The sequence below is a fragment of the Carcharodon carcharias genome, chromosome 1 (genome assembly GCF_017639515.1).
Source record: "Carcharodon carcharias isolate sCarCar2 chromosome 1, sCarCar2.pri, whole genome shotgun sequence".
Taxonomy (NCBI): Eukaryota; Metazoa; Chordata; class Chondrichthyes; order Lamniformes; family Lamnidae; genus Carcharodon; species Carcharodon carcharias.
This window is the reverse complement of record NC_054467.1, coordinates 177,480,967-177,553,055: the sequence shown is the minus strand read 5'-3', so window position 1 is coordinate 177,553,055 and position 72,089 is coordinate 177,480,967. Positions and strand designations below refer to the sequence as shown.

Sequence of the window (72,089 nt, the reverse complement as noted above, 5' to 3'; positions counted from 1 at the left end):
GTTCGCCCAGTATTGGTAGGAGCACTTGCATGCAGTCTCCTGGTTGAAAGGTTCAAGCTTTGACATGTTTGTCCGCCTGCTTTTCATAACTGCTTAAGTGTTCTTGAGGCTTGTCACTGCCCCACGTAAATCGCTGAAGGATCATGGTTATGTAATCTAACATGGAGACTCCCTAATTCTGTTTGAAAAAATCTCTCTTTGATTAGTTTCAGAGGACCTCTCACTTGGTATCCATAAACTAATTGAAACAGAGTAAAACTGGTGGACTCACTGGGTAAGTCTCTGGGAGCGAACAGAAGAAATCCTAGTCCTTTATCCCAGTCATGGGGGTACTCTTCGCAGCTTGCCCTGTTCATTGTTTTTAGAGTCAGGTGGTAACATTCTAGCACCCTCTGCGACTACAGGCGATACACTGAGGACTTCAGATGGGCCACACCCAGGTTACCCGTGTCTTCCTGGAATAATCAGGGCATGAAGTTTGAGCCCTGATCCGACTGGATCTCGGTGGCCATTCTGTACCGGGTAAAGGATTGTGTTAACTCCTCCACCACTATTTTGGTAGATATGGTTCTCAGGGGAATGGCCTCTGACAAGAAGGTAGCCACATCCAAGACTAGAAGGATATACTGGTAGCCCCCTTTTGTTTTGGGCAGGAGACCCACACAGTCCACTCGGACCTTGCTGAATGGTTCCCCAAAAGCTAGCACCAGAAGCTAGCATGGGAATCATAAATGCAGGTTTTATTGTAGGCTGGAGTTTTCCCACAACCTGGCAGGTGTGGCAGTTCTGCAAAACTGCAAAACTACATCCTTCTGGAGACGTGGTCAGTAAAACTGCTGGCTGATGTGGGCTTGGGTTTTTTGTACACCAACATGCCCAGCTATTGGGATATCGTATGCTAGCCTTAATATTTCCCCACGGTACCACGGTGACACAACTGTCTGGTGGATCACTGTCCACTCCTCATTTGCAGATTTCATCAGCACCTCATTTTAATGTAGTAGCATTTGCCTCAACTTCAGTTTGGGCAGCCTGAGCTAACATTTTAACAATGGGTTGGGTTGCTGAGCTGCAGTCAAGGGAGACCTACTTAGTGCCTTCTTAGGGTCTTCTAAACTCCCAAAAAAGTTCTCAGATAACCCGACAGAATGGCCAGCTCTGAAGAAGAATCATACAGATTCAAAACATTAATTCTGTTTCTCTCTCCACAAATGCTACCAGACTTGCTGAGTTTTTCCAACAGTCTTTTATTTCGAACATGTTTTTATTTCAGATTTCTAGCATCCACAATATTTTACTTTTATTTTATATTACAGTAGGGTCGTCAGTCTGCAGTGTCAGTTCAGCCTCCTCTGACAGAGTTTGTCTGGCCATTGACTGGGTTACCATACAGTCATGGAAAATGCCAGGTACTTTCTCCTCCAGCTGTTCGATCTCCCTGACCTTGGTTGGCTTCTCTGAGACTGCTGGGGATGCTATTGCCTTTGATCCTGCCAGGTCATTGTCAAGGAACAGGCTGACCCCATCCACAGGCAAACTGATCACTGGTCCAGACACAAGGTTGTACTCCAGGTACATCCGGTGTAAGGGGATGGGCATATACCTTCCTTCAACACCCTTTACCCACATCTTAGAATTTATTGCACTCTGGTGGAAAGGCCATGCTTTTTCCCAGCAGTAGACTTTGACTGACCTCAGTATCCCTATAGGTTTATGCACCTCGCTCTGGGGAAATGTGGTCACTCTTTTTTATGATACAAAATCCTTGTAACTCTTAGGGATTTTTTAAAACTCACCCGCACTCACAGTAGTGCATCTACAGGGATTCGCTGCCGCAGTCAGAGCCATAGCCTGCTATGGTTTGCTATGCTCTCTGTCTGGCTCCCATTTTCAGCGTGGGGTTTGTATGCCTCAATAAATCCCACAGATTTCTCCTGTAATTTCCAGCAATCAGCATGGAGGTGTCCTACCTTGTGGCAGTTAAAACACAGGCTTTTTGGCCTCACTCCTCTCCCCAGCACATCCTTTCTGGCCTGAGGAGGGCTCCCTGTTTCCAACTGCCCCTTCTCTCCCATGGGCGCTCAGCTTCCTACCACTCTCCCACCGCCTATACTTCTCAGTTGGTTGGGGGTGAAGGGTTTCCTTTGGGATGAGAGTTTGTGGACAAGCTCGTAATCATCATCCAGGGTTGCTGCCTGCCTGGCCTCTGTTAATCTCAGTTCCTCTTTGTGAGTTCTTATCAGCAAAGGTATGGAGGTTTTTAACTCCTCGAGGAGAATTATTTCACAAAGATTTTCGTAGGTGTCTTCAATTTTAAGTGCCTGTACCCACCATCAAAAGCAAACCGCTTAAGCTGTTCAAATTCCAGGTACATCTAGTAAGGCCATTTCTTGAGGGTATGGAATTTCTGATGGTATGCCTCTGGGACTAACTGGCACACAATTAAAATATTCCTTTTTTCTGCTTCACAGCTTGTTGCATTTTCCTCAGGCAAGAGGGAGTAAACCTCATGAGCTTTTCCTGTCAGCTTATTCTGCAACAGCAAGGACCAGTGTTCAGCTGGCCACTTTAACTGATAAATAAGACATCCTCCTCGTCTTCATCAAACTTGGGGATTAAATGGGCAAACTCAAATCCCTCAGCCTCCAAGTCTAAGCTAGGGGTGGTTCCCTCACCAGGGGTGTCTTTAATGGGCACAATGGGATCCTCCCTTTTCAGTTTGAGCTGTTTTAGTTTAAACTCCCCTTTCCTTTTTCTCTTTCCTGGAATTCTTTCGACTCCTTCAGTCCTCCCTCTCTCTTTTTTTTCCCTTTCCTCAAATTCCAGTTCCAATTTCTGCTGCTTCAATCTTAATTTCTCTGTTGCCAATGTATCTGTTTTAGTGTCATTAACCTCAGGATGTTTTGTCACCAGTTTTAAAAATCTCGTTTTTCTGGCTTTCAGGCAGAACTCTACCTCTAAGTGCCCAGCTACACCTTTTAATTCTTCCAAGGACAATGCCCTCAATTTCTTGCCAGTTGTCTCATCCTGTCCTAAGAAAGTATTGACATTGAATGTGGACATTTTAGCATTACAAACCCAAGAAAGCCTTTTGCAGTTTTTAAATTGCTTTTGAAGGAACAATTTACTTTTCCACTCCAATTCCTTTGTCAGTCTGCGGGAACAAAACTGGACACGAGGCCCCAATTTTGTTGTGACCTGGTGAGAAGGGGTGAACTGGTTCCCCTCCATTCAACCTCCTTGGTTGGTCACAATAAAGGTTTAAGTTTCATTTTCATGAGGATGTGCCTTTTCCAAATCAGGATGTATTTAACTATTTAAGCTGTAAGCAATAAGAAGCCAATCAAACAAGGTTTTCTTGAGTTAAAGAAAGAGCAAATTTATTAAGCACTAAATCTGAGAAAAATAATAAAAATGCACGTCAAGCATTCGATGAACTGGGAACCAATGTAAGTTTGCAAGCACAGGGGTGATTTGGCCATGCCTGCCCCCACCTCCCCTCTCCCCCATCACACACACAGACACACACACACAGTATCAGAAATAAAGGAAATAAAAAAAGGTAAAAGAATATCAGTAAAAGGTCCTTAGATGGTCCTTGAGGTGTAGATTTTAAACACTGTGGCTGATTTGGGTTAGCTGGTTTATTGGATGCGGTCAGATGTTGCAATTATTACGAAATTTTGGTTTGCTAGTCGGTTTCTGGTAGATTTGGTTTCTTGTACTAGGCGACACTCTTATTCCAAAGAGAGAGGAAGAGAGAGCAGTCTTCAGTCAGTTTCTTCTGCTGAAGACTTTCTGGACACCACCTGTGTCACTTGCAATTTCTGTCACATGGCTTGATAGCCATGCCTTGAAACACTTCACCAATTATGTATTTTCAAGAGATTTGGGTGTGTCTGTCTATGGCACCATTGTTTCAATATCCAGTTCTTTGCATTTTAATGCCCCTTCTTTAGACAGTTATGAGTTTCGATGGATGTCTGGATTATAGGAAATGTCTCTCTCTTCACACTCCCCTGAGTTTGGCTTGTTTATCTCTCACCTTCACTTTGGAATGTGGCCTTGCATTTTTAAGTAATTTGCTCTGTCTTAGTTCAAATTGCAAAATTTCCAGTCAGCTGAAAGTTGAAAAATTATATTTCAAAAAAATAAAGGGACGTAGTCTTGTGAAACTTTCCTGAAACTCCATATCTAAATATCTCCAATCAGATTTCTGCCCATGCTACAGCACTGAAGCAACCAAAATCAAAGTCACAAATGCCATTCTATTTGACTATGGCTATGTTGACTAATTCTCTTCACCTTTCTTGACCTGACTGCAACCTCTAATGTGGCTGACCACATCATCCTGTTCCAATTCTTCTGTTGTACAGATGAATGGGACTGGCCTTGCCTGAGCTTATGATTATCTATCAATTTGTATCCAGAGAATCTGATGTCATGGCTTCTCTTCCCAACCAGTACCGTTATCTCAGGAGTTCCCCAAGGAGCTATCCTTTGCCCCTCCTCCTCCCTGTCTGCATGCTGCCCTCAGTGACATCACTCAAGGGCATGACGTAAATTTCCACATGTATGCTGATCACACCCAGCTCTACCGCACTACCATCTCTCTCAACCTCTCCCAAGCCTTTCACTGCATCTGTGTTGACATCCAGCTCTGAACGAGATGGATCTTCCTCCAGATAAACATTGAGGAGACTGAAACAATTGCCAATGGGCCCTGCCATAAACCCTGTCATCTTGCTACCAATTCTATCTCCGTCCCTGGTCACTGTCATAGGCTGCTTTTAACCTTAGCATCTTTATTGACCATTAGCTGAGCTTCTGACCTTATATCCTTTCTATTGCAAAGACTGCCTTAATCCATCTCTGTAACATTATCCACCTCTGCCGCTGCCTCAGCTCATTTAGTCCTGAAACCCTCAACTATGCTTTTGTTACCTCCAGAATTAACTATTCCAATGCCCTTCTGATTGATCTCCCAGCTTCCTCCTGCCATAGATCGAAGTTCATCCAGAACTCTGATATCAGTAACCTAACTTCCAGTAAGTCCAGTTAATTCATCACCCCTGTGCTTGCAAACTTACATTGGTTCCCGGTTCATTGATGACTCATTTTAAAATTCTCATCCTAATGTTCACATCCCTCCATGCCATGCCTCTCCCCATCTTTGTAACCAGCTCAAATCTTATTGTGCTGCAAGAACTCTGGATTACTGCAACTATGACGTTTTGTGCATCCTCCACTCCCTTCACTCCAACACCTGCCATGCCTTCAATTGATTATGCTCTAAGTTCTTGAATTCTGTCCTCAAAATCTCTCTGATTCTTTTTTCTTCTTTGAGCTGTTGCTAAGACCCACTTTTTAACCTCCTGTCCTAATATTTCTTTTGCTGTGCCAATTTTTGTCTGATTATGATCCTGTGAAGCACCGTAGGACATTTTATTATGTTAAAGATACATCATAAATGCAAGTTGTTGTTAAATGTATGAATTTTCAGAAGGTATTTCCTCAGGTATCACCAAAGAGATTTGTTGCAAAAAAACTAAATATTAATAGAAAACTAAAAACGACCTTGTCAACTCATTTGGCCAGACTATCCCAACATGTCAATCACAGCTAAGAAATTCTCTGATCACTTCTATATATCCCTCTCTACCCACTTCCCCTTCCCTCTCCCAATCTTAATTTCTCTGTGTTAGTCCTTTGAAAAAAACCCTCCTAATTCATTTACAACTGAACTTTAAAAATCCCAAATGTCTAGCCTATTATGGACAGAGATGAGAGCAAACTGAAATCCTTGTTCCCTTCCCTTGTTGTCTGTAATCAGTGTGTTTTTGAAAAGGAAGATGTGTGTCTTTTTTACCCCCTGAGCGTGTGATCAATTTGAAACCAGTAGTAAGCTTTTTTAGATTTAAATAAAGAAGATTACTTATTTGCATGTTCATCTGAATGTTTAATGCTATTCACTTACCACTCACAGACACGCACACTTGAGGAAAAATACAGTTAAAGAGAATAGGGCACTTTTACTAGTCATAAACAAAAGACTAGATCATAATTCACGTGATTGGCTCATCTAGAAAAGAATACACATGATGCAGGTTTGGTGAAGAATGCTTTTTCACTCTGAAGCTAAGTCTAGGTGGATTCAGTAGCTGAAGTCGTATATCAGGATTATTGCAGGATTCCCTTAAAAAGAGGGATTTTCAGCAGGTCACGAAGTTAGTTACTTGTACTTTTGTTACCAGAGGGTCAGTTTTCTGTACAGTTGGACTTGTAAAGGAACAGGCTTGGAGACCTTACAATGTTACAGGCTCCAGGCCTTACTATAATAGATGTTGCTGCCCTTACTGCTGCTGTTGACTCCACAGCTGTTGTTTTGTGTTCTGCAGACACACAAGATTTTTTTAAAAGAGTGATTGACATGGCTGCTTTACCATGTGGTCCTTTGCAGTTCCCTTTCAAATATATTAGTCACAACCTGGGTCTTTGTGTGCAGACATTTACCTTTGGGACTGAGACAATCCCCGTCAGTTGTGGAAAGACCCACTTAGATCAGCAAATCTCTTCTGGATTGCCTCAGAATATTGATATTGACACTTCTTAGGTTCACTAGATTGATTCCAGAGATGCGGGAAGATTGAGCAGTTTAGGCCTATACTCGCTAGAGTTTAGAAGGTTGAGAGGAGATCTAATTGAGGTATACAAGAGGCTAAAGGGGATAGACAAAGTAGACGTGGAGCAGATGTTTCCCCTTGTGGGGCATTCTAGAATGAGAGGTCATAGTTTTAAGTTAAGGGGTGGTAGATTTAAATCAGAGATGAGCAGAAATTTCTTTTCTCAAAGGGTCATGAATCTGTGGAATTCACTACCTCAGAGTGCAGTGGATGCCGGGACGCTGAGTAAATTTAAAGAGGAGATAGACAGATTTTTAATTAGTAACGTCTTGAAAGATTATGGGGAGAGAACGGGAAATTGGAGTTGAGGCCGAAATTAGATCAGCCACGATCGTATTGAATGGCGGGGCAGGCTTGAGCGGCTGAATTGCCTACTCCTGCTCCTAATTCTTACGTTCTTACATTCTTAGCTTGGAATGTGTCCTTTTAAGACAGTGTAGCAGTCTGAATCCACAGATTAAGTCAGGTGACTCTCAGCAACCATTTTTTGCAGCATTTTAATGTGCATTGTTAAAAGAAAAGTTAGTTCCAGAGGATTCCAAACTGATTACAGTTCACGTTGCAGAAGTTTTAGATAGGACATGCCTTTACTTGGCATGACATAGCCTTTGGCCTTTCTGCAGCTATCAATCTACTTTACACCATTTCTCACTCTCACCTTAACCATTACCCAGGTATGACCCTCATCTCCCTTAAGTCCAAGAGACACAAATTTAAATGGTTATGGTGTCCAACTGGTTTAGCCATTTATTGCAAAATCTGGCTAGACCACATAAAGGACATTGAGTTTTTCTCTTGTCTGCCAAAACTGCTTATATTCCAATCGAGTGATGTTGGGTTCTCCCCTGTTTTCTCCACCTTCACTGGTTGAAGAGTATTGGAATAAATGAACATGGAGGTGACAAACAACAGATGGGTTGAGATAGCAGCAGAAGCAGGCAATGTTATAGAAATGGAACTAAGTGGTGTTTGAAGGTCTCCGAGCAATATATTCATAAATTAATGATTTCACATAAACTGTGTAGTGCAGTTGTCTATATATGATCATTTCAGCTCTGAGACAGAAGAGTTTTCTCCCTCTCACAGCTGCTGTGTCTCAAAATGAAATAAATTAGCCTCTTGTTCTTAAAGGCTTTTTGCATGCCTAAGTAAATGCAAATAAAGATTTCATGAAAATTTCCCATGAGGAATTCCAGAATGATTGTATATGTCAAGAAACAAATATACCCTGAGTCATGTCCTTGCTAGCATCATATGTAACTTAATACTTAGATAATATGGAGATAACATGTGAAACTCTGTGTGAGTGAAATCATGCTACAAATATTACTTGGAGCCTAAAGACTAAATATTAACTTAAATGATTGTTGGTACAGTGAGATAGATTCTGGTTGCTCACTTTTGGTATGCACGTTCAAGGGTTGTACTTGACACACATTTGGCCCGTAGCACAAAACTGTCTCAGAAATGGTCAATTCTAAAATTGAGGCCCTGAATTAGAAAATATGCATTTTCTAGTACTAATAGCCCTTACCTTATAGCCCCTACCTTGGGGAGCATATCAGTGTGTATTAAAATATATTAGCATTTCTGTAAATGTGATGGTACAAAACAATAAAACTGTGCAGAACAAAACATATGAATTTATAATATTAGAAAAAAATTGAAAAATCCTGTAACATTCTTTATCTTGGTGTCAGTCCAAACACATTTGCCACCAGTAAGCATACAATTGCTAATTGTTGATTTTTTTTATCTTCTCAAAATTAATATGATAAAGAATATATAAATGTATTTTCCACTTGTAAGAAATAATGCAGAATAACATCATTACTAAATAGCAAAAATTCCAATTTCACCATCCTACACCTCAGATTACTAATTATCAGTTTGATTTTCTAAAAGTGGGTCAGTTCATTAAATCTGGATATATTTGCAGGAAAATGCATGATAAGGTTGAATCTGAAATGTAGACTTCCATGCAATAAAATTAGATTAGATTGGTAATGTAATCGGTAGCTTGATTGCAGTTAAAACATTTGCCCTTGTTTAATTGCCAGAATGGGCTTTTCCTGTAATGCATAATGTCCAGTTTATTATTATAATTTGAAACTCAAATTTTAAATATTAAACAAATACAAATAAGACAAAAACTGGTATTTCTATTTCAACAACTTATCAGAGCTGAAGAAAGAAATAACAATGTGCGTAATATTTTAAAGACCCAGCTTGCCAACCGTCTACTTTTATTTGAAGAGCACAGATGGCTTTGAATCCTGTATATCTCAGCAGAAATCTGAACAAGATTGCACAACATTATTATTTCAATTCAGAGCAAAAATAACCATACCTTTGTGCTGATCAAAAACAGGTGAAGAACTAAAATCCATTTTCTATTTCATCATTTAAAATTGGAGCGAGAAAATATGATCTCCAGTGCTTCAAACAGAGAATCAGAGATTGCAGTAAATAGAATAACAGCTGTCGTCAAACAAAATGTTGGGGAATAAATCACTTTACGGCCACAGGTTATCGAGGAGAATAACAGTGCCGGTCTACACCTATCACTGAAACAAGTTGTTTTCTACAGACTGCTGCTGAAGAGCTATATCTGATGGGAATAGCTAAGCTTACTGAATAAATCCACATAGTATCTGGTCTGAAGAATATCCAGGTGCTCCTTCTAGTGATGCTGGTAAGACTGCTCACAATCAATTCAGCAGGATAAGAAAGAGCCACCAGTAATCTGCCACTTGAAAAAGATGCAGATGAAAGCAGCACCAGCAATATTTCCTTAAAAAAACAGAAGCATCTTATTGTGAACAAGGGCTTTCAAATCGAAACTGAGCATGTGCAAATTGGCAATGCACTTTGGGTACACAGAATATATATGCATTGAAGTGCCAGGAAGGATGTTTATTTTATCAGTATTTTTATTACATGCTTCTTTAAAAGCTGGTTAAAAAAAAACAAGTACTAATACGATTCCTGATGACATAGACAAGAGTGCTGCTCTCATCTGTTTGAGGAATAAGTGAAGTAATAAATAGAATGCTAAAAATGCCCTATAATCTTGCAAGGATTGAGAAGTGTTGTTTTGTCACTGTATTGGAACCCTTTGCAATACAGAAACACCTGTATTGTTGTTAGGGTATCTGCCTATAATAGTTTGGTAAATTGCTCTCTTTAAATTTCCAATGACCAGTATCGTAAAGCAGAAACAGAAAAATATGCATAGTTACATTTAGTTACCAACATTCACGGAAATTTTTTTAAAAAAATTTGTTAAAATGGAACACAAGTTACCACATCCTATAATTTATTTTATACGTTCTCAAATCTCAGGCCAAGCCCATAGGCCTCAAATTACAGATAGTGACAGTCTGATTAGAAATGTAGAGAAAATATTTAATATCATTGTGCAGTTGTAGCATTTCTGATTTTCCTCAAACAACTTCTTTAATAATGGGTGGAATTTTCCCAGAATTGCGCTAAATGCGGTAGCTGGCAGGTAAAGTGGAGTCCTACCCGCTGAAGAAAATGGCGTGTTTTCACACCATATCTTCCCAAGCTAGCCTCAATATATATTCACTCCCACGAAACACGCTGTTTCCATGGTGGGCAGGCTCTCATTCACTCGCTTGCCATCACCCCGCTGTTGCATCATGCCAGCTGCCATCTTTAAAAGGCAGCCGCCAGCAATGTGTTCATCGCCACCAGCTCACCACCCCTGCATGGGAGACATGGCCAGCAAAGGCAGAAAGACTGCAGCTCCCTGCTTCAACAACGGCTCCCTCGAGCGACTGCTAGATGCCGTGGAGGCCCGTCGGGATGTGCTGTACCCCACTCTGACTGCAGGATGGGCAGCAACGTCACCAACCTGGCTTGGGAGGCGGTGGCAGTGGTGGTCAGCACGAACGCCCCGCAGAGGAGGACAGCCACCCAGTGTCACAAAAGGTTGAATGACCTCCTCCGTTCCACCAGGGTAAGTCACTCTTTTCATCACTCCCAACTCACACACTCACAAACCCATCACACATCCACAGAGCCCTCACTCAATGCCAATGCAAGGGACATCACCATTCCCTCTTTCACACACATCGTCATTGTCCTCATCCCATCCATGGGACCACTTACCACCCACACAGGCCAGGCATACTAATCATCTGGCCTGGCAGGCATCCTGAAACACTCTCCCCATCTCTATCCATGCAGGACAAACTGGCTTACAACAGGAGGGAAAGTTTGCAGACGGGTGGAGGGATGCCAGAATTTAAAGTTCTGACAGAATTTGAAAACACAGCCATCCAGCTGGCCGGCGATGACTGGAATCAGTCCTGTGCTGACAGTGAGATCAGTGCTGCTGTACCAAGTAAGGATCCAGTAGTGCAACATCCATCAGAGAACCATGCTGTGAGTGATGTGTCCTCTTTCACAGGCCACTGCCAGACACTAATTATCTCCCGTTGCTTTTGCAGGCACATCTGCCAAACAGCCGACAGAGTCCATGACCTAGGGGTTCCAGTCAAGCCCCGAAGAAACCTCTGAAGAGGAATCTGAAGGCACCCTCCCTGCAGTCCCGTCACAGGGCTCACCCACACCCTCCACCAGCGCAGAGACACACACCTCGATGGGACCTAGCTTTAGAGTAGCCTTGGGATCACAAGCTGGTGAGCACATTGCACTTTCTGATCCACAGCAGGCAGAGGCAAGGACTTCCTGCACTGCTTAACTCCATCGCTAATGCCATACTTGGCCTCCAACAGTATGTACGCGAGAGGGGTGCTGGGCAGCTTGAATCTCACTCCAGCAACCCCTTCCTCTCACAGAGTCAGCCAGGGGCCCTCGGGCACCCATAGGGAGGAGGATCAGCAGCTGCAGGCTCCGGGGCATCCACCCAGGTGACTCTGAGAGTGACTGGCCCATCTGACTCCCCCTTCCTGCGACATCCACAGATCCAGCTTCACCGTCTGAGGAGGGTGCTACTGCCACACAGCAGGGCCCCGAAGACAGGCCAGGGACCTCCAAGCCTTGGTCCTCTAGAGGACGCCCGCCAAAGTCATCACCAGTAGGGTGTCACAGTCAGCAAGCTGCTTCCACCTTCGCTATAGATGTCTGGGGAGCACCAAGACGTAGTGGCAGGGTTAGGAATGTTAGGTAACAGTAGTTGCACAGCGTGGCCACGGGTGTTGATCACTTGTACATGCTGGTCACTATTGTCAATAAACTCCTAAGAATGTCACTCTGCCTGTGGTTCCTTGTTCTGATGAACAGTGTTCTTGTCACTCAGATGTGAAACTTTTCTGCACAAGATAAAAGGCAGGTGTCTCAGTCCAAAGCCTCTTCCCTGTGCTCTGCGGCCTTCAGACCACAGTGATGGTCCAACCTCACACTCCCTGGAAACATTTCTGATGCCTGCCCCTCGGCAGTACTGGTCATTGCTGCCAGAATGTGGGCACCACAGTATTCTCTCATACTTTCTGTGTGCTCTCAGCACCTTTAAGGTGGGGCTGGCCCCCATCACACCAGCATTGCAACCAGTGATGCTGTGCACCAGCTCCTGATGTTCTGAGGTGCTGAAGGTGGAAACAGCATCAGATGCGCCTAAAATTTCATTGCTGCGTCTCTGAGATGGCCCTGATCATGGACTGCAAGCGAGCTGCCCTCGGCCAGGCAGGAATCAGACATTCTCAGAGGCTATGTGAATATCTATGGAGTGTCCTCACTGCATGTTGTCATCATCCTCCTGTGATCAAGTGACTATTAGGGCCTCCACTGCTTCTCCATGACTGGAGCATTCTCACAGAGGGTATTGGCGCTGTGATAAGCCAGACTGGAATCAAATGTTCACAACTGCGATGTGAGGATCTACAGGGACACCTCATTGCATGTCGTCATCATCCTCCACAAATCTGGCAGCTATGAGGGCCTCCTGAGTCCGCCTGCCTCATCTAGCCTGTGTGAGAGCCTCATCCCCATCATTGTCACCAACGAGGAACCCCCTCACCCTCATCCCCGTCAGCGTCCTCCTCATTGGAGGAGACATGCAGCTCCTCCATCTCCCCCTTAGCCAGCTCCTCACCCCATTGCAGTACCAGGTTGTAAAGGGCGCAGCAGACAACAACAATGCATGACACCCTCTGCGGACTGCATTGCAGGGCTCCCCCAGACCGGTCCAGGCACCAGAACTGCGTCTTCAGCATCCCAATGGTCATCTGCACCAAGTTGTGAGCTGCTGCATGAGCCTCATTATAGCATTGCTCTGCTGCAGTCTGAGTCCTCCGCATGGTGTCATCAGCCACGGTGTCTGCGGGTAGCCCTTATCCCCAAGGAGCCAACCCTGCAGCCTCTGTGGACCCTGGAAGACTGCAGGGACCTGCAAACGACTCATGTTGTAGGCATCGTGCACGGTCCCTGGAAACCAAGCGCAGACCCGCAGGATGTATTTCTGGTGGTCGCATACCAGCTGCACATTCAGTGAATGGAAGCCCTTGCGGTTGATGAAGTCCACTGAGTGTAGCGATGGAGACCTGAGTGCCACATGAGTGCAGTCAATCACACTCTGCACCTGTGGGAATCCCGAGATCAGGGCGAATCCAATGGCCCTTGCCTCCTGGTCGTCCCAGTCCCGGGAGAAGTGCACAAAGTTGTGTGCCATGGAGAAAATGGCATCTGTGACCTCATTTGTGGGAGGCTATTGTGAAATCCCACAGAGGCCACCTGTGGAGCCCTGAAAGGAGCTACTGGCATAGAAATTGAGCCCCACGGTCACTTTCACAGCCACTGGCAGTGGATGCCCTCCATGTCCCTTTGGCACCAAGTCCTGCAGAAAGTGGCAAATGTGAGCCACCAGCTCGCTAGACATGCGCAGTCGTTGGCGGCACTGGTTCTCAGTCATCTGCAAGAATGGCAGGCGGCATTGCTAGGCACCAACCAGCTGTCACTCCTGGGCAGCATGTGCAGGACCCCCTGCTGCCCCTTCTTCATGAGGTTGCTGCCCTTGCCTTTGCATGGCCAGGTCCCTCAGTCCCTCTCTTCCCCATCTTCTGTGCTCTCTGTAGGCCATCAGGCATACAGCTAGGTCACCAATATCCATAATCCTGACGTGGTCCTCCTGCGCCTGATCTGTCTTAGTTGCAGAGGCGTGATCAGTTTATACAGGTGTCCCTAATGCTTACCTCCCCTTGCTTACCCTGCCTCCCACCTCGATTGCTTGTGTGCAGGATGAAGCACCAGGGCAGCACTTGAACCCCCCCTCCCCACCTCAGCATTCACCTCCGAGGCTGGCCAGCACTCATCCCCAGACAGCCCCCACCCCTCAGCAGTCACCTCTGAGGCCAGGCACCAGTTTCCCCTGCCCACCCCTGTGCCCCCGAGACCCGTAAACAATGGGTGAGCTGTGCAGAACACTGCTGCTCACTCACCTCATTTCCCCAAGGTGAATGCCACCAAGTGTACGTTGCCTGCGTGCTGTTGTGAAACACGTCAGACGGACGATACGGCGGGGTTCCAAGAGCCTGGCGGGATGGCCTTTTAATTATATGCTAATGTATAACAATTAGCTCCCCGCTGACCAATGGCGGGAAATGTGGCCCGCCGTTGGCAGGCTGAGCGGAAGATAGCAACCTGCCTTCATGCTGTTGTGAAATAGGTCCCACCATATTTTCCGCACACGCCATCTATCATGCCTGCCAATAGCGGGCTCGGAAAATTTGTATATACCATTACAAATTTACAGAGAAACCGTGTTCAGATGTTATATTTCTTCCTGCACTATGATCTTTTCAAAAGTTCCATTACTATGTGGGATACACAAGGATACAGCTTGGCAGGCCATAGGTAGAGTATTTTCTAAACTGAATCAAGGGACATGGGAACACAGCATTTATATACCCATACACCCAGAGCCATGTTTAACCCCAGACTGGCACTGTTCTCAAAGGCTTCTGTGAGGAAGAAGCACTGAGCCGTGCCTGCTAAGCTACAGAAGCAGACACTAAAACCCTTCCACTCCCAACATTAACACACCTTTACTATTGCCTGAAGCCTATCTCCAGCTCACACAGACAACATTGCCATCCCGCCTTAGTTCTGATCTGGTTAGGGACCAGTAACCTTTTGTTTAAAGTAGACAAGGTTTGAAACTCCAGGTACCCACTAGAAGAATAAAGGCACAAGATTCCACAGTTTTAAACAAACAAAATAAACTTTACTATAAAAAGTCACGAAAAAAAAATCTACAATATCTGTCTTATACTCTAACATCCAGAATTAATATGAAATAAATATGAATTAAGAAGCATGCTGTGGTCGAACACAGCACACTGCAAATTAAATGGCAGATGTGACCAAGGCAGATCCCATGGATTTCTCAGCAACCCACCCAAACGTCAGTGACCACTATGAGTGACAAAATCATGTTAAAATTCTTTCCCTGTCATGAGAAATTTTAACACTTCACTTTCAGAGATTTAGCCTCTGAATTCCCTGAAAAGCTGCTCCGACTCAGACTACCTCAATGACTTCTCACCTTTTAAAAAATGTATTCGTTCACGGGATGTGGACATCACTGGCAAGTATTTGTTACCCATCCCTGATTGCCCTAGATCTGAGTGCCTTGCTAAGCCATTTCAGAGGGCAGTTAAGAATCAACCACATTGCTGTGGGTCTGAAGTCACATATAGGCTGGACCAGGTAAGGATGACAGATTTCCTTCTCTAACCAGATGGGTTTGTACAGCAATAAATGATAGCTTCATGGTCACCATTACTGAGACCAGCTTTCAATTCCTGATTTATTAATTGAATTTAAATTCCACCAGCTGCTGCAGTGGGATTTGAACCCATGTCCCCAGGGCATTAGTCTGGGCCTCCTAGATTACTAGTCTAATGACATCACCATTATGCCATCATCTCCCTTAACCTTCTGATGGTTCAGCCTCTTCTCCTGAGACTGCGGTCCATGGGATTCTCAAAGAAGCACCCCCACCTCTAATTACCAGCACACTTACAACTCTTTTACAGACCACTAGCTTCACTAAGGTGGCACTGCCCCCGGGTTGCCCTGAACTCCAGTCTTCTAGCTGCAATGAGCTAGAAATGGCTCTCAGGGCTTTTCTAAGCCCTAACTGCATGGAACCAATGACCTTCCACCACCTTCTCTGCTTCCCAGGACTCCCCTGAGCCCTAACTGCACTGAACAGCTCTCAAGGCTTCTCTTTTTGCTGCAAACCATATGAGGTCCAAACTCTAATTCTCAACTCCACTGAATGGCTCCCAGTGCTTTTTTGAGCTCTAACTGCATGAAACCTGCTATCAGAAGCACCTTTTCAGTACGGTGCCTCTTGTCCTGCTGCAGAACACTCATATCAATTAAAACCAGAGAACTTTCTTAAGCTCCACCTATCTCCATGATGACGTAGACTTTCAGGTTCACCGAATGCCTTTGAAGTAATTTAGCTCTAATTCGCAAAACAAAACATCTCTCTGGACATCTTTGCAAACAGTGTAGACATCATATCTCCAGTTCTCCAGCTAAGTAAGCTCACTTGTTGCTTTATGACTCCATCTCTTCTATTCTGACTCTATCAAACAAATATGGGTAAGCTTCTGATCTACCATTTTCTTTTAGGTGTTCTGGCAATCTCTAAAGGCCAGCATTTTAGTTACCTTACCTTCACAAAAATTATCCTCCCAGAACTAAACAGTACCTCTAAAATATTAACATTCATCACAACTCACATGCAAACACAGATTGGCTACCACTCATCCCTCACCCTTCCTCTTATTTTCCAAACAAAACCAATTCGATCAAAACGAAATTGTCATCACAAACTTTCCCCCTTTCACTGGTCCTTCACTGCCATTGGTAGATAATTCGTCAATCAACAATGGGCCCTGTTAAATGTCCAGTCTCTGAGTTCCTGAGTTAGGACACAGATTTATGTGAGATGCAATTAATAGGGATGGAGCTTATTTAAATAAAAAGACAGCCAGGGTCTTCAGGAATGGATTTTATAAACTGGGCTCTCTTCTCGGAACATTGTTTATCCTGGGACATTTGCACCTTATTTGGGGACTGTCCCCAGAAAACGGGGACATATGGTCACCCTAGCCAGAGGCCCATGCCTGATGTGCAAGGATATTCGGCCATTGCTATATTGGCCAGAATTCTTTTCTAGGCAGCTCTGTTGGTTAGCTGAAATAAGTGTAGTTCTCATTTCAATATTGAAATAAAGCCCCTGCACTAATTTCTGACCTGATTGATGAATTTGTTTTCCCCATTTTGAGCAACCTAAAGGTGGCTTTTCATAAACCTTCCAGAAAATATTAAATACGTTTAAAGAAGCAGAAGTGCTCCTCGTTACACAAAGCAGCTGCCAGGCCACATTCAACCCCTCTTTCCACCTCTTCCCCACCTCTACTCCATTCACCTGGACTTACCCTCTGAGCCACAGGAAAAAATTGGTAAACCCCAAAAGTAAGCTACATCATTGACACCTGCAGCTCACCTGGTTTATGTGGATGAGGAGCAAGGACAACTTTAGGCCTCTCTTTTCTAGCTAACATGTTGCTGCATGTGCCTAGAATCATGCCTGCTTTGAGATGCTTAGGAATTTAGGCCCCAGCAAGTCATGGTTGAAAATTCTACTGAGGTGGTAAATGTATTAGTTGGAGGATAATATAATGGATCTAGTATGCCTGTGAGTAAAAATGACTGTGTGTCTTAGTGTTAAACTTGTGCTCTTCGTGCACAAATTTTCAGAGTGCACTATAGTATACTTTACAGATAATGTCCCAGACACCACCATCACCATCCCTGGGCATGTCCTGTCCCACCGGCAGGCCAGACCCAGCAGAGGTGGCAGCACAGTGATATACATTGGGGAGGGAGTTGACCTGGGAGTCCTCAATATCAACTTCGGACCTCATGAAGTCTCATGGCATCAAGTCAAACATGGGCAAGGAAACCTCCTGCTGATTACCACATACAGCCCTCCCTCAGCTGATGAATTAGTGCTCCTACATGTTGAACACCAGTTGGATGAAGCACTGAGGGTGGAAAGGGCACAGACTGTACTCTGGGTAGGGGACTTCAATGTCCATCACCAAGAGTGGCTTGGTAGCACCAATACTGACCGAGCTGGCCAAGTCCTAAATGACATAGCTGCTAGACTGGGTCTGGCAGGTGGTGTGGGAAACAACAAGAGGGAAAAACATACTTGACCTCACCCTCATGAACCTGCCTGCCACAGATGCACCTGCCCATGACAGTGTCAGTAGGAGTGACCACTGCGCAGTTGTTCTGGAGGTGAAGTCCCACCTACACATTGAGGATACACTCCATCACTTTGTGTGGCACTACCACTGTGCTAAATGGGATAGATTTTGAACAGATCTAGCAATTCAAGACTGACCATCCATGAGGTGGTGTGTGCCATCTGCAGCAGCGGAATTGTGCTCGAACAAAACCTGTAAGCTCATGGCCCGGCATATCCCCCACTCTACCATTACCATCAAGCCAGGGGATCAAACCAGGTTCAATGAAGAGTGCAAGAGGCCATGCCAGGAGCAGCACCAGGAATGCCTAAAAATGAGGTGTCAACCTGATGAAGCTATAACAGAGGACTACTTGCGTGCCAAAAAGCATAAGCAGCAAGTGATAGACAGAGCTAAGCAATCCCACAACCAACGGATCAGGTCTAAGCTCTGCAGTCCTGCCACATCGAGTTGTGAACGGTAGCGGACAATTAAACATCTCGCTGGAGGAGGATGCTCCACAAATATCCCCATCCTCAATGATGGAGGAGCACATCAGTGCGAAAGATAAGGCTGAAGCATTTGTTAGAATCACCAGCCAGAATTGATGAGTGGATGATCCATCTCGGCCTCCTACGGAGGTCCCCAGCGTCACCGATGCCAGTCTTCAGCCAATTTGATTCACTCCACGTGATATCAAGAAACGGCTGAAGGCACCAGATACTGGAAAGTCTATGGGCCCTGACGATATTCTGGCAATGGTACTGAAGACTTGTGCTCCAGAACTTGCTGTTTCCCTAGCCAAGCTGTTCCAGTATAGCTATATCACTGACAACTACCCAGCTCTGTAGAAAAATCCACAGGTATGTCCTGTACACAAAAAGTAGGACAAATCCAACTTGGCCAATTACCACCCCATCAGTCTACTTTTGAAATCAGTAAAGTAATTGAGCAACCATTGAAGGGATCATCAACAGTGCTATCAGGTGGCACTTGCTTAGCAATAATCTGCTCACTGACACCCAATTTAGTTTCCGCCAGGCCCACTCAGCTCCTGCTCTCATTACAGCCTTGGTTCAAACATGGACCAAAGAGCTGAACCCCCAAGGTGGGATGAGAGTGACTGCCCTTGACATCAGGGCAGCATTTGACTGAGTGTGGCATCAAGGAACCCTAGCAAAACCTGAGTCAACAGGAGTCAGGGGGAAAACTCTCCACTGGTTGGAGTCATACCGAACACAAAGGAAAATGGCTGTGTTTGTTGGAGGTCAGTCCTTTCAGCTCCAGGACATCACTGCAGGAGTCCCTCAGGGTAGCATCCTCGGCCCAGCCACCTTCATCAATGACCTTCCTTCCATTATAAGGTCAGAAGTGGGGATGGTTTGCTGATGATTGCACAGTGTTTAGCACCATTCACAACTGCTCAGAAATTGAAGCAGTCCATGTCCAAATGCAGCAAGACCTGGACAATATCCAGGCTTGGGCTGACAAGTAAGTAGTAAGTAAAATTCATGGCACACAAGTGTCAGGCAACGACCATCTCCAACAAGAGAGAATCCAACCATCACCTCTTAATGTTCAATGGCATTACCATCACAGAAACCCCCACGATCAATATCCTGGGGGTTATCATTGACCTGAAACTGAACTGGACTAGTCATACAAATACTGTGGCTGCAAGAGCAGGTCAGAGGCTAGGAATCGTGTGACAAATAACTTACTGCCTGACTCCCCAACGTCTGTCCACCAAATACACAGCACAAGTCAGGAGTGTGATGGAATACTCCCCACTTGCCTGGATGAGTGCTACTCCCACAACATTCAAGAAGCTTGACATCATCCAGGACAAAGCCCACTTGATTGGCACCATATCCACAAACATTCACTCCCTCCATCACCAACGCACAGTTGCAGCAGTGTGTACCATCTACAAGATGCACTGCAGGAATTCACCAAGGCTCCCTCAACAGCATCTTCCAAACCCACGACCACTACCTTGTAGAAGGATTAGGGCAGCAGATAGATGAGAACACCACCACCTGGAATATCCCCTCTGAGTCACTCAGCATCCTCACTTCAAATTATATCACCATTCCTTCACTGTTGCTGGGTCAAAATCCTGGAACCCCCTTCCTAACAGCACTGTGGGTGTACCTACATCACATGAACTGCAGCAGTTGAAGAATGCAGCTCACCACCACCTTATCAAGGGCAACTAGGAATGGGTAATAAATGCTGGCCCAGCCAGCGAAGCCCACTTCCAGAGAATGAATTTTAAAAAATAGTGCACAATTAATTAGGAATTGTCTGTTTGTATGTCTGTATGAATGCTGGAACAAGTGGCTGCTGTGGATAATGATGCTCACATCTGGCACTATATTAATTGAAAGATGATTGATTGTTGCACTGTTTGTCAATTTTTCAGAGGCTCAAGTGGCCACCTGAACTGTCCAACTTTCATTTCAAATGGATGCTGCCAAACTGCCTAGAAATTGCTTAGTTTCGAGCCTGGGTACTTACGTGCAGTAAACCATTGCAGACTACTTTAATCTACAAAAAAATTAAAAAATGGGAATTGGGCATAGTGACATGAAAGGGCAGCACCTGATGTTAAATGATATGTAAGATGCCACTCATACTGAGCACAGTGTTGTGAAAATGTCTAATTTCATGATTAATATATTGCAGGAATATAACTTCTATTTTGGGGGGCAAATTAAATTTGTAAATGTAAAGTGGCTAAAATTTTGGGATTCAGAAATTGCCAGATCACCCAAGGTATTTATAAGTCAAAGGTCCTCCCATGTGTACTTGCATGGTCAGTGTTAGAAGGGTGAGAGCCATAAAATGGAAGGTGGACTCATTTAACTAGGGGATTGAAGACAGTAAACCTGAGGAGAATTGTCCTGTCTTCTTTAGAGATGTGAATTATTCATTTAATTTTCCAGATCAAAAAAAAGCTGAAAAACAACTGGTAAACAGGGAATGTTCTTAAAGTATCCATATACTTTTCAGACCAAAGGGATGTTTTGGGAGGTAAATGTAACTAGTTTACATCTCTACCTGGGGCACCCCAGCTGTGCCACATCACCGTTGGAATAGAAAACAGGGAGGTAGTTTTTTGTTTTGGGTTTATTCATGTGTATCCTCACAGAAACAGCTTGGGAGAATCTTTGAAACTGGCAGTTTTTACGCCCGGAGCTGGAATAGTTTGGAAAGAGGCAGAGAGAGAGAAAACTGCCCAGAGCTGTGGATCACTAAGCAAGAAGGCTGTGAAGCCCATGTTTGTGCTGGGGTGCCAACATTTGTAAGGTGCTTAACGAGATTTTGAGTGTTGCTTTTCCAAATGCTAGTGGGAGGACCCCAAGAAATCTCATACCTCGGAGAATAGCAGGAACAGTGAGGAGAATCAAAGTGAATTTTTAAGAGCTGTTGCACGCCTTGGTTTGATTTCAGGAGAAGGAACCCTCAAGATCCTTTAAAGTATAGGGGAACTCATGGGTATAATTAAAAACTGAAAGGGAAGTGGTCTGTTAAGATTTTCAGGTTTAAAATCTAAGTACTTACAATTTATATATTTTTTAAATAGTGTTAGGTTAGTAGAACTTGCTTTGTTTAATTCTTGTACAGTAAAAGTTTTTGTTTAAAATGTGAAATCTCATGGCCTAATTATTTCAGTTAATAACTGGGAGTTTGAATTTCTTTTTAAAAGTTAATGGTCTCCCTATAGTGAATATACCATCCTAACTATATCTACGTATCAGCATCAAAGAAGCAGTATCTTCAGAGATTCAGGCTAAGCTGTGAAGTGCCTCTGCCACCTGTTCATTTTCCACATGCGTGCCTGAGTTTGTTGGAACTGTTTTCGTGATAATAGGGGGCCGATTTGAAATTATGCAGTCCAAGACATAATCAATGTATATGTGGCTATTCAAACCTTTGCCTTATCCCAATCAAAAGGGCTTCTACTTCATGGGCAGGATTTTCCTGTCGGCGAGCGGGGTGAAGGGGGTAGTGGGGCCCGCTCACCGACATGTAAAATGATGCACGGTGATGTTGGGTGGAACTCCCGACGTCACTGCGCCCTATTTAAATTTTCAGATAGGCGGGGGCACAGCAAAATCAGCTGTGCGCCCTCCAATGGCCAATTGAGGGCATTGACAGAGTCATTTAACTAATTAATGGACCTGCCCATCCAGCCTTAAGGTTGGCGGGCAGGCCAGGAGTTCTGGTGGGAATTAGAAAAAGCATGAAACCTCATCCACGTGCGGGATGAGGTTTCATGTAGATTTTAAAAAATTTTATTAAAGTATTTAAAAAAAATTATGGACATGTCCCAACTCATGTGACAGTATCACATGAGGGGACATGTCAAGAATTTTTTTTTTCAATTTTTAATATTTTTGGTGGAACAGCCAATCTCCCTGAGGTAGCACTTAGCCTCAGGGAGATGAGTGCGCTCTTTTGTGCGCATGCGCGAAAGAGCGCACTTTCAGGTTTAGGGATTTGCCCCCGCCTGCACAGGGAGTACATAGCGCTTCCATGTGGACGTCACACTGGGCGGGCCTTAATTGGCCCGCCCACGTAAAATGACACCATGCCCCCGATTGGAGGCACACCTGTACACGCCCGCAATTCAACTTTGCCCCCGATGAGGGAAAATCCTACCCCATATGTTTCATGGCTTATGACCAATGCGCAGAATAATGTAGGTGAATGCCTGTTATCCTCTCAGCTGCCCACTGTTTTCATATTATCACATGGGAGAAAGTATTTTTGTGGTAATGTTGTAAAATTTATTTACAATTACAGGCACCTTTATGAGGCAAATTTTACAGTCCAATATGCTATACAAATGATCATAGAATCTACAGCACTGAAGAACACCATTTGGCCTGTCATGCCTGACTCTTTGAAGGAACAATATCGTTGTTCCTTCACTGTCACTGGGTCAAAATGCTGGAATTCCCAAGCAGCTCTATGGATGTACCTACATCTCATGGACTGTAACGGTTCAAGAAGACAGCACACCACCACCTTCACAAGGGTAATTAGGGTTGCCCACACCCTGTGAACGAAGAAATCAAAATAACTGTCCTAAAGGATCATATCATCTGCACAAGTCATCACACAGACAGCTTTTTCCCATAACCCTGCAAATTATTCCTCTTGAAGTACATAACCATTTGCCTTTTAAAATAGTGGAATTTGCTTCCACCACACTTTCAGGTAGTGCATTCCAGATCTTAATGGTGCTCTGTGTGAAGAGAATGCTCCCAATTTCTCCTCTACTTCATTTGCCAATTATTTTAAATCTATAATCTCTGCTTACTGACCCACTTGCCAGAGGAACCAGTTGCTTCCTACTGTCTCTATCAAAGCCCATCATAATTTTCAAGTCTTCTATTAGGTCTTCCTTTAACTTTCTCTGTTCTAAGATAAGAAATCCCAGTTCCTCCAAATTCTCCAACCAGCTGGAGCCTCTTATCCGTCGTATCATCTCAGTAAACCTCCGCTCTACCCTCTCCAAGGTCTTAGCATCCTTCCAAAAGTATTGTGCTCAGAATTATATTCAATGCTCCAACTAAGACTAAGGACTGGATTTTCTTCTCCCGCTACCCAGCAGGAATCATACTGAGTTTCCACCCACCACTTAGTCTCCAGAATGGAAAACTCTGAACCTTAAGGTTCCCACCCACTCTGAAATGATAGGGAATTTCCCAGAATTGGGGGTTCCTCTCAGTTTCTGGTCAATGGTAACCCCCAGGATGTTGATTGTGGGGGATTCAGTGATGGTAATGCCATTGAACACCAAGGGGTGATGATTGGATTCTCTCTTGTTGGAGATGGTCATTGACTGACACTTGTATGCCGTGAATGCTACTTGCCACTTGTCAGCCCAAACCTGGATATTGTTCAGGTCTTGCTGCATTTGGACATGGACTGCTTCAGTGTTTGAGGAGGCGCGAATGGTGCTGAACATTGTGCAAGCATCAGCGGACATCCCCACTTCTGACCTTATGATGGAAGGAAGATCATTGGTGAAGCAGCTGAAGATGGTTGGGCCGAGGACACTACCCTGATCCTACTATGATGTCCTGGAGTTGAGATGATTGACCTCCAACAACCACAACCATCTTCCTTTGTGCTAGGTATGACTCCAACCAGCAGAGAGTTTTCTCCCCTGATTTCCATTGACTCCAGTTTTGCTAGGGCTCCTTGATGCCAGACTCTGTGAAATACTGCCTTGATGTCAAGGGCAGTCTCTCTCACCTCATCTTGGGAGTTCAGCTCCTTTGTCCATATTTGAACCAAGGCTGTTATGAGGTCAGGAGCTGAGTGGCCATGCGGAGCCCAAACTCAGTGAGCAGGTTATTGCTAAGCAAGCGCCACTTGATAGCACTGTTGATGACCCCTTCCATTATTTACTGATGATCGAGAGTAGACTAATGGGGCGGTAATTGGCTGGGATGGATTCATCTTGCTTTTGGTGTACAGGACATACCTGGGCAATTTTCCACATAGTTGGGTAGATGCCAGTGTGGTAACTGTACTGGAACAGCTTGGCTAGGTGAATGTAGAGCATTTGAGGGAGAAGGGAACTGAAAATTATGCTGATAGAGTTGTATGAGGAAGGATTGGAGGAGGTACAAGGGTAACATAAATGCTGGCATGGACTTGTTGGGATAAATGGCTATATTCTATGTAGTTCTACGTTTGAGTATACTGAGAGCATTGGAAATTGGTCAATCAGTCTTTGGAGTGATAGGTTTAGCTTAAAATTGATAACAATGACCACAGTTAAGCTACCAGTAGGGGAAGGGAAATAAATTTGTATGCAATATTACTGCTTGAGTTGCTTTGGGTGCAAGATAAGGCATATCGAGCAACATTTGCACAGTCGCTTTATCTTCACATATTCCAAGTAGCCCTACAGCCAATAATGCTTTTACTTTTTTTTAACTTTCTATTTTGTCTGATTCAACAAGATGTTTAGCAAATGCTTCAAAAGTTAAACTAATAGTTCCTTTTGAAGTTGATGAGTCAGCTAGGCATAACGGCAGATGATATGCTGGGAAAATGTCAGTGATATCAGCTGTAGGCGTTATAGTGGGAGCTGCAATACTCAGATGTACTTAGGCTGAAAAGTGGAGGGAACATTTTTCTTTGATCAGTAACAAGCATGACTGCTGAAGCACTGGATTGATGCCGGTTTCAGAAGTAATTGTAGGTGGATGTGAAGGCGGCACTTACTTAACTGTGGAACAATAGGTCATCTACTTGCAGTAGAAGTGTAGACAAGGTGCTGTCAGCAATAACTTTCAACTGCACTTACAATTGCTACTGAGATTTACTTGTAAATGGCCAGTCTTCAGAGATAGCATCAGAAAAGAGAAGAGATTTTTCACTTTAAAGGAAACAAAACAATTCTAATAAGAGCCTTGCCCTTTAAGCCCCTATTTTTCTAGGCCTTTTTATTTAGAATGCTTTATAATGGAGCTAAAGTGGAATTGCCCCTAATGCTGCTGAGGTTGATGGCAATTATGCTGAATCTCTATAAAATGTTATGGCTGATTGAAGTATCACCCTGGATTCTCAGTATCACATTGTATGGCAGTCATTGTCAAGACAAGGAGTGTTGGCACACATAAGTAGATCTATAGAAATCATAGGAACTAATGCTAACAATTCAGAAATGTGTGATCCACAAGTCAGTAATGACTCCAATTTTGATCATTATAAATAACCTGGAAATAGTAGAAAGGTTTCATAGAAGAGCAACAAAGGAATGTGCTTAGTTCCAAATAACTAAGTATGAAAAGAAGCTAAGGGAGCTTAATCTGTTTTCACAATAAATAAAAACTTAAGCATCATTTAATATTTTCAACTCATGAAGGTAACAGAAAGAATGAATGCAAAGCGACATTGTTTTACTGAATCATAAAAGAATGAGGTACTGTGATTCCAAAGTAATGAAGAAAAATTAACGTAATTTTAAGGAGTGGTCCTCATTTATGGACAAAGTGTTGCTCAACACAATGCATGTAGTGTCTATTGGAGTATTAAAAAGAAAAATGTGCAAGTTCCTTATTCAACAGAGAACAAAGATATTATGGAATTGGTTTTAGGACATGATTTAGTCTGTTACAATCTCAAAATGAGGTCTGAAGATAAAAGCAAAAAACTGCGGATGCTGGAAATCCAAAACAAAAATAAAAATACCTGGAAAAACTCAGCAGGTCTGACAGCACCTGCGGAGAGGAGCACAGTTAACGTTTTGAGTCCGTATGACTCTTCAACAGAACTAAGGAAAAATGGAAAAGAGGTGAAATATAAGCTGGTTTGGTGGGGGGGGGGGGGGGGGGGGGGGGGGGGCGCGCGTGAGAGAGGTAGAGCTGGATAGAGGGCCAGTGATAGGTGGAGATAGCCAAAAGATGTCATAGACAAAAGGACAAAGAGGTGTTGAAGGTGGTGATATTATCTAAGGAATGTGCTAATAGGTGACATTAAGGGTAGAAAGCAGGACGAGCAAGGTACAGGTAGCCCTAGTGGGGGTGGGATGGGGGGAAGGGATCGAAATAGGCTAAAAGGTAGAGATAAAACAATGGATGGAAATACATTTAAAAATAATGGAAATAGGAGGGAAAAGAAAAATCTGCATAAATTATTGGGGAAAAGTGGGATCGGAAAGGGGGTGGGGATGGAGTAGAGAGTTCATGATCTGAAATTGTTGAACTCAATATTCAGTCCGGAAGGTTGTAAAGTACCTAGTCGGAAGATGAGGTGCTGTTCCTCCAATTTGCATTGAGCTTCACTGGAATAATGAAGCAGGCCAAGGATGGACATGTAGGCATGAGAGCAGGGTGGAGTGTTGAAATGGCAAGCAACAGGGAGGTCTGGGTCATGCTTGTGGAACACCTTTGGTAATATCACCACCTTCAATACCTCCCAGAAACATGATAGGGTCCCCCTTGTCCTCACTTATCACCCCACCAGCCTCCGCATTCAAAGGATCATCCTCCGCCATTTCCACCAACTCCAGCATGATGCCACCAACAAACACATCTTACCTTCACCACCCCCCCGGCAGCATTCCATAGGGATCATTCCCTCTGTGACACCCTGGTCTACTCCTCCATCACCCCCTACTCCTCAACCTCCTCCCACGGCACCTTCCCATGCAAACGTGGGAGATGCAATACCTGCCCCTTCACTTCCTCTCTCCTCATCATCCAAAGGCCCAAACACTCCTTTCAAGTGAAGCAGCATTTCACTTGCACTTCCCTCAACTTAGTCTACTACATTTGTTGCTCCCAATATGGTTTCCTCTACATTGGAGAGACCAAACGCAGACTGGGTGACCATTTTGCAGAACACCTGTGGTCTGTCTGCAAGCATGAACCAGACCTCCCTGTCGCTTCCCATTTCAACACTCCACCCTGCTCTCATGCCCACATGTCTGTCCTTGGCTTGCTGCATTGTTTCAGTGAAGTTCAACGCAAACTGGAGGAACAGCACCTCATCTTCTGACTAGGCACTTTACAGCCTTCCAGACTGAATATTGAGTTCAACAATTTTAGACCTTGAACTCTCTCCTCCATCCCCACCCCCTTTCCGTTCCTTCCCCCTCCTTTTTGTTTTTTCCAATAATTTATATAGATTTTTCTTTTCCCACCTATTTCCATTATTTTTAAATATATTTCCACCCATTGTTTATCTATATCTTTTATGCCCTTTTAGTCTTATTTCACCCCACCCCCACTAGAGCTATCTGTACCTTGCTTGTCCTGCTCTCTACTCTTAATTAGCACATTCCTTTAGATAATATCACCACCTTCAACACCTCTTTGTTCTTTGGTCTGTGACATCTTTTGGTTATCTCCTCCTATCACTGGCTGCTTGTCCCAACAACTCCCCCCCCCCTCCCCACCAAACCAGTTTATATTTCACCCCTTTCCTATTTTTAATTAGTTCTGTTGAGGGGTCATAAGGACTCGAAACGTCAACTGTGCTCTTCTCCACCGATGCTGCCAGACCTGCTGAGTTTGTACAGGTATTTCTATTTCTGTTTTTGTTTTGGATTTCCAGCATTCGCAGTTTTTTGTTTTTATCTCTGTGTTTAGTTGACTGCCACTTCTCTTCAAGAAATGCCTACCTTGAAGAAGTTTTGTACTACTCCTGTCAGGATTTTCAAATCTCTCTTTTGCCTTGTTCACCTTCATTGCTTTCCATTCTCTCCTGGTGTTTGACAAGGTGTTTACTAAAACCCGCTTTCACAGCCATATTTCCTTTCTCAGTGACTGTCTCTGTCTCCAGCTTACCCCACATGGATTTCAACTGAAATTCCATCCCTCACGTTTCAAACCCACCCAGGATTACAGGTCTGTCCGGGACATACAACGTTCCTCGGACTGCTGTTCCCATCACATTCTGAGATCTACACTCAGTGCCATGCGCCACCATATGAACACTCTCGACCTCTCTCTCCAGCAGCACCCTTTTTCAAAGCTGCGCATGCCCCCAGTTTCATTTTATTCTTTGTCTCATCCGACGCATCAACAAGAAACTTTTTCTCTTTCGCTCAAGTGCTAAGGAACGCAAGCTCCAACAACTCATCGACACCAACACACATCAAGGACCCTCCACCCCTGCCTGTCCCTCTGTCCCCACCCCATCTTCCAATCCCAGCCCCAGGCATGTATTCACTATACCCCCTGACCTTCCCCTCTCCGACATTCAGTGCTCAGCAAAGGACTTAGTTTCATACCCTTACGCCCTCATCTCAATGAATTTCTGGCTCGGCACGATGCTGAACTCTTCTTCTGCTGCCTTCATCTCCGTGCTCACTTCTTTGGGCAGGAGTCGTCTCCCCATTCAACGGATCCTTTTACCTTTTACCTACCTCCAATATTCTCCCTCCACCTGGACCCCTCCCTCTGGATTCTTACCTTCTCTTGATCTTTTCATTGAGAACTTTCAGCGTGACATTAGTCATCTCAATTTCTCTGCTATTCTCACCCATTCTAACCTGTCTCTCTCTGAACCTATTACACTCCGTTCTCTCAGGTCCAACCCTAACATTGTCATCAAACCCGCTGACAAGGATGGTGCTGTTGTTGTCTGGCGCCCTGACCTCTACCTCACGGAGGCTGAGCGTCAACTCGCAGACACTTCCTCCTACCTCTCCTTGGACCATGACCCCACCACTGAACATCAAGCCATTGTTTCCAGGACTGTCACTGACCTCATCTTCTCTGGAGATTTTCCTTCCACAGCTTCCAACCTGATAGTAGCCCAACCTCGGACGGCCCGCTTATACCCCCTACCCAAAATCCACAAACAGAACTGTCCCGGCAGACCGATCGTGTCAGCCTGTTCCTGCTCCACGGAACTCATTTCTCACTATCTTGACCCTCTTCTCTCTCCCCTTGTCCAGTACCTTCCCACCTGCATCCGTGATTCCTCTGACACCTTATGTCACATCAACAATTTCCAGTTCCCTGGCCCCAACCACATCCTCTTCACCATGGACGTCCAATCCCTCTACACCTCCATCCCCCACCGGGATGGTCTGTGGGCTCTCTGCTTCTTCCTCGAACAGAGGCCCGAACAATCCCCATCCACCACTACTCTCCTCCGTCTGGCTGAACTTGTTCTCACACTGAACAATTTCTCCTTTAACTCCTCTCACTTCCTCCAAATAAAAGGTGTGGCTATGGGTACTCGCATGGGCCCCAGCTATGCCTGTCTCTTTATGGGGTATATGGAACATTCCTTGTTCCAGTCCAACTCCGGCCCCCTCCCACAACTTCCCTTCCCTTCCTTGACCTCTCTGTCTCAATTTCTGGTGATAGACTGTCCACCAATATCCATTACAAGCCTACCGACTCCCACAGCTACCTCGACTACAGCTCCTCAAACCCCGCTTCCTGTAAGGACTCCATCCCATTCTCTCTGTTCCTTTTCCTCGTCGCATCTGTTCTGATGATGCTACTTTCAAAAACAGTTCCTCTGACATGTCCTCCTTCTTCCTTAACCAAGGTTTTCCACCCACGGTAGTTGACAGGGCCCTCAACCATGTCTGGCCCATCTCCTGCGCATCCGTCCTCACGCCTTCTCCTCCCTCCCAGAAACATGATAAGCTCCCCCTTGTCCTCACTTATCATCCCACCAGGATTATCCTCCGCCATTTCCGCCAACTCCAGCATGATGCCACCAACAAACACATCTTACCTTCGCCCTCCCCCCCTCCCACACCCCCCCGGCGGCATTCCGTAGGGATCGTTCCCTCCATGACACCCTGGTCCATTCCTCCATCACCCCCTACTCCTCAACCCCCTCCAAGGGCACCTTCCCATTCAAGCACAGAAGATGCAACACCTGCCCTTCACTTCCTCTCTCCTCAAGGGCCCAAACACCCTTTCAAATGAAGCAGCATTTCACTTGCACTTCCTTCAACTTAGTCTACAGCATTCGTTTCTCCCAATTCAGGTTCCTCTACATTGGAGAGACCAAACGTAGACTGGGTGACCATTTTGCAGAACACCTGCGGTCTGTCTGCAAGCATGACCCTGACCTCCCTGTCGCTTGCCATTTCAACACTCCACCCTGCTCTCATGCCCACATGTCTGTCCTTGCTTGCTGCATTGTTCCAGTGAAGTTCAACCCAAACTGGAGGAACAGCACCTCATCTTCTGACTAGGCACTTTACAGCCTTCCAGACTGAATATTGAGTTCAATATTTTTAGATCTTAAACTCTCTCCTCCATCCCCACCCCCTTTCCATTTCTTCCCCCTTCTTTTTGTTTTTTCCAATAATTTATATAGATTTTTCTTTTCCCACTTATTTCCATTATTTTTAAATGTATTTCCACCCATTGTTTATCTATGCCTTTTATGCCCTTTTAGTATTATTTCACCCTACCCCCACTAGAGCTATCTGTACCTTGCTTGTCCTGCTCTCTACTCTTAATTAGCACATTCCTTTAGATAATATCACCACCTTCAACACCTCTTTGTTCTTTGCTCTGTGACATCTTTTGGTTATCTCCTCCTATCACTGGCTGCTTGTCCCAACAACCACCCCCCCCCCTTTCCCCCCACCCCGCCAATCCAGCTTATATTTCACCCCTTTTCTATTTTTACTTAGTTCTGTTGAAGGGTCATAAGGACTCGAAACGTCAGTTGTGCTCTTCTCCGCCAATGCTGCCAGACCTGCTGAGTTTTTCCAGGTATTTCTGTTTCTGTCCTCATTGTAAGCCATGGTTTGGCCACCTTACCTGTTTTATTTTTGCGCCAGACAGGAATAAACAATTGTTGCAGTTCACCCATGCGCCTTTTGAATGTTTGCCATTGCCTATCCACTGTCATCCCTTTAATTAATGATTCCCAATCCATCATAATCAACTCGCGCCTTATACCATCGTAGTTTCCTTTATTAAGATTCAGGACCCTAGTCTCAGAATCAACTATGTCACTCTCCATCTTGATGAAGAATTCTATCATATTATGGTCACTCATTCCCAAAGGGCCTCACACAACTAGATTGCCAATTATTCCTTTCTCATTACACAATACCCAGTCTAGGGTGGCCTGTTCTCTAGTTGGTTCCTCAACATATTGGTCCAGAAGACCATCCCAAAAACACTCCAGGAATTCCTCCTCTACGGTATTGTTACTAATTTGATTTGCCCAATCTATATGCAGATTAAAGTCACCCATAATTACAGATGTTCCTTTATTGCATGCATCTCCAATTTCCTGTTTAATACCATTCCCAACATCACATACAGTTTGGGGGTCTATTTACAACCCCCATTAACGTTTTTTTCCCGTTAGTGTTTCTCAGCTCTATCCATACAGATTCTACATGGTCGGAGCTAATATCTTTCCTCGCTCTTGCGTTAATTTCCTCTTTAACCAGCAATGCAACTCCACCGCCTTTTTCTTTTTGTCTGTCCTTCCTAAATACTGAATACCCCTGGATGTTCGGTTCCCTTCCTTGGTCACCCTGCAGCCATGTCTGTTAATTGTTAATGAGCCTTGGAGGGACAAAGGTAATTTTCAATTTGTAAATCTCCAAACCAAATTATCTGCTACAGGTTACTGCACAATGCAGTTAACAATTAAGTCATTTTTGATTTAAACTTTTTCCCACAGGACTGAATTTCAGGATAAATCCTCAATCTGGTTGGATAGCCTGAGCACTGACAACCAATTTATTGGCTCCAGATTGTTTGAAAATTCTGTTATTTTGTGCACTTATACATTGTTTGCTGGGAACATTTTATTACCTCCACCACAGAAGATAGGCAGAGGTAATGGGCAGAATCATCCCAGATTTGCACTAGGCACAGTAGTGGACAGGTAAAACAATGCTTTTCCCACCGGCCGTACTGGTGGCTTCTCATGCCGTATCATCCCAAACTCACCACATTAATTATGCATTCCCAGGAAACATGCCTTTTCCATGGCAGGCAGCCTCTAATTCGCCCATCATGCTATCACTTCGCTGCTTCATCACGCCAGGTGCTATATTTAAAGTGCAGTTGCGCGCATACCTCTCAGTGCTTCCAACCCACGACTGCCGCACAGAAAACATAGCCCCAAAAGGCAAGAGGACTGCAGACCCCAGGTTCAATGATGCATCTCTCGAGCGCTGTTTGGACGCAGAGCAGGCCCGCCATGATGACCTCTACCCCCACTCTAGCCGCAGGATGGGCAGCAACATCACTAATCCGGCTTGGGAGGCGGTGGCAGAGGTGGTCAATGCCAACACCCTGCAAAAGAGGACAGCCGCCCAGTGCCTCAAGAGGATTAATGATCTCTTCCGTTCCACCAGGGTAATTCACTCGTCTCATCACTCTCAACTCACACACTTACAAACCCATCGCACATCTACAGGGCCCTCACTCATTGTCAGATCCAGGGACATCATCATTCACTCTCACACACATCTTCATTGCCATCATCTGCTCATGGGATCACTCACACCCACGCATGCCAGGCATACTTATCATCTGGCTTGGTAGGTGTATTGCTTACACTCCCTCCATCTCTATTCATGCAGGACAAGCTGGCACAAAACAAGAAAGGGAGATCGCAGACTGTTGGAAGAGTGCCTGACATCAAGGTCCTCACGGACTTTGAAAACAGAGCCATCCAGCTGGCCAGTAAGGATCTGGACTGTCCCTGTGCTGAAGGTGAGGTTGGCGGTGCTCTGCCAAGTGAGGATCGAGCAGTGCAATGTCCATCAGACAACCATGCTGTGAGTGATGTATCCTGTTTCACAGGCACTAGTAATGCACTAGTAATCTCTCTTTGCTTTCGCAGGCATATCTGGGAAACAGCCAAGTGAGTCCATGACCCAGGGCCTCCAATCAAGCCCCAAAGGAAGCTCAAAAGAGGAATCTGGTGAAATCCTCATTGAAGACCCATCACAGCGCTCATCCACACCCTCCACCAGCGCAGAGATACACAACTCGATGGGATCCAGCTTTAAAGTAGCCTTGGAATCATAATCTGGTGAGCACATTGCACTTTCTGATCCATAGTAGGCATTGGCAGGGACTTCTGCCTACAGGCAAAGATGATAGCACCAGCATACCAACGCACTGAGATCAACACTGGTAGGATGGTGGCCGCTATGGAGACCTTGGTCCAGGACATCGCTCTTGCACTGCTGTGCGGGCAGAACTCTGTCGCTGATGCCATAGTTGACCTCCAACAATATTTAGATGAGAGAGCTGCGGGGCACCCCAATCTCACTCCAGCTACCCCTTCTCCTCAAGGAGTCAGCCAGCGGGCCTTGGGCACCCATAGGAAGGAGGATCAGCAGGTGTATCCCCAGGGCCAACCATCCCGGTGACTCCGGGAGCATCTGACCCATCCAAATCCCCTGTTCCTGTGAACTCTGCAGCTTCAGCTCCACAGGCCAAGGAGGGTGCCACTGCTACACAGCAGGACAACGAAAGCAGGCTGGGGCTCTCCGGGTCTCAGCTCTCCAGAGGACGCCTGCCAAGGTAATCACAGACAGGACGTAGCAGGCAGCAGGCTGCCTCCACCTCCACTGTGGATGGCCAGGAAGCACCAAGATGTAGCAGCAGGATTAGGAAGGTTCAGAAGATGTATTTGCACGGCCTGGGCACGGGTATTAATCACTTGTACATAATGTTCACTATTGTAAATAAACTTCCAAGAATGTCTCCCTGCCTATGGCTCCTTATTCTGATAGGCAGTATTCATTTACTCAGATATGAAACTTTTCTGCACAAGATGAAGGCAGGTGTCTCAGTCCAGGGTCTCTTCCCTGTGTTTTGTACAGCATTCAGACCAAAGTGACGGTTCAGACTCACACTCCCTGGACACATTACAGATGCCTGCACCCCGATGGTGCTTGTCATTGCTGTCAGAATGTTGTGGGCCGGCATCACAGAGTTCTGTCATTCTCTCTTTGTGCTCTCAGCACCTTTAAGATGGGCTGACAACATGGGCAATCACTGCGCAACGTTACTGTGTACTCACCTCTGAGTTCTCCTCAAAGTGCAGCCCGTCAATTGCACGCCTTATATATGTTGTTATCAAACACGTCGGCATGCAATCATACCGATGTGGGCAGACAATCCAGCCGGGGGAGGGAAATTACTCCAGTGGACAGTTTTTTAATGATATGCAGATGTATTTCGGTCAGGTTCCTGACGCTCGATGGCTGGAAATGTGGCTAGCCATCAATGGGCTGAGCGGACAATCGCAAACTGGTTTCGTGGCATCGTGAAACTGACTTTTGACCTTCTTGCCATATTGTCCATTCATGCTAGTGAGCACGCTCGATGCCAACTAGCACGGATGTTTCCACCCAATGTTTTCACCCCTGTTGTTTGTTTGTAAACAATCCCAGAAATTCCGATCTCTGGATGGTTTTACCCCAAAGGTACTGCCCAAGATGCGCTGGGGGACCTACGGGAGTCCTGACACACTGACTATTGTCACAACTGGTCTCCCGACAAAGTCCCCCAGTTTGTTTCATTTCTGAATGGGACCCCAATTTTGTTATGATCCTGGGTAAAGAGGAATGAGCTAGCTCCACTTCTTTATTAACCCGCCTTGGTTGGTCACAATAAGGTTAATTTAAAGAGCCTTTCCCTGTGGACACCTTTCCCAGTCCAAATATATTTACTTTGTAGAAGGAGCCAGTTTAACCAGGCTTTCTTGAGTCAAAGAAAGAGTAAGTTTATTAGTTACTAATATCTGAGAAAAATGCAACACACATACACACAGATCAGAAATCAGAATTTAAGAGTACAAATAAAAGTTTAAAAATATACAAATCAGTCCTTGGCTTGTCCATGAGGTGTAGATGGTGGTATGTTGTGACTGTGATTCCAGTAGAGCTGACTTTGGCAGATCTGTAGTCAATGGAGAGGTGGTGGCATTGGACCTGTATTCCAGAGACCCAGGGTAATGGTCTGGGGATCAGAGCATTGAATCCCACCATGGCAGATGGTGAAAATTGAAATTGAATTGAATGAAATTGAGAATCTGACGATGACCATGAAGCCATTGCCGATTGTTGTAAAAACCCATCCGGGTACTACCATTTGGAAGCAAATGGGCGTATTTGTGAGAGGCAGCATGGTTTTGTGAAGGGGAGGTCGCGTCATTAACTTGATCGAGTTTTTCGAGGAAGTGACAAAGATGATGGACGATGGAAGGGCAGTGGATGTTATATACATGGATTTCAGTAAGGCCTTTGACAAGATCTCTCATGGCAGACTGGTACAGAAGGTAAAGTCACGCGGGATCAGAGGTGAGCTGGCAGGATGGATACAGAATTGGCTTGGTCATAGAAACAGAGGGTAGCAGTGGAAGGGTGCTTTTCTGAATGGAGAGCTGTGACTGAGGAGTTCCACAGGGATCAGTGCTGGGACCTTTGCTGTTTGTGGTATACTTAAATGATTTGGAGGAAAATGTAACTGGGTTAATTAGTAAGTTTGCAGACAACACTAAGGTTGGAGGAGTTGCAGATAGTGAAGAGGATTGTCAAAGGATACAACAGGATATAGATCGGTTGGAGACTTGGGCGGAGAAATGGCATTTGGAGGTTAATCCGGACAAATGCAAGGTAATGCATTTTGGAAGGTCTAATACAGGCAGGAATTATACAGTAAATGGCAGAACCCTTAAGTGCATCGACGGGCAGAGGGATCTGGGTGTACAGGTCCACAGGTCACTGAAAGTGGCAATGCAGGTGGATAAGGTAGTCAGGAAGGCATATGGCATGCTTGCCCTCATTGGCAGGGGTATTAAGTATAAAAGCTGGGAAGTCATGCTGCAGCTGTATAGAACCTATGTTAGGCCACACTTGGAATATTGCATGCAATTCTGTCACCACATTACCAGAAGGAAATGGAGGCATTGGAGAGAGTGCAGAGGATGCTGCCTGGTCAGGAGGTTATTAGCTATGAGGAGATTTTGGAGAAACTCGGATTGTTCTCACTAGAGCAATGGAGATTGAGGGGCGACTTGATAGAAGTTTATAAAATTATGAGTGGCATGGACAGAGTAGATAGTCAGAAGCTTTTTCCCAGGGTGGAAGAGTCAATTACTAGGGGGCATAGATTTAAGGTGAGAGGAGAAAACTATAGAGGAGATGTGCGAGGTAAGTTTTTTACACAGAGGGTAGTGAGTGTCTGGAATTCGCTGCCAGAGGAGGTGGTGGAAGCAGGACGATAGAGGCAGCTTGACAAATACATGAATAGGATGGGAATAGAGGGATACGGACCCCGGAAGTGCAAAATGTTTTAGTTGACGGGCAATATGATCGGTGCAGGCTTGGAGGGCCGAAGGGCTTGTTCCTGTGCTGTACTTCTCTTTGTTCTTTGTTCTTCGTTTACATTATCAGCCATCTTTTCATAAGTTTTTACTGGGTTTTTTTAAATCACAGGTCTTCCTTAAAAAACAAGCTCAATATGCTTGTAAGTAATTCATGGCTATAATCTGCTTTTCATGATACTATGTGGGAGTGCCCAGCAAGCTTGGTATTCTGATGGGCAATTTCCCTGCATCTGGAATTCTCTGAAACTTTGAGTTAGAGTCGGAGCTATCCAAAGCTCCGACTCACTTACCAGAATAGTTACCCAGGAAAAGTTAGAAGGATTAAAACCAGTTCTAACTCCTGGGTAACTATACTACCCGACTCCCCACTGGACCCCCCGATGAACATCCCAAATCCTCTGACCAGCGCTGACACCCCCCCACCCTCCCCCACCCGCCCCCCCGGCCCCGAACAATTCCGGCCCCCCCAGCTAACCCCGCCTCCACATCACTACCACCCATCTACCCTGACCCTCTGATTACCCTGCCCTGACCCGACTTCCCTGACCATCCAATTCCCGTTGGAACACTGACCCACCCTACCCCTTCACCCACCCACCTGCCACCCTAACCCCTTGCTCACTTACATACATAACTTCTCTCCATAGCTTCTCAAAGTGGCTTTGAGACCTTTAAATGCTTTATGTACAGGAATATGGCAGCTATTGCCATAAAAAGCGGCATGGCTTGGCTTCCATTGATGATCCTGCACTTTGAAGAAGGACTCCCAGAACAGGTACATTTCTGAAGAGGTCCAGTTCGGAAGTCCTGTCCAGAAATGTGAAGCTCCATCTTATGGCAAAAAAATCACATCAATCGGCATTGATTGCCACTTCTCAGAAGATTTGGCCCATAACAAAATATTTCAAAAACAAATGGACAGATTTCAGTGAAACTTGGTACACAAATAGGGTATGGCCCAAGGAAGAATTAATTAGTTTTTGGCAAAGATATGGACCAGATACTGGATTTTTTTAAAGGATCTGTTAACATTGGGAAATAGGTGAATTGACTTTTTCTTTAGAATGTTGCGGGCTGTTTTATTAAGAAAGTTGTTGATTGTTTTAGAATGTTGTAGATTGTGTGAGCTGCTAGGGTGCAATTTGTCACAGCTATCAAAATATGAACAGAGTTTTCAAGGCAGGTTGTTGGATGTGATTAGTCTGAAGCTTCCTCAGTGAGATGCAAACTCTTAATAAAAATATTTCTTTTTTCAGATTTTTAGTTACAGAGAATCAATCTGGCAGGGAAAAGCCTCAAGGAAGAGCTGCTTAATTGTAATAACGTGGACTTAACACAATGTGGCAGAAGTATGCATTCTACTGAGTTGCACCTCTTCACTTGTTCTTTTTTTCTCTTCTAGCAGGGTTAACAGTCTGCATCAATGCCAGCCTTTATGATATCAGCTATATCTGCCATGGACTCCTAAAATCTGGTGAGATAAAGGTCCTGCTGGTGGTAACAAAACTCCTGGGAGTGTTGGACTCAAGATCACCCTTCATTTCATCAAATAGATTTGACACTACTTGAATGCCCTGCTTGTCTGAATGCTTAACTGTCCAGGAATATAGCCCTGGGATACAATAAACTCTTGCAAAATGGAGTTAATGACATCTCTCATCTTACTGACCTATCTTGATTAGACAAAAAAGGCATACATTGCCAGAATGGAACTCAAAGCCAATGGAGTGTGGCGTTTATACAGTTTGTTAGAAAATAATATCTATATGAGGTACCTGTTGTTTGATCTCATGTGAAGTGGCATTTTTCAGATTCGAATGTTAACATACTTATGGATGGTATGCACCCACAAAAATGCAACAAAATTAACTGGAAAACTGTAAAATAGTACATTTGCAGACCTGCAAAAGCTTTGTAAATTCAAGACACAACTTGAAGCTTTATAAAGATCTCCATATAGAAATATGCTAACATCAGAATTACATATATAGGAATTTGATCATACAAATATAGAGAAGCAATAACTTTGCAAACTACAGTAAGATTATAGCCTGGAGATTACCATTGGCACTTCTGTTAATGCCTGCTCTATTGTTGTGTTAGTAACAAGTAATTTCAGGAGTGGTGTTGAATGCCTATTTTACCTGGCTAAAAGAGGTGCTAAAAGATTATTCCTGGCAGGAAGTGTCTGATTGGCATTATATTACTGAGTTGTTTCAGTGATCTTACTGAACTTCTTAATGCTGACATAATCGCTGTTTAAATTCAACAGGGAACCATTTTGCAATGTGGTCATTTTGCACCTGCTGTGTGTTAGGAATGATAATTTATGGCTGGTGCAGCAATAGCTGTTGCAAACAACTCTGGTTTAGTCAGAATTGATCAGTGAGAGTTAAGAAGAAACTCTTTGATAGTATTGGAGATCATGGGAATTGGATTCAGTGCATCACTTGCTCTGCACTTAGCTGAGGAGGACCAGGAAGAACAGGAGAGGGCAGCTCGTGATGTAAGATGGCACAGAAGGCGGACGGTCAGATCCCGCCGGTACCCAACACATCGGGTGTATCGTCCCAGACAAAGCTACCTGGGAATGACTGAGGAACAGTGCCTCCAGAGGCTCAGGCTTAGCCGGGAGGCTGTGACAGAACTGTGTCATCTATTAAATGGAGACCTGCAAACTCAATCAACTATCAGTACAGCCCTGCCAGTGGCTGTGAAAGTCACAACAGCCCTGAACTTCTATGCTTTAGGGTCATTTCAGGCAAGCACTGGTAACGTATGCAGTGTCAGTCAGTTTGCTGTACACAGATCCATCACAGAGGTGACAGATGCCTTATTCTGCCGGGCTGACAATTTCATTTCTTTCCCTATAGATCAACAGCATCAGCAGCAAAGGGCAACACATTTCTACAGGTTTGCTGGCTTCCCAAGAGTACAGGGAGTCATTGACTGCATGCGAGTTGCCATTCGGGCACCCGTACATGACGCAATGGCCTATATGAATCATAAGGGCTTTTACTCCATCAATGTGCAGTTGGTTTGTGACCACCAGCACAGAATTATGCAGGTCAATGCCCATTTCCCAGGAAGCTCACACAGTGCCTTTATTTTAAGGCAATCCTCAGTGCCAGCATTATTTGAAGGAGAAGGAAGCCTGGAAGGTTGGCTGTTGGGTGACAAAGAGTACCCTCTCCAACCATGGCTAATGACACCTTTGAGACACCCACAAACAGAAGCAGAGCTTAGGTACAATGAGGCACATTCAAAAACCAGGATTACTGTTGAACATACAATCGGGATTTTGAAGCAGCGCTTTCGATGCCTAGACCGTTCAAGGGGTGCCTTACAGTACAGTCCCCACAAGGTCTCAAGAATGATCATTGCCTGTTGTATACTGCACAACTTTGCTCTCCAAAGAGGCCTCACCATGGTGGAAGAACAGAGTGCAGAACCAATGGCAGAGCAAGAAACTGAGAGTGATGACGAAGAACCAGTTGAAGAACCAACAGTCCACCAAGGAAGACTGGTGCGGCAGGCACTAATACTTGATGCCTTTGAATAAGTACAGTAGTTGTCTCCTTTAAAAACCATCATTCTTTTTAGATTTTTGCCTTTTGCTCATACTATCATCTATACTTTTGTTCCCTTTTATCTGTTATCTATTACATCTTTTGTGGTTCTGCTGTACCCTGAGCACTGAAACATCAATACTCTGCAAAAAATGCAGTTCAAATGGAGTGCTTCAATCTCAACTACTTAATTTCCATTGAATGACAAAAAGATTTGCTAGTCTTCTTCCCTCATGCCAATCCTCAATGCGGAACAACAGCCAATTACTGCTCATCAGTAATCCTTAATGCAAGGACTAGGTGTGCTGTCGGCTGTTGGACTTCATTCACAGCCATCTGAAATTCCAGTGACCCAAGACCTACATATATTGTGAATTCAGAGAATCCTGGATCTGAGTCAGCTGTGTCTAGGGTATAATTTCATGAATGAATGAATGAATTGAACTTGATGGACAAATCTAAATCAGATTATTATTTATTCATTGCTATTTTTGGGACCTTGCTGGGAGCACATTTCCTGCCATGGTTCCTACATTACAACAATAACTGCAGTTCAGAAGTACTTCATTAATTGTAAAGTGCTATGTAACACAGTGAAGTTATGAGAGGTGCTATATAAATACAAGCCCTTCTCCCTCCCTCGAATCCGCATCATCTTCATAGGTTGCCTTCTGAAGTCTTTTGGAATTTTCCTGTATACAAAAGTTCACAAGTGCATAATATAATGATCTACTCATTCATTTCAGAGTGACATCTTTTCTAAATGTAACTCCTCACAACCTACATAAATCATTTATTCTCTGGTTATGATTTTTAGCACTGTAGTAGTTAACTCTTTCACACTGGTTTTCATGAAGAATCAACTAAGAATAAATGGCATGAAATTGGGATCAGTGGTGCCCATTGCTTGGGCACTTCAGGTGCCGTTTGTGGACCAAAGTGTCATCTGTGGCGAACACATACACTTTGGGTTGAGCCTCACTGGATGCCATATGGTGAGGATGTCAGCGTGCATGCAGTGAATGGCTGCTGGAAGTATGCAGGACAGGCAGACCATGATGGCAATCGGCATGCAACACGTGTTCAGCAGCAGGAAGAGCCCACTCTCACCTCCCCCAACCCCCCCCCCCCCCCCCCACCTCCCCCCTCCTCTATTTAAAGGGATCATCAACTGATTACACATTAGTTGATGATTGATTTCTTTTGGCAGTTGTTTCAACTCCACAAGTGTCTGGTGCTCTGTATTGTTGTTTCAAGTTGCCAATGTCTTCAGCGAATAGTGTGCTAGGTGCTGAAGGAAATTTTATTGACTTTGAGGCTTCTGTGCAAAACGGTTGCTCCCTGACATGGGTGCACTAGTAGCTATTCTCTTTGGAATACAGCATGATTTGGACAGAGCCTACAAGCTGCTGGAAGAGGGAGGAAGAGGATGGGGAGATGAACTCTATGCAGGAGATCATATCTGTCCAGGGTTTCAGGGAGCAAATTATGCTACCTGAAACGTACGAGGAATATTATATTCAGTGTTTTCCCTTAAGTAAGGACGTCCTCACTGAAATATGATACCTGCTGCGGTCATAACTTCAAATTCAGGTCAGGGCAAGGATCGCATTGTCACTGGTGTGAATATGACTGGCAATAAACGCTGATGCTTCTGGTTCTTTCTTGGTGCTGGAGATATTTGCAACATCTTGCAGTGAACTGTCTATTGCACAAGGGAGGTCACTGATACTCTGCTTCATTAGGATTGCAGGCTTCCCCAAGGTGTTGCACATTTCTTTGCAGGCACTGCATGTCATTCCTGCCCTATACTGGATTCCATTTCCTCAACATCAACTGATGTGTGACCAAAGGCAGAGAATCCTGCAGGTCAGTGCCCGGTATTTTGGCAGCAGGCATTGTGCCATCATTCTGCAGCAGTCCATTGTACTAACTGCATTTGAGCCACCACGGCAGACCAGAGTGTGGTTACTCATAACAAGGGCTATCTGTTGATGAAATGGCTGATGATTCCAGTGCACAATTCACACACAAGTGCACTACGTGGATATAATAAAAGCCATGCTGCCACAAAAAAATGCGATGAATCGGACCATTGGCCTGCTGGAACAATGGCCCAGATCTTCCAAAGAGCGACAGTCTTGGTTGGATTGCCGCTCTGCTCGAACATCCCTCCCCACCCACCACCCACCCTACCGAAACTGCTCTGCGTTTCTTGCCTGGTCTTCTATGCCTAGCGTTACCAGAAATGGGGAGCGCAGCATCCCTCCAAGAGCTCCATCAGAGCACTGTGGAGTCGGTGGGAAAACAGGACACAACCCCTTTTTATGGTACCAGCTGCTATATGGTAAGTTTAAATGTCCAGTGTGAATTGGTGATTGGCTGAATGGGTGAGTGGATGAATGAGTGAATGGGTAGTGTGGCAGGGTGAGTAGTTGGATGAAGTTCACTAGACTGATACCTGGGATGGTGGGAGAGGCAGGGGGTGGGGGGGTCTGGTGGGTGCTGGGTTATCTTAAAGGTTGGACAGGCTGGGCATATATCCATTGGAATTTAGAAGAATGAGATTTGATCATATTGAAACATGTAAGATCCTTAACAGAGTGGATGCTGAAAGCTTGTTTCCTGTTGTGGGAGAGACTAGAACTAGAGGAAACAGTTTAAAAATAAGGGATCTCCTATTTGAGATGAAGATGAGGAGGATCATGAGTCTTTAGAACTCTCTTCCCCAGAAGGCAATGGAGGCAGGGTCATTGAATACTTTTAAGGCAAAGGTATATAGATTCTTCATTAACAAAAGTTATTGGGGGAGGTGGGAATGTGAAGTTGAGGTCACAGTCAGATCAGCCGTGATCTTATTGAATAGTGGAGCTGGCTTGAGGGGCCGGATGGCCTACTCCTGCTCCTAATTTGTATGTTTGTAAGGTCATAAGTGGGTAGGGTAGGTGAAGTGGGTGAGGTGGCAGGTGGGGTAGGTTGGTGAGTGGGTAGGTGTGTAGGTGGGTGAGTGATTGAGTAGGTAGGTGTGTCAGGTTGGGTCAGGAGGAGTAGTCAGATGGTGGGTATAGGCAGGTCTGTTCAGGAATAGTCGGGTGATCAGTGGGTGGTGTGGCCGGGAGGGGTAGTCAGGTTGGGTTGGGGGGGTAGTCAGGAGGTCAGGGAGTAGTCAGAATGTAGTTGGAGAGTTGGGTGTAGTCGGGATGTCAGGGATGTAGTCAGGGGAGTTGAGAGAGGTCAGTGTGAGTGATTGGAGGATCAGTTGTGTGGTTACTCAGGAGTTACACTGGGTTTTTTCTGTTCAACATTTCCTGGGTAACTACCCAGATAAGTAACTTGGAATTGTCTGAAGTCTCCGACTTTAGCTCAGAGTCAGAGACATTCACGGAGGGTCACAGGGAGGAGGGGAATTACCCATTGGAAATTGAAACATCCCGGGCAATTCCAGCAGAGGTCAGAACTTTCGTGTGTACCTTAGATCATACGTCCAGTCTCCCATCCCAGACTGCTGCCAGCCATCTAAGGACTGGACAGGCAGGCCTTTTAGACACAGAACTGCTTGAAGTCATCCTCCAAGACCATCTGCAGACTGGAAGATTTGAGCCAATAGGCCTGCTGCCTGCTATCTGCACTAAAAGTACTTGGCAGAGTGAGTGTTAAGATTCATAATTGTCTGCTGCATATCATCATGAGGGGACAACCATTGCCAGCAACTATACAACAAGCAGCTGAATTGCAGAAAAGGGTCAGAGGAAGCAACCATGACAGCCCCTTTCTAGCCAAAAGAGCTCATAGAACCATAGAAAAGTTACAGCACAGAAGGAGACCATTTGGCCCATCTTGTCCATGTCAGCCCGAGGACATCCAGGTGCCCTTTCTAATCCCACCTTCCTGCATCTGGCCCATAGCCCTGCAGCTTACAGCACTTTAGGTGCAGATCCAGGTACTTTTTAAAAGACTTTAAAGTTTCTGGCTCTACCACCAACTTGGGCAGCGAATTCCAGACGCCTACTACCCTCTGCATAAAAAAGTTCTTCCTCATGTCCCCCCTATACCTTCTGCCACTTATCTTGAATCTATGTCCCCTGGTTCTAGAATCCTCCATCAAGGGAAACAATTTTATCCTGTCTACTCTATCTATTCTCCTCATAATTTTGTACACCTCAATCAAGTCACCTCTCAGCCTTCTTTGTTCTAAGGAAAATAACCCCAACCTATCCAATCTCTCATAGCTACACTTTTCTAACCCTGGCAACATTCTTGTAAACATCCTCTGCATTCTCTGTAGAGCTATTACGTCCTTCCTGTAATGTGGTGAACAGATCTGCACACAATACTCCAGTTGTGGCCTCACCAGTGTTTTATACAATTCCAACATTATATCCTTACTTTTATATTCTATACCTCTGCCAATGACAGAGAGCATTCCATATGCCTTCTTTACAACCTTATCTACATGAACTGCTGCTTTCAGGGACCTGTGTACTTGTACGCCAAGATCTCTAACTTCATCTACCCTTCTTAGTATATTTCCATTTATTTTGTAATCCATGTAACTGTTTGATCTCCCTAAATCTGAGAATGATACCAGTAATCGTAACCCCAATTTCAATAGTACTACACCATAACAACAACAACCTGTATTTATATGGTGCCTTCAATGTAATGAAATGTCCCAACATCCAAAGGCACTTCACAGGAGTGTTATAAAACAGTGGATGAGATGAACCACATAAAGATACATTAGGCCAGTTGACCAAAAGTCTTGTCAAAGAGGTAGGTTTTAAGAAGTGCCTTAAAGGAGGAAAGCAAGCTAAAAAGGCAATGTAGGGAGGGAATTCTAGAGTTGGAGCCTAGGCAATTGAAGGCACAGCCACCAATGGTGGAGCAATTATAGTGGGAGTGCACAAGATGCCAGAATTAGAGGAGCGCAAATATCACCTTACATTCCTTCTGTCACTGTCACGGCATCTGATTGGCCACAATGCACAAGTACAAATCATCACAATATAAACATTCCAAAGTAAATTTATAAATGAAATTTTTGCATATTGTATACACAATTCAACTGATCACACTTGTGTATTCCCTGAGTGCTTATCTTCTGTGAGCCTTTTCTTGCCCTAGTGCACCTACTCAGTGCTACACCAGTGGCTACAGCATAGCTGGTGGAAGGCTGCTGACTTTCAGTGGAGGAGACTGCAGATAATCTTGGAGGATGATTTCGAGCAGCTCTGTGTCTAACAGGCCTGCCTGCCCAATCCTAAGATCGTTGGCAGCAGTCTGGGCTGGCTGGATAACTGTCAACAGCAAGGGCGCTGGAGGAGTGGCAGGGGCGGAAGGATAAATGCTGTCTGCCTGGGACAGCACAGCAGTTCTTGCTCCATGGAGCCATTGTTGCTGCTCTTGAACAGCAATTCAGCAGTCCTAGTAACCTCTTGGAGAACAGATTGCTAGACTGCTGGGAGACCATTCAAGTTCCTTTGCACACTGTAATCCAAAACCATGATGTCAGCAGTTGAGCTTTACATGGCAGCAGTTTGAGGTTCACCCAGTACTCAGACTTCTAGTGGAAGCTGCTTGCACTGTAATGGAAGCTGAGACATTGACAATTAGACACTTGCATCAATGACTGTTTCATTATTGGTAAACAGTGTCTCCTCCATTGGGTATGCCGGCCCCCCTCCTGTTAATTCTGCTCCTGCCACCATTTGTGCACCATCTTACCGTGCAAGAGAGAGGAAAGTGTTCAAGAGAGAGGAAAGCGTGCCAGTGAGTGTCATGCAATCTGTTTGAATGGTGTGGCTGCCACAGTTGAACAACTGCCAGTGTATGCAAGCTGTCAGATATGGGTACATGATTAAAACAGTGCTAAGTGTGTGAGGATGTGGCAAAGCATATAAATGTCAGGAACAAAAACAGAAAATGCTGGAAAAACTCAGCGGGTCTAACAGCGTCTGTGGAGAGAAAAAAGAGTTAACGTTTCAAATCTGTATGACTTCTTCAGGTATTGGTCCTGATTGATAGAGACTGTTGGTAGTTGTTGCTAGTCTGAGGCTAGTATTGTAGTTGATAGCTCTTAGCATTTGAAGATGCATTCTCTCCCCTTCACCACACTTATGAGGTCATAGAGCTTCTTTGGCACTGCATCCAGGTTCTTTGGATGAGTCCTGGCATTGACATTCAAGGCTCTCTGCCTTCTGAGCATTGTTTTGAGGACCTCCTGGCCCCCTGTGAATAGCGGATATCATTAATACATTTCACTTCCTTCACCAAGTCCTCCAGTATCTGAAAACCTTGGAGCCCACTCTATCCCACAAATTGCCATTATTTTATGCTTCAAAGCTCAAATTCACTTCCTACACAACTACCAGCACCTGCTCCAGCCACAGTGTACCTCCCATTTAAGAGGTGCAGACTAAATTTAAATTGTGCAAGCTTTAAGCATTGTAATTAGGGATGAGCAATAAATGCTGGCCTAGACAGTGATGCCCATATCCCATGAATGAAAAACAAAAGCTTTAATTTGAGCTAGCTAATCCTAATATTGGCCCCCTGCTCAGACATCCAATCAATCAACAACATGGCTCTCACTGGTTGGGTGCTAAAATCATTTAAAACAGCAGCAATACAAAGTTGACATGTTGCTTGCTTTGCTGTCATTGGGCACAGGTTAATCACACATCTCAACACATGTACCTGTTTTCAGGGACTATTGAATACAGCCCACAAGAAGTTTAACAGAGTTGGCTTACTTTTGTGACTATTTATGCTTGTCAGGCATATTAATATCCCTGACTTGCCTTTAAGAACAGTCATCTACTTCCAGACATCCTTCCAAATCTTTTGTGACGCAGCATTGATTCATTAAGCAATTTCTTTCTGAGGAATTACATGTTCCCATAGTCAGAGGTCTCCATTCCTCGATTCCACAAATGATTAGTGGAATAAGACTTCATTGCCTTTTCTGCATTTCTAAGTGAAAATTGTTTAAAAATCAGCTCTGCTATGCTCATATGTGTTACTTCAAAACTTCTGGAGGCTGTTTAGTACTTTAAAGAGGTGCCCAATGTGATTATTTCAGCTAGCATTTCATTGTTATTGTTACAATGTTGGTCATCTTGCACTGAACAAAAAAAAGTCAGAGCATATGTTGTAATTCCAAAAAAGCAAAAAGCATAAACAATGCTTATGAAAATAGGAATTTTTAGGTTTAAGTGACAGCAGTTAACTGAATATTTTAAATCTTAATAGGGATTTGATGTTCCATTAACTGTAAGTCACAATCCAGAAACTCAATTGATTTATTTAGACTACAAAAGTGCCACTTTACATGAAGACTTTGTCTATAAACTGTATATTGGGATATATTTAATTTGCTGTTGTTAGATTCAATTATAAAACAGAATCCATAAATAATCTTCTATTATGTTGTGATAATGAACATATTGAAATTTTAGTTTTCCCTAAAATGTATTGTGAATGATTTTCTTCATTTCTCAATAATTATTGGATATAAAATGTCAATATTATGTACTATGTTCTCCTATTACGCTGTAATATATTGGAAGAGTTCAAAAATTTGGTTTTAGGCAATTGAATATTATCTGAAATTGTTCATCATGTTTAATCTCCAAGTCTATGATTGTCTTTGTGCAATTGGTTTGTGTTCAGAGTCTATATTACCAGAAGAGAACTGTTACCTTTTTCAGTATAGTTTTGCGGGTGTCTCTGTGCCACTGAAATCTCTCTTTTGTATTTTATTGAAACAATGGGTTGAATTTTCCCAGTCGGGCTTTGATCCTGACGTCAACCTTAATTCCAGATCGGGGCATATCGGGTGTGATCTTCCTGGAGACAGTCAAGTAAGAAACCTCCTCTAGAGCCCCATTCAATTAGAGTTGAAGGCTGGATTCCAGAGTTGAAAGATCCATTTAGCATGGCCTGTGGGTTGGGTCACGGCCCCCTTCACAATGTGGGTGATGCTAAGGGGCCAACAGCAGGAACACCAGCAGTGCCATTAAAGCACCTTCAGAATCAGGGCAGTGGCTGCCACTGCAGCAGGTGTAACATTGGCAGAGACACAGTCTCCATGAAGTCACTGCAGTGGCGTGACTTTTGTTTGGGGTAAACCTGAACACTGCAATTTTTTGGTGGCAACTTAATAAAAGACTTCAAATGTTTGCCTTTTGAATCTCCTGCTGTAAAACCAACTCCACTGTATTTTCAGGCTCCTGGCATGGCGGGGGCCCATCAGGAAAGTTTCATTACCAAAATAGCGACTGATTTCCCTACTAAGTACTCTGATTGGCTACCTGCAACTGCCAGGTGGGACATAAGAACATACAAAACGGGGGCTGAAGTTGGCCATTTGATCCCTCGAGCCTGCTCCGCCATTCGATAAGATCATGGTGATTTGTTTGTGTTTTGAATTACACATTCCCATTTACCCCTGATAACCTTTGATTCCCTTGCCTAACAAGAATCTACCTACCTCTGCCATAAAAATATTCAGTGACCCCGCCTTCACCACCTTTGGAGGTAGAGAGTTCCAAAGTCGCACAACCCTTTCAGAGAAAAATTTCTCCTCATCTCTGTCCTAAAAGGGCAACCTCTCATTTTAAAACAGTGCCCCCTAGTTCTGGAATCACCCACCAGAGGAAACATCCTTTCTACGTCTACCTTGTCAATACCATTCAGGATCTTACATACTTTAATCAAGTCACCCCTCGTTCTTCTAAACTCCAGTGGAAACAAGTCCTGTTTTTGTAACTTTCCTCATAAGGTAACCTGTTCAACCACAGTATCATAATATCTTTACACTGTAGAAGGAGGCCATTCAGCCCATCGATTCTGCACTGGCTCTCTGAAAGAACATTCCACCTAGTTCCACTCTCCTGTTTTATCCCCATAACTTTGCACATTCTCCCTTTTCAGATAGCAACTCAATTCCCTTTTGAACACCCAGATCAAACCCATCAAGCCTCCACCAGCCTTTCAGGAGCCTTTCACCCTCTGGGTGAAAAAAAAATTTCCTCACATCACATTTACTCCTTTTACCAATTATTTTGAATCTTGGCCCTCTAGTTCATGATGTTCTCCTGAGTGGGAACAGTTTCTCACTATTTACCCTGTCCATACCCCTCTTGAATACCTCTATCAAGTTTCCTCTCAGCCTTCTTTTCTCCAAGGAAAACAGTCCCAACCTCTCTAATATATCCTCACAGCTACAGTTCTTCATCTGGGAATCATTCTTGTGGATCTCCTCTGTACTCTCTCCAATGCCTTCACATCCTTCCTCAAAGGCATCCAGAACTGGATGCAGTACTTCAGATGAGGCCTAATTAGAGTCTTATACAAGTTCAACATGACCTCCTTACTCATGCACTCAACGTCCCGATTAATAAAGCCTAGAGTACTATATGCTTTATTAACTGCTTTCTCAACATGCCCTACCATCTTCAATGACCTATGTATGAAGACACCAAGGTCCCTCTGTTTCTGCACCTTCTTTAGAGGCTCTGCCTTTAATTTATACTGTCTCGCCATATCTTTCCTGCCAAGATGAATCACCTCACACTTCTCTTCATTGAACTTCATCTGCCACTTGTCTGCCCTGTCCACCAACATGTCTATGTCCTTTTGAAGTTCAAGACTATCCCCATTACAGTTGACAACATTTCCAATCTTGAATTACACATTCCAATATCAAGTCTAGTAAACCTCCTCTGAACCGCCTCCAATGCAGTTACATCCTTCCTTAAATAAGGAGACCAAAACTGCGCACAATATTCAAGATGTGGTCACACCAATGCCCTTTATAACTGAAGCATAACATCCTTATTTTTATGTTCAGTTACTCTTGTAATAAAGGATAGCATTCCATTAGCCTTACTTGCTGTACGTGCATACCAACTTTTTGTGACTCTTGCACTAGAACACCCTGTGCAGCTGTTCTCCATTTAAGTAATGCTCTGCTTTTTTATTGTTTCTGCCAAAGTGAACAACTTCACGTTTTGCTACATTATACTCCATCTACCAGATTTTTGCACACTCCCTCAACCTATCTATATCTTTCTGCAACCTCATGTCCTCTTCCCTAACAAACTTTGCTACCTATGAGTCATCTGCAAATTTAGCTACCATACCTTCACTCCCCTCATCTAAGTCATTGATATAAATTGTAAAAGTACCTAGCATGTAATGGTTTGATAAGCTTTAGGAGCTGCGTACATCAAAACATTTATAGTCCTGTCACCAAGCACACAGTGGATCACCTTATTCTTAAATTTCATTTTTTATGGAAATAGACCATTGGACCCGACATTCACAAATTCCTAGATGCACAATTGACATGATCAATTTGTATTTGCAGCAATTTGTATTGATAAAAATAATACTAGCAAAAAATAAGTACAATTTATAACACTTTCCACCAGATGGTGCTCTTTCTTAATCAGTAACTTCCATTTCATGGCCTGAATGTTTAGGATTGCAAAGTGGGAAGCGTTTATAACTTGCCTCTTGCTCAGTGATGTTTTCTAGCTCTTCATGTGGCATGCTGTTTTCTACAGGTGAAAAGGTAATGTCTTGCTGCTAGTGTGGGTGTGTTATGATTACCATAGAGGGGCTATCAGTAACTAGGAACATAGAAGCAGGAATAGGCCATTCGGCTCATTGAGCCTGCTCCGCCATTCAAACAAACCATGGCTGATCATCAACCAATATACAGATTTTCCCTTCTATCCCCATATATCTTCATGTCATTAGTATCCAGAAATCTATTGATTTCTGTTTTGAATGTGCTCAGTGATTAAGCTTCCGTAGCCCTCTAGGCAGAATTCCAAAGATTCACCATTCTCTGTGTTAGGGAATTCCTCATCATCCGTCTTAAATAGCCTGCCCGTTATTCTGTGACTGTGGCCTCTGGGTCTAGACTCACCAGCCAGGGGAAACATCCTATCTACATCTATCCTGTAATGCCCCATAAAAATGTTATACACCTCTCATTCTTCGAATAACACCATTCTCTGAGTTAAGAAATTCCTCCTCATCTCAGTCTTAAATAACAGTAGTAGGGAAATTGATGGGATTGAAGGCTGATAAATCCCTGGGATGATCTACATCTCAGAATATTTAAGGAAGTGGCCCTAGAAATAGTGGATGCATTGGTGGTCAGCTTTTGAGATTCTATAGACTCTGGAACAGTTCTTACAGATGGGAGGGTAGCTAATGTAACCCCACTATTTAAAAAGGGAGACAGAGAGAAAACAGGGAATTGTAGACCAGTCAGCCTGACGTCGGTAGTGGGGAATATTCTAGAGTCCATTATAAAAGATTTAATAGCTGAGCACGTGGAAAACAGTAGCAGAATCGGACAAAGTCAGCATGGATTTATGAAAGGGAAATCATACTTGACAAATGTACTGGAATTTTTCGAGGATGTAACTATTGGAGTTAATGAGGGGGAGCCAGTGGATGTGGTTTATTTGGACTTTCAGAAGGCTTTCGACAAAGTCCCACATGAGAGATTGGCGTGTAAAATTAAAGCGCATGGGATTGGGGGTAGTGTATTGAGATGGATAGAAAACTGGTTAGCAGACAGGAAATAAAGAGTAGGAATAAACAGGTCTTTTTCCGAATGACAGGCAATGACTGGTAGGGTACCGCAGGAATCGGTGCTGGGACCCCAATTATTCACAATATATATTAATTATTTATTTGAGGGAATTAAATGTAATATCTCCAAATTTGCAGATGACACAAAGCTGGGTGGGAGGGTGAGCTGTGAGGAGGATGCAGAGATGCTTCAGTGTGATTTGGACAAGCTGAGTGAGTGGGCAAACGCATGGCAGGTGCAGTATAATGTGGATAAATGTGAGGTTATCCACTTTGGTAGCAAAAACAGGAAAGCAGATTATTATCTGAATGGCTATAAATTGAGAGAGGGGAATGTGCAACAAGACCTGGGTGTCCTTGTACACCAGTCGCTGAAGGTAAGCATGCAGGTGCAGCAGGCGGTAAAGAAGGTAAATGGAATGTTGGGCTTCATAGCGAGAGGATTCAAGTACAGGAGCAGGGATGTCTTGCTGCAATTGTACAGGGCCTTGGTGAGGCCACACCTAGAATATTGTGTGCAGTTTTGGTCTCCTTATCTGAGGAAGGATGTACTTGCTATAGAGGGAGTGCAGCGAAGGTTTACCCGACTGATTCCTGGGATGGCGGGACTGACATATGAGGAGAGATTGGGTTGATTAGGATTATATTCGCCAGAGTTCAGAAGGATAAGGGTGGATCTCATAGAAACCTGTAAAATTCTAACAGGACTAGACAGGGTAGATGCGGGAAGGATGTTCCCGATGGTGGGGGAGTCCAGAACCAAGGGTCACAGTCTGAGGATGTGGGATAGACCATTTAGGACTGAGATGAGGAGAAATTTCTTCACCTAGAGAGAGATGAGCCTGTGGAATTCGTTACCACAGAAAGTAGTTGAGACCAAAACATTGTATGTTTTCAAGAAGGAGTTAGATATAGCTCTTGGGGCGAAAGGGATCAAAGGGTATGGGGAGAATGTGGGAGCAGGCTATTGAGTTGGATGATCAACCATGATCATAATGAATGGTGGCAGGCTCGAAGGGCCGAATGGCCTACTCCTGCTCCTATTTTCTATGTTTCTATGAAACTCTGGAGAATACAGGCCCATTTTCTTCAATCTCTCCCCAGAAGACAATGCTACCACCACAGGGATTAATCTGATGAAACTCTGTTGCACTCCCTCTATGACAAGTACGCTCTTCCTTAGATAAGGAGACCAAAACTACACAATACTCCAGTTGTGGTCTTGCTACAGCTGTATACAATTGCACCAAGACATCTTTATTCCCTTACTCAACATCCCTGCAATGAAGATCAACATACCATTTGCCATCCTAATTGGTTGTTGCACCTGCATGCTAGCTTTTAGTGACTCATGAACAAGGACACCCAGGTCCTTTGGACATTAACATTTCCCAACCACTTACCATTTAAGAAATTCACTGCCTTTCCATTTTTTTTAATCGAAGTGGATAACTTCACACTTATTGACATTATATTCCATCTGCCATGTTCTTGCCCATTTACTTAGCCTGTCCAAATCTCCTTGAAGCCTCCTTGCATCCTCCACGTAACTCACATTCCCACCTAGTTTTGCCTCATAAGCAAACTTGTAAATATTACATTTGGTCCCCACATCCAAATCATTCATACAGATTATGAACAATTGTGGCCAAAGCACTGATCTTTGCAGTACCCACTAGTCATATCCTGACTGATCCGTTTATTCCTACTCTCAGTTTTCTAATCTGTTAACCAATTCTCAATCCATATCAGTATATTACCCCCAGTCCAATGGACTCTAATTTTGTTTACTAACCTTATCAAAAGCCTTCTGTAAACCCAAACACACCACATCCATTGGTTCTCCTTTATAAATAGTCATTTGGTAGTACAGAACTTGAATATTGCTGAAAAAAGAGACATGTCAAAGCTTTTCATCTTGCACGCATCAGGACACTTAGCAGGAATACCAAATAAGGGGAAAACAACAATTCATACGGTATGTGGAGAAAGTGCTGAGTAGTTGGCAAGTGAACTCTGATTGGTAAAGGCATTGCCATGGAGAATGCACCAGGGATGGTGACTGACAGTTAACTGTGAAGCATTGTTTGAAATTTAAACCAGGCAGGTTGACCCTGATTGGTTAAGGCATTGCCCTGAGGAATGAGTCAGTGTGAGAATGGATGTTAATTGTTTTAATATTTTGGGGAATATTGTGTTATTCTGTGAAGAAAGCTAGGTGTCTTTGTCTCTGTGTGTATGTGTTTGTGTGACTTAACTAAGCTGGGCAGAGATTGATAGGAGTCAGTTGCCTAAGGGGTTTAAAACATGAAAAGGATAGAGGTGTTAAGTTTGATGCATAAGTACATAGTTTAGATCTAACATCTGCATTTTTAGTTAAGTTGAGAGTTTATTTGAATATCAAAGGGGAGTCAGAGGTTGAAAGAAACATGTTTGCATTCTGCAGGAGTTCCATTAGTAAATAATAGTAGGGACATTATATGTTATTGACCCCAAAGCAAAGACAAGATAAATGATTTTATATTTGGAAGGATTTGAATTTCAAAGAGATGTGAGAACCGGAGATGAAAGGGGGAAAAAGGGTATTTTAGAGTTACTGTGTGGAGATAGCTGGAGTTGAATTGGGAAATGTTAGCTCTGGGCTGGGAGGAGGAGCCGTTTGAATCAACTATCCAGTCAAGCCAGAAAAGTCTTGGGCTGCAACAAGCAGTTTTATTCTGACATTTGTATTCCACCACAGAGTGGAGGAGGGTAGATGTCATGCGGTATGCCACTATTAAAGCTACAGCAGTTTGCCTTGTGTAATGTTACTGGATTTCTTTTATAGTTGACATCTAAAAGGCAGTGTTGCCTGCAGGTGTTTTACTTGTTGGTCGGACCAAGTCAAGAGTAATTTTGAGGAATGTTTTGTAAGACTAACCTTAATTGTGTAACTGTAATCTTGTGTGCTTAAGTTTTCTTTTATTCTTGTCAATAAAACTTTTACTTTTCATTTTAAAACCTCAAAATTGTTACTGGACCTCTTAATGCTGAGTTCAGTATGCTGTCTTCTCATTTTCAGAATACAAAAAAAAGGGTATGGCCCGTAAGCCAAGTTTCCCTCTGGGATTTGGTTTGCACAGCAATTAATATTGGCTGCGGTCTTAACAGTCAGCTAATGGGTGTCACTTATGTTGTTTAGCTAAAACTGACGCAATGTGTGTATATGTTCTTTCTGGCTGCAAAGAACAGGGCCCAGTGTATTAATATAGTAATCCAGTATATGCAAATGCACCACACTGCAAGCCCAGCTGACAGTCTTAATTTCGAAGCGTCCTGACGAGTGCAAGACAAAAAGCTTCGACATGTCTCTTTTCTCAGCGTTACTCAAGTTTTCCTTTATCTATTCTACAAGTAATATCCTCAAAGAACTCCAACAATGTTATCAAACATGACTTTCCATTCATAAATCTATGTTGACTCTGCCCAATCATATCATTATTTTCTAGATGTCCAATTATAACATGCTTTATAATAGATTCTAACACTTTCCTTACTATTGACGTCAACTTCAGACCTGTTAGAACGACAGAACCACAGCAAGAGGCCATTCAGCCCATAATGTTTGTGCCGGCCAGAAAAAGATGAGCAAGAAACGAGCTGCTCATTGAGGCGATGGCACAGTGGTATTATCGCTGAACTAGTAATCCAGAGACCCAAGGTAATGCTCTGGGGACCCGTGTTTGAATCCTGCCACAGCAGGTTGTGGAATTTGAATTAAATAAAAACCTGGAACTAAAAGTCCAATGATGACCATGAAAACATTGTTGATTGTTGTAAAAACCCATCTAGTTCACTAATGTCCTTACCTGGCCTGGCCTACATATGACTCCAGACCCACAGCAATGTGGTTGACTCTTAAATGCCCTCTGAAATAGCCTAGCAAGCCATTCAGTTGTATTAAACTGCTACAAAGCCTCAAAAAAGGAATGAACCGGATGGACTATCCGGCATCGACAATGGCAAACTCAGCCCTGTCGACCCTGCAAAGTCCTCCTTACTAACATCTGGGGGCTAGTACCAAAATTTGGAGAGCTGCCTCACAGATTGGTCAAGCAACAGCCTGATATAGTCATCCTCACGGAAGCATATCTTTCAGTTAATGCTCCACAGCATCGACTCTGGAGCCATGAAGTCTGATGGCATCAGGCCAAACATGGATAAGGAAACTTCCTGCTGATTACCACGTACCGCCCTCCCTCAGCGATGAATCAGTGCTCGTCCATGTTGAACACCATTTGGAGGAAGCACTGAGGGTGGCAAGGGCACAGAATGTACTCTGTGTGGGGGACTTCTATGTCCATCACCAAGAGTGGCTCGGTAGCACCAGTACTGACAGAGCTGGCCAAGTCCTAAAGGGCACAGCTGCTAGACTGGGTCTGCAGCAGGTGGTGAGGGAACCAACAAGAGGGAAAAACGTACATGACCTCATCTTCACCAACCTACCTACCTGCCAACTGTCCATGACAGTATTGGTAGGAGTGACCACTGCACAGTCGTTGTGGAGACCAAGTCCCACCTTGACATTGAGGATACCCTTCATCGTGTTGTGTGGCACTACCACCCGGCTCAATGGGATAGATTTTGAAGAGATCTAGCAACTCTAGAACGGGTGACCATGAGGCACTGTGGGCCATCTGCAGCAGAATTGTTCACGAGCACAATCTGTAACCTCATGGCCCGGCATATCCCCACTTTACCATTACCACCAAACCAGGGGATCAACCCTGGTTCAATAAAAAGTGCAGGAGGGCACTCCAGGAGCAGCACAAGGCATACCTAAAAATGAGCTGTCAACCTGGTGAAGCTATAACACAAGACTAATTGTGTGCCAAGCAGCATAAGCAGCAAGTAATAGACAGAGCTAAGCGATCCCACAATCAACAGATAAGATCTAAGCTCTGCAATCCTGCCACATCCAGTCATGAATAGTGATAGGCAATTAAGCAGCTCACTGGAGGAGGAAGCTGCACAAATATCCCCATCCTCAATGATGGAGGAGCCCAGCACATCAGTGCAAGAGATAAGGCTGAAGCATTTGTTACAATCTTCAGCCAGAATTGCCAAGTGGATGATCCATCATGGCCTCCTTCGTAGGTTCCCAGCATCACAGATGCCAGTCTTAAGCCAATTCAATTCACTCCACATGATATCAAGAAACGGCTGAAGACACTGAATAGTGTAAAGGAAATGGGCCCTGACAGTATTCCGGCAATAGTACTGAAGACTTGTGCTCCAGAATTTGCCGCGCCCCTAGCCAAGATGTTCCAGTACAGCTACATCACTGGCATCTAACTGGCTATGTGGAAAATTGCCCAGGTATGTCCTGTACACGAAAAGCAGGACAAATCCAACCCGGCCAATTACTGCCCCATCAGTCTACTCTCGATCACCAGTAAAGTAATGGAAGGGGTCATCAACAATTCTATCAAGCGGCACTTGCTTAGCAATAACCTGCTCAGTGATGCCCAGTTTGGGTTCCACCAGGGCGACTCAGCTCCTGACTTCATTACAGCCTTGGTTCAAATATGGGCAAAAGAGCTGAAATGTCCTTGACACCAAGGCCGCATTTGACCGAGTGTGGCATCAAGGAGCCATAGCAAAACTGGAGTCAATGGGAATCAGGGGAAAACTCTTCACTGGTTGGAGTCATACCTAGCACAAAGGAAGACGGTTGCGGTTGTTGGAGGTCAGTCATCTCAGTTCCAGGACATCACTGCAGGAGTTCCTCAGGATAGTTACCTAGGCCCGACCATTTTCGGCTGCTTCATCAATGATCTTCCTTCCCTCTTAAGGTCAGAAGTGGGGATGTTCGCTGATGATTGCACAATGTTCAGCACCATTCGTGACCCCTTAGATGCTGAAGCAGTCCGTATCTAAATGCAGCAAGACCTGGACAATATCCAGGGTGGGCTGACAAGTGGCAAGTAACAGTCACACCACACAAGTGCCAGGCAATGACCATGTTCAACAAGGGAGAATCCAACCATCACCCCTTGATGTTCAATGGCATTACCATCACTGAATCCCCCACCCTCAACATCCTGGGGGTTACCATTGACCAGAAACTGAACTGGACTAGCCTTATAAATACTGTGGCTACAAGAGCAGGTTAGAGCTAGGAATCCAGTGGTGAGTAACTCACCTCCTGACTCCCCAAAGCCAGCTACAAGGGACAAGTCAGGAGTATGATGGAATAGTCCCCACTTGCCTGGATGAGTGCAGCTCCCACAACACTCAAGAAGCTTGACACCATCCAGGACAAAGCAGCCCACTTGATTGGCACCACATCCACAAACATTCACTCCTTCTGCCACCGACACGCAGTAGCAGCAGTGTGTACCATCTACTGCAGGAGTTCACCAAGGCTCCCTAGACAGCACCTTCCAAACCCATAACCACTACCATCTAGAAGGACAAGGGCAGCAGATAGATGGGAACACCACCACCTGGTGTTCACTCACAGGTGTTCACCACCTCCATGTCACTCACCATCTTGACTTGGAAATATATTACCATTCCTTCACTGTCACGGGGTCAGAATTCTGGAACTCCCTTCCTTATAGTATATGGACTGCAGCAGTTCAAGAAGGCAGCTCACCACCACCTTCTGAAGGGCAACTAGGGATGTGCAATAAATGCTGGCCCAGCCAACGAAGCCCACATCCCATGAATGAATTTTAAAAATCTCACTTTCCATCACCTGGTTCGTAGCCTTGCAGGTTACAGCACTTCAGATGCCAATCCATGTAAATTTTAAATTAGTTGAACATTTCAGCCTCAACCACCGATTTAGGCAGCGAATTCCAGGTGCCCATCAGCCACTGGGTGAAAAAGCTTACCCTCATGTCCCGTGTAACCTTCTTACCAATCACCTTAAATCTACATCTCCTGGTAATTGACTCCTCAGATAGGGGAAGCAAGCCTTCCCTGCCTACCCTATCTAGGCCCCTCATAATTTTGTACACTGCAATTAGGTCACCCCTCAGCATCATCTGTTGTAAGGAAAACAACCTTAGCCTGTCCAATTTTTCCTTATAGCTGCAATTTTCAAGCCCTGACAGCATTCTTGTAAATCTTCTCTGTACTCTGTCCAGAGCAATTATGTCCTTCCTGTAATGTGGTGACCAGAACCGTACATAAAATTCCAGTTGTGACCTAACCAGCATTTTATACAGTGCCATCAGTGTATCTTGCTTTTGTATTCAATACCTTGTTCAATAAAGGAAAATATTCCATTTGGTTTCTTTACCACCTTATCCACCTGTCCTGCCACCTTCAGGGACCTGTGGACAAGCACTCCAAGGTCTCTCACTTCCTCAGCCTCTCTTAATATCCTCCCGTTTTTTGAGTATTCCTTTGCTTTGTTTGCCCTCCCCAAATACATTACTTCACACTTTTCTGGATTGAATTCCATTTGTCACTTTTCTTCCCACTCAAGCAGACCATTGATGTAATTCTGGAGATAACAGCTATCCTCCTCACTATCAATTACACGGCCAATTTTTGTGTCATCTGCAAATTTCCCAATCATACCTCCCACATTTATGTCCAATCACCCTCTACCAGAAGAATGTCTTGCAGCCACTCCGTGACATCCTTGACCCTGGCACCAGGGAGTCAACAAACCATCCTGGAGTCATGTCCATGGCCACAGAAACGCCTGTCACTATGGCTCTTCCTTTCTTCTTCCTCTCCTCCAGCACAGCTGAGCTGCTCGTGGTGCCATAAACTTGGCTCTGACTGCACTCCTCTGAGCAAGCGGTGCTCTCACCAGCTTCCAAAATGGATAACCAATTTGTGAGCAGGACTCCATAGGACTCTTGCACTACCTGCCTAATTTTCTTGGATTGCCTGGAAGTCACCCATTCCCTTTCTACCTTGAGTCTCCTAAGCTGTGGTGTGTCCACCTCTCTGAGTGTCCTATCTCAGCCTCGCGGATACATGACAGTGACTGTAGCCACCGCTCGAGCTCTGAAACCCGAAGTTCAAGGTTCTGCAGCTGGTGATACTTCCTGCACATGAGGTCGTCTAGGACATTGAGAGTGTCCATGGCTTCCCATATATTATAGGATATTCATTTCTCACAACTGACCTGTCCTGCCATTGCTTCAATTTATTTTTTTACATTTACTTAATTTTATTTTGGTTTAGTTCTATTAACTTTACATTACTTGGCCTTACTTAATAAACATTACCAAAAGTATAGTTACTACTTTTTAAACCTTAGGAATAGAATAAACCTTAAACACTTACTAGACACTCACCAGATACTCATCAAAAAGCTAGCTTCTTCTCCAACCAATCAAATTGCTTCTTTCCTGTGATGTCACAATTTATTTTTCACTCTCCTTTCGAACTCAGCGTGGGCCAGTTCCGAGAAGTTGAAGAGCCTCTCCGACTGCTCTTCCCAAAGGTTAGTTTATCTGTTTGCTCTCCCCCTTCCTCCTGAATAGTGGGGTTACATTTTTCGGTCTGCAGGGACTTTTCCAGGATCTATAGAATTTTGAAAGATAACCTCCAGTGCATCCACTATTTCTATAGCCACCTCCTTCAACACTCTGAGATGTAGCTCATCTAGTCCAGAGGATTATTTATCAACCTTCAATCCAATTAATTTTTCAATTACTAGTTCTTTATTAATTCTAATTTCTTCCAGTTCCTCATTTTCTCAAGTCCCTTGGTTCTCTGGTATTTCTGGAAGATTTTCTAAATCTTCCTCAGTGAAGACAGGCACAAAGTAATTGTTTAGTTTCTCTGCCATTTCCGTATTCTCCATTTTAAGTTCTCATGTCTCTGCTTGTAATGGACCCACATTTATCCTTGCTAATCTTTTCCCTTTCACACACCTAAAGAAGCTTTTACAACCTGTCTTTATGTTTCTCACTAGCTTGCATTCATATTCCCTTTTCCCTTTTTTTATCCGTTTCTTGCCCCTCCTTTGCGGAATTCTAAATTACACCTGATCCTCGGGCTTACCACTTTTCCTGGCAATCTTATAATCCACTTCCTTTATCTAACGCAACCTTTAATTTCTTTTGTTAGCCATGGTTGATTCATTTTTCCTGTTGGGTTTGTGTGTCTTAGATGAATGGATAATTGTTGTAGACCATGTAATACTTCTTTACATACTAGCCATTGCCTGGCTACCGTCAAATCTTTTAATGTATTTTCCCAATCCACCATAGTCAACTTACCCCTCATACCTTTAGTTTCCTTTGTTCAGATTTAAGACCCTATTTTCAGAATGGACTATATCACTTCAAATTTAATGTAAAACTCTATCACATTATGGCCACTATTTCCTCAAGGCTGCTTTACAGTAAAGGTATTAATTAGTTCTTTCTCGTTACATAACACTAAATCTAAATAGCCCATCCTTAGTTGAATCATCAATATACTGCTCTAGAAACCCATCTTGCACACACTCCAGTATTCATCTTCCACAGCATTAGTGCTAATTAGGTTTACCCAGTCTAAATGTAAATTGAAGTCACCCATTATTACTGAATTTCCCATGTTACATGCAGCTCTATTTCTTGATTTATACTATGCCCAACATTACCACTACAGTTTGATGGCTTATAAATAATTCCCATCAATGTTTGCTGCCCCGTGCTATTTCTTAGCTCCACACAAACTAATTCTACATTTTGATTCTTTGATCTAAGTTCTTCTCTCACTAATGTACCCCGTCTTGTCCCCTATTAACTGTGCTACTCCATCTCCTTTTCCTTTTTGCCAGCCTTCCTAAATGACGAATATCCTTGAATATTCAGTTCCAAGTCTTGATAACCCTGTAACCACGTCATTGTAATGGAAATTAAATCATATCCATTTACCTCTATTTGTGCCTTCAAATCATCTATCTTGCTGTGAATCCTGCATGTATTCAGATAGCCTGCCCTTAACTTTGTCTTTTTAACATTATTCTGCATTTTGATCCTATTTATACTTGCCTTTGCTTTGTCTACTTTCTGATTTCACTTATTACTTTTCTAATTACTGTTACCAGTTTTGCTTCCCTCCAATCTGAGCTCCCTATCAAGTTCACACCCCTTGGAAATCTAGTTTAGACCCTCCCCAACCACCAAAACTCCTTGTGAGGGTGTTAGTCCTGGTCCTGCTAAGGTGCAACCCTTCTATCTTGTACAGGTCCCACCTGCCCCAGAACCAGCCCCAATGTCTCAGAATCTGATGCTCTCCCCCCTACACCAATACCCCAGCCATGTGTTCAATTGCTCAATCCGCCTATTCCTATGCTCACTAGCAGGTGGCACTGGGAATAAGCCTGAGATTACTGCTTTTGAGGTCCTTCTTTTTAAGTTCTTTCCTAACTCCCTAAAATCTGCTGTCACGACCTTATCCCTCTTCCTACCTTTGTCATTGGCACCATTGTGGATCTTGACATCTGGCTGTTTTTTCCCTCACCCGTAATGTCCTGCAGCCATTCTGTGACATCCTTGACCCTGGCACCAGGGAGGCAACATACCATCCTGGAGTCACGATTATGGCGGCAGAAATGCTTGTCTTTTACTGTAGCTAATGAATCTCCTATGACTATTGCCCTTCCACTCTTCTTTCTTCCCTACTGTGTAACTGAACCACCTGTGGAGCCATGGACTTGTCTCATGCTGCACTCCTCTGACGAACCATCACCCTCACCAATAACCAAAATAAAAAACTGGTTAGTCAGCGAGATCAACTCAGGTGACTCCTGCAATACCTGCCTGGTTCTCTAGTGCTATCTGGGAGTCATCCATTCCCTCTCTGCCTGCATGATTCTCACCTGTGGTGTGACCACCTCCCTAAACATGCTATCCACAGTAGTTCTCTGCCTCATGGATACACCGCAGTGACTCCGGCCACCCTCGAGTCCAAAACCCAGAGTTTAAGCTTCTGAAGCCGGTGATACTTTCTGCAGATGTTTTTGGCTAGGACACATAGTTTATCCATGACTTCCCACATGCCACAGAATGCATATTTCACTCGGCTGAACTGTCCTGGCATACATTAACTTCACAAATTATTTATTATAAGTAGAATAGCTTATTAGTTACCCACCAATTAGCTTCTTCCCTTGTACCAAAGAAGGAACCAAATAGTGGAGGTTAAAAAAGATAGAAAAAAGAAGCACCTCCTTCCCCTCTTTACTGAACCCCCTCACTCACCAAACTCCCAACTTCTCACTCTGTCAAGCTGCACTCCATTTTAACCTCTCCATTCTGAAGTCCCGCTGTTTCTTTTTTGAAAGCCAATGCCACATATTTTTATTTTGAAAGGTGAGACAGTGATAAGAGGAAACAGTGGATCTTTTTCTTGCTCCCCCAATGGCTCAGTTGATCATGGAATTATATGGTATGATACTGAAACAACTAAGCCAGGATAATTCCTGGTCTGATTTGAACTACTAATCTCAGCTGAGGTGAGAATCAGATACTACATCCTTGGGCCAGAGGGGAGAAAACTTAGCCAGGATTCATGGTCATCATCTCTTTCCAGTCCTGTTGAACACAGATCTGTTGAAGACAAGATGGACAGAATTTTACAGCCCCTCCTGCCAGCAGGATCTTCTGGTTCCCATGAAGTCAATGGAGTTGCGAATGGCTCACCACATTTTCTGGTCCCACCCTTGCTGTGGCAGGGCTGTAAATTTTCACCCATTATTCTGTATCGTTGAATATTCTGATGTGTCTAAGCTCACGGATAAAGCATGGGCAAAGCATCTGAGGGCCAGTGTGCCTATTGAACTATATCCCAAACTGAGAAAAGATGTGAAGAAAGGAAAGAAAACAATTAAATTTAAAATTTTCCACTAGAAATGGCTGCAGATTTGTTTTACATGTGGTAACATAGCAACCTTATGCGAGGAATTTTCCAGCCCCGTCATGGCAGTGCAGGGCCATAAATTGCAACAAACCATTCAAAAGCCCATTGACCTCAGCAGGATCATAAAATCCCACCAATGTAAAATTCTGCCCTATGTATTCATAGTGATGACTAAAATCTTCAGTCATTTTCTTAAAGGAATTACAATTGTTAACTGTTATCCCAAATTTATTTTACTATCTATTGTGTATTGCACTGAGTTAGATATAGGACTGAACTTTATGTACCTCAGCGGTTGGTGGGAGTCCGATCTGAAAGTGTGTGGATCATCAACTCCCACCCTCGCCTTTGAGATGCATCGTATAATATGTGTAGAGGCCAATTAATAGCTGCCCAGCAGGGAGCTGGCCAACAGCATCAAGAAATGACGGGCAGCGCCACCAATCTGTCATGAAAGATGAGATGTCTAGGGACATAGGAGCAGGCCATGAACCAGAAGTAGATTACAGCCACCCATTTAAAGACACCCCTGGGGTGTGAATGTGACAGCTGCACCAGAAAACATTCTTTGGATGCCTAAGAATTTTGTGATGAAGAATTTAAATTTCTGTGAACTATTGCAGGAGGTAAGAGCATTTTTATAAATGTGTGACTATTCTGGTAGTTTAGAAGCATTCAGGACCTTTGCTAGGGAAGAAATAACATTGGGATGTAGCTGACCCATTTCCATTATGAATAGAAAGTATTTAGAGAAATTTGAAATCAGTCCTTTAACTCTCTTTGTCTCTTCACAGGTAGCCAAGAGAATGAAGCCTGAAGTGGAGAAGGCACAAGACTAAGGACAACCCCAAGATTTGAGGATGACTGCCGTCCTCCAAGATGTGATAAGTGGGAAGTCCTCATGTCCGCTGCTGGGAAGAGGAGACCTCCCAGCCAGATGAAGGTTGGAGCAGCCTTGGGGTTGTCCAGTGATCCTGGCCCAAAAAGGTACAATGACCTTTTGAGATCTGCAAGGGTAAGTGTGTCAGCATTCTGGAGGTTGACATATATGGAATGGTATGATTTGGGCACAAAAGCTGTCAGACACTGAGATGCAGCAGGCCTCTGCAGTCAGAGCAGTGTTGGTGGTAGCCTAGGTACTGAGCTTCAGGCTGATGACGAGCCTCTGGAGTCATCTGTCAGGAAGCAATGCTGGACATACAGTGCAAGGCCGTGCAGATGTTGCAAAGATACCAGAGGAGTTGCACGTCTTGGTAGTCACATATGGATGCTTCCTCCCTAACAGCACTGTGGGTGTATCTACACCACATGGACTGAAGTGGTTCTTGAAGGCAGCTCACCACCACCCTCTCAAGGGCAATTAGGGATGGGCAATAAATGCTAACCTAGCCAGCGAGGCCCACATCCCGTACATGAATAAAAAGAAAAAACATGGGTGCCTTTTTTATTTGTGAATTCTGACCATTGTTCTGAAGCCATTTTGAGCATAAATCGTTTTTCTTTTCACGTGATTATGTAGCTGCATTCGTACATTGTCTCTGTGTGATTGTTTTTATTTGGATTTCTTTGATGCTCTAATGGCAGTTTGTGATTATGAGGGTCCCTTTGCTCGACAATATGTGGCTGATTCACATTGCCCTTATGCGACCCTGGTGTTCATGACAGGGAGCTATGAGGGGAAGGTGTCAAGGGCCAGAAGGGTGCTATTGAGCTGGAGACACTCAAATACAGCAACCTTTTAAGCATCAGAGCTTCCCTTATCTCACAAGCATCCAGAGCCTCCTATGGACAGGCTTACACAGCTGCCTGCTCTGGCTCCTCTTCATTGGACTTCTCATCAAAGGACAGGGCTGTCCCCATCAACGTCTCTTCTGACAGGGTTTCCTGTCTTTGGAGGGCCAGGCTGTGCATATTGGAGAGTGACACCTGCTCTATTCAGACAACTGAATCACATCTTAAGTAGACCAGGGACTGGAGTCATCATTCATCTTTTTAGCAGGTATCCTTTATCACTGAGCAGCAAGCCAGTCAAAGCTTCCAGGCTGGTAAATATCCCTGGTACTGGGACTATCCAAGGATGTATGTGCATGGCTGCTTCCTGGGTAACGTGTACACACCTTTGATTGTGATTGCACCCCGTCTGCACATTTATTGAATGGTTTCCTTTTCAGTTAATGAGTGCCCATGGCTGTCCAGCTAGTGCTTTTATGGCTACATGGGTGCAGTCAATTACTGCTTGTACCTGTGAGAAATCAGCCATGGCTGCAAAGCCTCTGACTCTTTCCACTTGCCTTGCATTATCAGATGTAAAAGGTACAAACTGATATGTATGCCAAAACATGGTATCAGTGAAGATCTTAATGCAGTGATGTGCTGCAGGCTGGGTGATCCCACTGAATGTACAATTCCCATGTCAGAAACCAATTAACAGCACAAATGGTGCCATGCTCAATGATAAGGAGAGCACTTCCCTTTTGCCCCCTTCCCTGAGAAATTGCCCTGCAGCAGATGAAAATGATATGCAAAGCAAAATTTGCAACAATACCTGAGTCTCAGCAAACTCTTCTGCTAAAGTCGAGCATACCTGTATCCTTTATATCTGTCTTCAACTTCCACCAGCTGTTTTTCTCATCTATCCACCACATTATGGTGTGGGCATCGTTTCATTTACTGTAATCACAGCCAAAACATAAATGACCGATGCTGCCAGAATAATTTACACATAAAAGAATATTATTTTCCTTAACACCGGTATATAGGTCAGAGGCTGCCACTCCAATCGTTTTTATTTACCTTAGTCTGCACATTTCTTGCCTGGACTTCCAATCCGAGCCTTTTTACGACACTAGCTGTTGAGCAAGGGTGGGGGGGCTAGGTGGAGGATGGGATGGTAGTTGGGTAGCTGGGGAGGTCGGGAGGGCAGTCAGGTCATGATGGAGTAGTCAGGTTTGGGGAGGATAGTTGTGGACGTGGTGGAGGTTGGGGGAAAGGGAGGGTGGTCGGGGGTGGGGAGGGTATTGAGGGTTGGGGGTGCGAGGGGCTAGTCGGGGATGGGGGGGCTGTTAGTCAGGGGGGTCTGGGGATTAGTTGGGGATTGCGGATGTAGTTGGTGGGGTGAGGGGCTGTACAGGGGCTGGGGGTTAGTTGGGAAGTCAGGAGGGTAGACAGGGGAACGAGGTGGTAGTTGGGGGGGTTAGAGAGGAAAGTCGGGGATGTGGGTGTGTAGTCAGGGGATCAGAAGGGTAGTCGGGGGTGAGGAAGGTAGTCAGGAGGGTGGGCAGGGACTGGGGGGTGTAGTCAGGTGGTAGTCAGGGGTCCTGTGGGGGTCAGGTGGTGTCAGTAGTATAGTTACAACCTTACAATTATGCAATGAGTGACGTGATTGAACTGTCTGCTGATTCTATCAGTGGGTGCATTTTAACCCAAACTTCAAGTTCACTATTAGTTTAAACATAAGAAGTAGGAGCAGGAATACGTCACTAAGCCCTTTGTGCCTGCTCTGCCGTTCAGTGAGACCATGGCTGATCTTCTACTTTAACACAATTTTCCTACACTATCCCCATATCCCTTGATTGTTTTAATATGTAGAAATGTATCAATCTCAGTTGTGAACATACTCAACAACTGAGCTTCCACAGCCCTCTGAGAGAATTCCAAAGATTCACCACCCTCTGAGTGAAGTAATTCCTCTTCGCCTCAGTCCTAAATGGCGTGCCACTTATTTTGAGACCATGTCCCCTGGTTCTCAACACCACAGCCAGTGAAAACATCCTTCCTGCATCTACCCTGTCGAGCCCTGTAAAAATTTTGTATGTTTGAATGAGATCACCACTCATTCTTCTAAACTCCAGAGAATAAAGGCCCATTCTATTTAATCTTTCTTCATAGCACAATTCCTCCATCCCAGGAATTAGCTTGGTGAACCAATGCCATATGCTCTAATTTTGTTTTCTAACTTCTTGTGTGGGACCTTATCAAAAGCTTTCTGAAAATCTAAATATACCACATCCATTGTTTCCCCCTTATCTATTCTGCTGGTTACATTCTCAAAAAATTCCAGTTTGTTAAGCATGATTTCCCTTTCATAAATCCATGTTGACTGTGCCTGATCCTACTATTATTTCCTAAGTGTCCTGGTATCACATCCTTTAATATAGCTTCTAGCATTTTCCCTACGGCTGATATTAGGCCAACAGGTCTATAGTTCCATGTTTTCTCTCTCCCTTCTTTCTTAGAAAGTAGGGTAACATTTGCCACTTCCCAATTCACAGGAACCATTCCAAAGTCTACTGAATTTTGAAAGATAACCACCAATACTCTACTATCTCTACAGCCCAGGAGCCTGGGCTCACACAGCATTGATGGAGGAGGTTTGGGAAGGGCCAGAGATGTGAGGAACAAGACGCTTTACCTCATACAGTATCACAGGCCTCATTCTGCTCCTTGACATGTTCTTTCCCATTTCTACTCGAAGAACAACCATCCAAGTAATTCCAAGAGCTTTCGCAGTTTCTTTGAACTTTGATGGCAATCCTCTGCAACATGGGTTTCAACAATTGCCCTTGTGCCCAGACATGAACATTTGCCTATGTATTCTTTTATCCAAAATCCTGTTGGACTCTCTTGTATATTATTGAAATTCTACTTAGCTTCTCAGTTGCTATGTCTATAGCTTTGGCTTCTCGGCCTTTCTCTTGCATGGAAAATACCTGCCATAGATTCTGTGCCAAATTAAATTGTCATTAGACATTGTCATTACAGAAAGGATGAAATAGCTCTGGAGAGAGTGCAGAGGAGGTTTACAAGAATGTTGCCAGGGTTAGAAAAGTGTAGCTACGAGAAAAGATTGGATAGGTTGGATTTTTTTCCTTAGAACGAAGGATGCTGAGAGGTGACTTGATTGAGGTGTACAAAATTATGATGGGAATAGATAGAGTGGACAGGATAAAATTGTTTCCCTTGATGGAGGATTCTAGAACCAGGGGACATAGATTCAAGATAAGTGGCAGAAGGTGTAGAGGGGACATGAGGAAGAACTTTTTTACGCAGAGGGTAGTGGGTGTCTGGAATTTGCTGCCCAAGTTGGTGGTAGAGGCAGAAACTTTAAAGTCTTTTAAAAAGTACCTGGATCTGCACCTAAAGTGCTGTAAACTGCAGGACTATGGGCTGGGTGCAGGAAGGTGGGATTAGAAAAGGCACCTGGGTGTCCTTGGGCTGGCATGGACAAGATGGGCCAAATGGCCTCCTTCTGTGCTGTAACTTCTTTATGGTTCTATGGTAGAAGGACTTGCTGACACAGCCTGCACACAACAAGGATAATACATCTAAGTAAAAAAATATTTTCTGTAGAACTTCTCATGGTAAGCTCTCAATGGTGATCAGTTGACCAAATCTCAGTTGACCACATATTGCTCCACCCAACTGGAAGGACCTTGAAGACAGACTCAAATTCCATTTATGGCCAAAATTGGCAGCCTCAAGCTACAGGGTTGGCCGCCTCATGCCTTTCTCCTGAGTGCTGCCCAACCCACTATTGGTTGCCATCAAAACTGGCCAGACACACAGAGCCTGGAGAAGGAGAGGCAGAGGGAGCCAGGTTTAAATCACAAAAAGGCCGAGCAGTTGGCTCCATTGAATTAGGATTTGAAATAGAGAAGTCGAGCCTGAAGAGGAACCCACCTGCCTGCATTTCACAAGGGAAATAGTTGGGGGATGCAGGGATCGCGGTGAGGGGACCTGCTTCGAAACAACTGTTACGAACCTGTGTGCATTCCAGCAGCCTCCAGCCAAATCTGAAGATTAAGGAAGCAGCACTCTACGATGACAAAGCCCAAACAGAAGTCGATGAGGTAAGCAAGAAAGGAATCTGGCATGTCCTACTACTCGAACAATGATTGCTGTTGTTCAGAACAACAGCAATCATTGGTCAATTGGCCTGTCATTCAGGATGCTTTGGTTACTGACCATTCAGACTGACAGGCTAATTGGTCAATGAGCCCGGGCCTTCATAGAGGCACAGGCCCTGGTGATTATGACTGTCTGTACCTCTCTCTCCTGGGCTCTGGGTATGAAGTGGCACATTGTGAGTGGGTGGGGGGTTGAGGGGGGGTGAGGGGTGTGGTTTAGGGGCTGTTAAATGATGTTGGGAGCTGAACCATTGTGTTGGCAAAATGATGCAGCCTTCTAACAGGTCCGCCTCTGCATCCATACTCCTCACACACTTAATTACAGCTTGCAAAGTGCACTGCAAGCCTGAACCCTGTGTGAAAAGACAAAAATCTTAGGCGAAGTTACACATTGGTCAGGTGTGCATTTTGGAAGGTGCATAAGTGCACAGGTTGGGTTTGCCTGATCCTATACGAGAATCCGGCTCCTCTGTCTGATGGCTCAAAGTACATCCTTGTGACCTGCCCTGTGAGCTCTGATAAAGATCTTGAAAAGACTTGGCTGTGGATTTTCTGACTTCAAATTCCCGGTCTTAACTGGATATTTGGACCGCATTTCTTCACTAGAGGACATTTGAAAAAACCTTGGCCTCTCAAGATCAAGAAGGCATTTCTGCTCTGGACTACATTGGTTATATTGTAAGACCCAACTTATCTCTCTCATTTGCTGTTCTATTGCTATATTTAAAGTATCTAGGATCAGTCTACTGGCCTACTCCACTATTACTGAAACCTTTTCACCATCTTCCTCGCTGCAATACTGCACCTGACCTCCAGCAAACTACCCACAAACATGGAGATAATTTACAGAACAGATGGGAAACTGTTCAATCTACACTGCCCTCAGTTCAAAAACCAAAATCACTTCAACTTCAGTAATTGAGCTCCAATATGCAGATGGCGCTTGTGTGTGCACTCACTCAGAAACTGAGCTCCAGGTCTTTGTTGACTCCTTCTCTGAAGCATTTAAGGAAATGGGCCTTTCACTAACATCCAGAAAACTAAGATCCTCTTCCAACCCACATCACAACACCTCCTCTCATTGATTAAGATCAACGACAAGATCCTGGAAAATGTGAACCCTTCTCCTTATCCTTATCTCCTTTTTCTCAATGAAGGCAGACATAGATGACAAAATTCATCATTGCCCCCAATGGGCCAGCTCAGGAAAAGTACTTGAGGATCAGGATCTCAAACCCAAGACTAAGGTCATGGTTTACCAGACAGCAGTGATCTCCTGATTTAAATGCTTCGAAGACTTGACAAACTACAGCAGACACCTCAAAACGCTGAAGAAATACCACAAGCGGGGCCTTCATTAGACCCTCCAAATCTGGTAGTAACAGCAGCGTCCTCTCCCAAGCCAACTTTCCCAGCATCGAGGCACTAAGCACTCAAAACCAACTCCACTGGGCACTTTATGTCATTTATGTGCCTGACACCAGCCTTCTAAAGCAACTGCTCTACTCAGAATTTGGGTGCAGCAGGAGACTCCCAGGAGGACAGTGGAAATGCTTTAGGCATGTCTTCAAAGCATCCCTAAAGAGGTCAAATGTCCCTCTCGACTCATGGGACTCCCTGGACTAGGACTGACCAAAATGCAGAAGGTTCATTCGGCAAGGCACCGAACACTTTGGGTGGAATCGTTCCAGATTTGCACTAGGTGCGGTAGCTTAGCGGGTGAAATGATGTTTTTCCTGCCGGCTGCGATGGCGGGTTTTAACGTCATATTGTCCCAAACATTATGCATTCCTGGGAAACACACTATTTCCATGGCAGGTGGGCTCTCATTCACCCGCATGTCATCACCTCGCTGCTTCATCACGCCGGATGCCATATTTAAAGTCCAGCTGCGCGCACATATCTTAGTGCTTCCAGCCCACAACTGCTGCAGGGATGATGTCCATGAAAGGCAAAAAGACTGCAGCCCCCAGGTTTAATGATGCATCACTGGAATGCCTTTTGGATGCCGTGGATTCCCGCCAGGATGTCCTCTACCCCAACTCTGGCCGCAGGAGGGGCAACGGCATCACCAACCAGGCTTTGGAGGTGGTGGCAGTGGTGGTCAGCACCAACGTTCTTCAAAAGAGGACAGCCACCCAATGCTGCAAGATGATGAATGATCTCTGTTTCACCAGGGTAAGTCACCCTTCTCATCACTCTCAACTCACACATTCACAAACCCATCACACATCCACGGTGCCCTCACTCATTGCCAGTTCAAGGGACATCACCATTCAATCTCTCACACTCACTGTCATTGTCCTCACCTTGTCCATGTGTCCAGTCACCACCCACACTGGCCAGGCATACTTA

General features: G+C 44.3%; 1 protein-coding gene across 1 annotated transcript; it reads left to right on the top strand.

Annotated features, from left to right (window-relative positions):
* Window positions 1-39,200: 39,200 nt before the first annotated feature.
* On the top strand, window positions 39,201-40,337 carry LOC121275668 (putative nuclease HARBI1). Its single transcript, XM_041183192.1, has one exon. It carries the CDS (start codon window positions 39,201-39,203, stop codon window positions 40,335-40,337), a length of 1,137 nt encoding a protein of 378 aa, XP_041039126.1.
* Window positions 40,338-72,089: the final 31,752 nt, after the last annotated feature.

What these genes read in the sequence shown, in the direction of transcription:
- LOC121275668 (XM_041183192.1), top strand. Translation starts at nt 39,201, where the DNA reads ATGGGAATTGGATTCAGTGCATCACTTGCTCTGCACTTAGCTGAGGAG.